This window comes from Capra hircus, chromosome 3, assembly GCF_001704415.2.
Source record: "Capra hircus breed San Clemente chromosome 3, ASM170441v1, whole genome shotgun sequence".
Lineage (NCBI taxonomy): Eukaryota > Metazoa > Chordata > Mammalia > Artiodactyla > Bovidae > Capra > Capra hircus.
The window spans coordinates 115035318-115107406 of NC_030810.1; positions in this window are offsets into that span (position 1 = coordinate 115035318).

Genomic DNA, 72089 nt, shown 5'->3' on the forward strand with positions numbered 1-72089 from the left:
TTCTGTTTTCTGGTTTCTTTAGTGTCTGATTTCCTCCCTGACACAAAGTGGGTGGTGGTGGACACTTTTTTTAGTCTCACTTGTTCAGTCGCACTGTGGGGAGGGAAGGACACTGCAAACAAATAACCCTGGCACGTGCTCCCAGTGCCTCAGCCACACTGGGCCTGCCCCTGCTCACGGTGCGTGTACCCTCCCTGCCCACACTGCTCAGGCTCTAGGTTGCTCTTCCGGGAACTGTCCGAGGCCAGTCCTGGGCTGCATGCACCTCCCAGGTCTAAGCCGCTCAGGTTCAGGCACTTGGGTAGTCTTCCAAGGTGCAGAGTCAGTTGGGCCTGCATTTTGTGCCCTTCCCAGGTCCGAGCAGCTCAGCTGATGAGGTGTTTGGCGAGCACAGTCGCTGTGACTTATCGCCTCCCCTGTCCCTGCAGCTTGGTATTCTGGGTGTACAACCAGTGCACCTTTTCAGGTGGATGTTGACTGTCCAGAACCCCAAGAAGTCTTAGCTAGCGAAGAAGCCTGCTTGCAGTTTGGTAGATAATGTCTCTGGGGCAGCAATTGCCCCCTTCCGGCTCTGGCTGCCTGTCACCGGAAGTGAATGGTCTGCAGACAGCTAGTTCTGTTCAGTCCTTTGTTCTGTGAGCTGGCCTGGCAGTGTCTTATGTTAGGGCTTTTTGCATGGTAGCTATCCCATAGTCTGGTTTACTAGCCCAAGTTAGTTCACTCAGATTGACCTTGGGGCATTCAGGCCAGATCCTTACTCTAAGCAATGCAGCCGGCGCCTCCCTGCCCAGCCCCCACTTGCTAGTGGCAGGTGCAGGCGTCTGTGCTGCTTCTCTGATGGGGGAGTTACCGTTGTGCTCATAATCTCTGGGTTTTAATTTTTTATTTATTTTTCCTCCCAGTTATGTTGCCCTCTGTGGTTCCAAGGCTCACCACAGACTCAGCAGTGAGAGTGTTTTATGGTGTCTGGAAATTTCTCTCTTTTTAAGACTCTCTTCCCAGGATGGAGCTCTGTCCTTACCTCTTTTGTCTCTTTTTTTTGTCGTTTATATTTTTTCCTTCCTCCTTTCGAAGACAATGGGCTTCTTTTCTGGGTTCCTGATGTCCTCTGCCAGCATTCAGAAGTTGTTTTGTGGAATTTACTCAGCATTTAAATGTTCTTTTGATGAATTTGTGGAGGAAAAAGTGGTCTCCCCATCCTATTCCTCTGCCATCTTAGGACAGGTCCCCCTTTTTCGGTTCTTGAATCTTGAGGTTCATAACTTCTCAAATTGTGTTACTCTTGAATTTTTCAGCTAATTGTTGTTATTTAACTCATATTCCTTTGATCTATAATTTCAGTTCTTTATTCCAGGAAAATATTCTTTTATTATGCTTTTGAGTATTTTACTTCTCCATTTGTTCCATTCTCTTCTTGAGGAATACCAATTATGCAAATTGGATCTCTATTTTCTCTCTTGTAATAATATAATCTCATGGCTTTTTGCTCTTTTCTACTTTCTTTTATAAGATTTTCCCAAGCCATATTCCATGCATTCATTCTTTTCAAACAATGTTTATTCTACTTTGAGTATTTCTAATGCATTTTCATTTCCAAAATCAAATATATATATACATACACACACACACACAGAATTGTTTTAACTTCAGGTGTACAACAAAGTGAATCAGTTACACATATACATGTGTCCACCCATTTTTAGACTCTTCCTATATAGGCCATTACAGAGTATTGAGTAGAGTTCTCTGTGCTATACAGTAGACCCTTATTAGTTATCTGTTTTATGTATAGTAGTGTATGTATGTCAGTCACAATCTCTCAGTTTATTCCCTCCTCCTTTTCCCTTTGGTAACCATAAGTTTGCTTTTTATATCTGTGACTACTTCTGTTTTGTAAATAAAATCATTTGTGCCTTTTTTTTTTTTTTTTTTTTTTAGATATCATATGTAAGGAGTGATATCATATTTGGCTTTCTCTGACTTACATCACTCAGTATGATGATCTCTAGGTCCATCCTTATTGGTGCAAATGGCATTATTTCATTCTTTTTATAGTTGAATAATATTCTGTTGTATACATGTACTACATTTTTATCCATTCCTCTGTTGATGAAAATTTGGGTTACTTTCATGTCCTGACTACTGTGAAGAGTGCTACAATAAACACTGGGGTGCAAGTATCTTTTTGAATTTTGAGAATTTCACCTAATCCCACTAATAAAGATCAATTGATAAAGTGAACTGGGGAAATAAGAAACACTTTATTTCAAGTATGGTGCCTTAAAATACTCCATTAAATTTTCTATATCCTTAAATTTCAGTGAAAAAGTCTCCTGAGCATGGCAAGTTCACATTTTGAGATGAATAGTTTACCCTGTTAAGAAGACTGTGTGACACATTAAATATTTTGTTTATCTTTTTTTGTTGTTGTTTTAGTAGATTTTTATATATCTCTATTCAGTTGACTCTTGTCAGCAACTTCAGTGTTACCTACTGTGCAGTTCTCTCTTTCTTAACATTCTGCCCCTTGTGTTTCCTGAGAGGATGTGTGGTGAATGAATTTGGCAAATATGGACAAATCCTTCCGTGAGTAGCTTTCAACTATATTATTTTCCTGGAAATGAACTGTTCTAAAAATGCCTGCTATGACTTATATCCACCTCCCTTAAAACATATACACTCATTTCTCATCATTCCAGAGAAATCATTACTTGAATCTTTCAAGACTCTAACTTACTGCAGGAAAAGATGGCACACTGAATGAGATCTGGAGTAGTGTGTGTTATTTCACAACATGTCTAAATGTAGTTTTTACTCTGTTTGGCAGATTTTCTTATCTTTGTGGGAAGTGGAATTTTCTCTCTCTAAAAAAAAAAAAATGTTTTTACTTCTGTGGAGCCAGTTTCAGGGAATGGTATAGAACAAACACTTTATTCTGCTTTCTTTTACCAGCAGTCTTAAAAATAAGACATTTAAATATAATATGCAGAAATACCATAATTCTTCCATTGCCTACATTGTCAAGCAAATATTGAGGTATATTTTTAACGTATTTTAAGAGAAATTTTTAGAGTTTTCCGTTTGATTTGAGAGAATTAATTTCTCAAAAGTGAATTCTTCATGGACAGCATCTTGCCTTTTGCTGTTAAAAACATAATGCTTGTGAGCTGAAATATATCTTATCTTGTAACATGGCTGTGATGAGAAATCTAAAGTTATTATAGCACATACACGCGGTATGCCTTTGGTTCTCGGAGTTTCAGACTTATCTAAAAGCAAACCCCAATATTTTCAGAGAGTAGTTTTGCCTTGTAATTTGATGAATTTGCCATTGTGGGAGTTAAATATTGCAAATTTGACTTGTGATAGGTCCTCAATTCTTGACTTCTGTGCAGTGTGGCCTCTGCTAAATCTCACTACACTTTTCCTGGGGGAAGCCAGGCCTTAACTTCCTCAGGATCTTCTGCTCTTCTGTCAGCTAGTCCTCTTCACTCAATATTCATCCATGACATTGTTTAGGAAGGGCCAGCAGTCCAAGTCTTTATCTGTTTGACCCAAGCCAGGGAGTTGTCAGATGAGATAACACAGCCACAGCCTCTTGCCACTGCTCTGGTCATAAGCTTATAGTTCAGGCTTCTCTTCGTAAAGGATCATCAACATCAACATGTTGTTTCCAGGGTCATAAATTTGCAATGTGATGAGACTCAACCAGATGTTGCCAAACGTGAACTGACTCATAAAGCAGCCTCTCTCCTGCTCTTTCTTCCCAACTCAGAGAAACTGGTGGTCCATTTAGTTCTTCATCCTCAGCTGAGGGGCTTGTTTGTCCAAATTGAAGTCAATCACTTTCCAGAACAAGTATATCTTTCAATATGTATAATGAAGTAGTTGTTATCACCAACTCCACAGATATTTCCTGTTACTTAATTCTCCTGTGTGGAGTTTATTGTCATTCTTTGGGAACACTCTTGCTGTGTTGTGGTGTGAGAAAATAGCATATCTATCTATGGTCCTTACTCACCCCAAGATGTATGGTCTAATTTTACATATGATTCCTATTCTTTCAAACTTATTAAGACATATTCAACACTTTTAGGAAATAACGAATTGTACTCTATGTTCCAAAGTGTAGTTCTAGAAATAGCAAAGCTCAAAGACTCTATGGGCTTTTGCATATTCTTGTCATTTTAAGTTGAAGCAACTGAGGCCATGGAAGTTAAGCAAATTATCAAGATTATGCAATCTGATATTCAAATCCAAGGCTCCAGCCACCTGTTTGGATGCATTGTTGTGCCTCTTCAGGAAACTAATAATATAATATGTGTGCGTGTGTTCAGTCACTAATATAATATAAATACATAATTATAATCTCAACCCTTTAGATTTAAAGCCAGGCTAAATTTAAAGCAAAAATCAATAGAAATAGAAACAGATTTTAAAAATCAGATATCATAATCCTTCATGATAGATAATTCCTTATCTGAATTTCATTCTCTTTTAAATAACCTGGGTGATGAAACAATGCATCACTCTATCATAATATTGTTGGTAATGAATATTGACTAAGGGTACTCAAGGGTTCTTTTAATTGTACTGTGAAAACTTACCACTATGTAATTTATGTCTAAAGTTTTTTCTTTCCACTGTCTGTTCTTGACTTGGCTTGTTTTATTAACTGATAATTTGGAGAAATTAACTCTTATGACCTGCAGAGCCAGCAACACATGAGAAATACAGCTAACATGAGAATTAAGCATCTTTAATAAGCCACTTCAGTTTTTGATGGGGGGGTGGGGTGGGGGGTGGGAAATGTCACCAAATGTTTATGTATGCTGCTTTTATTTTTTTTATTATATATTGTTTGTGTTATTCTTAATTTAAGTGGTTTTAATTTTCTCAAATATGTATTCTCCAGATAAAGCCTTGATTTTTTTTTGAAGTTACCACTTTTTTCTAGTTTGAAATCGAAAAATTCTCTTTATTCTGTTGTTTTCATTCTTCTTAATTAATACCTGAGAAAATTGAAGTTAAATTTTGCATTCCAGGAATTATTCTTCCTAGTTTAGCATAAAATGAAAACACTGTCTTTCCTGTAGGTTTATTTTAATTACTATGCATTCGTGTACGCTAAGTCACTTTAGTTGTGGCCAACTCTTTGTGACCCTATGGACTGTAGCCAGCCAGGATCCTATGTCCTTGGGATTCTCCAAGCAAGAATACTGGAGAGAGTTGGCATACCCTTCTCCAGGGGATCTTCCTGACCCAGGGATCAAACCCACGTCTCTTATGTCTCCTGCATTGGCAGGCAGGTTCTTTACCACTAGCACCACCTGGGAAGCCTTTAATTACTATAAACAGCCTTAAAGATATTTAGGAGACTGGCTTTCAGTGCTTCAGATTTAATTAATTTTGAAGAATTTAGGGGACTACACCCCTTCTGAGCAATTTGAATTTAATTTATTGAGAATTTGGGCCCAGGCTTTGGTAGTTTTCAAAAGCATACAGGTGAGTTTTATGTGCAGCCAGGGATGAGAATCATTAATGTGGTACAACTCTTCATTGACAAAACAAAATAGTAAAGAAATTCAAGTTCATTGAGGTTCTGTAACTTCCCAAAGCAGTGACTAAGCTAGGTCTAGAACCCAGCTTTCCTGTCATTTATTCTATGTTCTCACCCTCACCAAAAACATTTGCAGAACAAGCCTGTAACATTTTCCAATGACCTCTCAGTGCCATGCACAATGTCAAGTATAGGAAAAGTACTCAGTTAAACACTTGTTAAATGTAGAATGAATAAATAATTGAATAAATGTCAGAAGGTTCCCTGTGTCTTATTTTGTAATTTCACTGAAATAATAATGCTCATTGCTTAGCATTCAGGCAAGTAAAGAGTGTTGGACTTGGTAGAAGCTCAATATATTCCCAGAGATGTTAGGAATGTTGTCACATTTTGAAGTCATGAAAGAATTTCCAACTGGCTTAAGAGATAGAAAGAGATAAACTTACATTGCAGGAAAGTCTGCTCCACATTGAGGGTGATGCCCAAAGGAGAAGAGTCTTTTTTTTTTTTAAATTTTACTTTATTTTACTTTACAATACTGTATTGGTTTTGCCATACATCAACATGAATCCGCCACGGGTGTACATGAGTTCCCAATCCTGAACCCCCTCTCCCATCTCCCTCCCGATACCATCTCTCTGGGTCAACCCAGTGCACCAGCCCCAAACATCCTGTATCCTGCTTCGAACCTAGACTGGTGATTCGTTTCTTCTATGATATTATACATGTTTCAATGCCATTCTCCCAAATCATCCCACCCTCTCCCTCTCCCACAGAATCCAAAGTCTGTTCTATATATCTGTGTCTCTTTTGCTGTCTCACATACAGGGTTATCATTGCCATCTTTCTAAATTCCATATATATGTGTTAGTATAATATATTGGTGTTTTTCTTTCTGGCTTACTTCACTCGGTATAATTGGCTCCAGTTTCATCCACATCATTAGAACTGATTCAAATGTATTTTTTTTAATAGCTAAGTAATACTCCATTGTGTATATGTACCACCGCTTTGTTATCCATTCGTCTGCTGATGGACATCTAGGTTGCTTCCATGTCCTGGCTATTATAAACAGTGCTGCGATGAACATTGGGGTACATGTGTCTCTTTCAATTCTGGTTTCCTCGGTGTGTATGCCCAGTAGTGGGATTGCTGGGTCGAGTGGCAGTTCTATTTTCAGTTTTTTAAGGAATCTCCACTCTGTTCTCCAAGTGGCTGTACTAGTTTTCATTCCCACCAACAGTGTAAGAGGGTTCCCTTTTCTCCACACCCTCTCCAGCATTTATTGCTTGTAGACTTTTGGATCACAGCCATTCTGACTGGTGTGAAATGGTACTTTATTGTGGTCTTGATTTGCATTTCTCTGATAATGAGTGCTGTTGAGCATCTTTTCCTGTGTTTGTTAGCCATCTGTATGTCTTCTTTGGACAAATGTCTATTTAGTTCTTTGGCCCATTTTTTAATTGGGTCACTTATTTTTCTGGAATTGATCTGCAGGAGTTGCTTGCATATTTTTGAGGTTAGTTGTTTGTCACTTGCTTCATTTGCTATTATTTTCTCCCATTCCAAAGGCTGTCTTTTCACCTTGCTTATAGTTTCCTTTGTTGTGCATAAGCTTTTAATTTTAATTAGATCCCATTTGTTTATTTTTGCTTTTATTTCCAGTATTCTGGGAGCTGGGTCAAAATAGAAAGCCCAGAGATAAATCCACACACATATGGACACCTTATCTTCAACAAAGGAGGCAAGAATATACAATGGATTAAAGACAATCTCTTTAACAAGTGGTGCTGGAAAACTGGTCAACCACTTGTAAAAGAATGAAACTAGGAGAAGAGTATTGAGAACACTTTATGCCTCAAAAGAGATGCTATAACATTTTCCACAACCAAATACACAAATGCAGAGAAATTTATCAATCTGAACATTAAGAATTCAAGAAGGAAGGCACTTAAGACTCTTAGGGACCAAGGCCTGACTATTGTGACTGCTAATCCAAGTGAGTTTGGGTTAAAAGGGGTTAACAGCCCTCTGCTGTAACACATGATTGGTCTTTATGAGGTTGAAGCTCTTGTCTGTTTGAGGCCTACAGATGATGCTAAAGAGCCAATAATGACAGCAATTCAAAGCAATCTAATTATGCAAACGGGAGGCTAAACAATTTCATCATCCTTAAATTAGATTGTCCTAATGAGATAAAGACACCAATTAATCCTGAATTAATTTCAATAGCCTATTTCAGGCAAACACTTTAATATGCAAATGTAAATGAGAAACAAAGCCTACTGTAGAATGCCAGAGTTCAGAACCTCTCTCTTCGCAGCTGCAGCGGGTGTAAATAGTGCCTAATGAGTTTGCATGGAAAGATACAACCAGTTGAAAATTTTAGACTTCATAAAGCACAGCCGGTGCCTCAGGTATACTGGATGTGATCTGGAGCCAGATATGAAAGGAGGGGGAGTTTTTCTGGGGAATAATGTAGTATTGAAGGTGTACACAGCTGAGTCATAAACATCTTTCTCTACACAAAAACTGTGCAATGCTTCCAACTCACCACTCAACTGTGTGTGTGTGTGTATGTGTGTATGTGTACCTGCGTGAGCTCACCTATGTGTGTGTGTGCACGTGTGAATGCTTTGAAGGGGAGGTAAGGCATGGAAACAGTGAAGTAAGAGGAGCAATATAAAGACATTTTAATGAGTTGATATTTGGAGCGCCAAGTTGTCATAACACACACCTGGATAGAAGTCTCTTCTGGACATAAAATTGATTTTAATTAGTGACCACTTAATCATCTTAAATTAGTCATTCCCAACCCATTTAATATTTCTAAATAATTAATTTCCTAAATAAGACTTGGGAACAGATTCAAAATCTTAGATGCCTATGTTGAATCCAAAGATCTGTGATTTTAACGATATTTGGCGGAGGGCTCTTCAATGAGCTAATTCCTTTTATAACTACCAAAATAACCCCACAGGTAATAACCTGGGTAATAATTTCTTCTGTCTAGAAAAAAAAGTGCTAGCTGATATTGTGAGTAAATCTAAACAATGTAGGGAGAAAATATACTCTTCAAGCCTGTCCATATTAAATGAAACTGCCTGAATTTAGTTTAAAATGTCCAGAAATGATGACTAGTTTCCTTCTTCTTCATGACATTAGAACCTTTGGGGTAAAACATAATGCTCAGGGTTGCCATGTAAAATCCATTTTGACCATGCAATATCTGGGACATACATAAGCTTAAAAAATTGTTAATTGTTTATCTGAGATTTAAGTATAGCTGGATGTCCTATATGTTATTTGCTAAATTGAGCAACCGGAATAATGCCATGTGCATAATAGGTGTTCAATAAATATTTGTTGGATAGAATCAAATTAACCTGTGAGACTTGGAATTTCATTTGCATTGTAATCAGAGATTTGGAATATCATTTGCAAAGGAGAGTATAATAGACATATATTGGTGTGTGAGTCTCCATTTTCAGGAAATGGATCATTCATCAGAAAAGATCCCCTGTAGCAGATGAGTCCTCAGTTTACAAAGCATGACCGTCCCAATCAGAAATTCCCATCTCACTCAATTTGACCAGGCAGATATTGACCCTCAAGGACTAAGAATTGGGCCTGAGGAATTAGAATTATACTTTTCCAGTACCTTGATCTCTTATGAGATATTTAAAGAGGGAGAGTACCTATTTTGCGAGGTAGAGGAATTTTCCTTAGTGGTTAGAAGTCCCGGAGTCAGAAAGACTTATTTTCAAAACTTTCTTCTAAGACTTAAGAGCTTGGAAAAGTTATTTAACATCTCTGGGTCTTAATCTCTTCATCTGTAAAATAGGATTATCTCATAAGGTTGTAGTTTGCATTATCTATTATGTAAATTACATGCATGCTCAGTCATTCAGTCATGTCCAACCGTTTGTGAGCCCGCAGACCATTGTTCGCCAGGCTCCTCTGTCCAAGGGAATTTTTCAGCAAAAATTCTGGAATGGTTATCATTTTCTCCTCCAAGGAACCTTCCTGACCCAGGGATCGAACCCACATCTCCCACATCTCTTGCATTGGCAGATGGATTCTTTACCACTGAGCCACCAGCTCCCTCCATGTAAGTGAAGCATAGAGTAAATGTTTCATGTGTTAGCTAGTCACAATACTATTTTGTGATGATCAGAGAAAGATAATCTACAATTAGAAAAGAAAGAAACAGACCTGTATATGAAATGGAAATGAGAAACCTCAAAAAATATCCATCAATTTCTGCATGGCTTCCCCATTTCCAGGTACATTCTGGGCTTTGAGTTTCAATAGCTATCTATGGTCCTCTAATTCACACCCAGATCCCATCTCTTCTCTTAGGTTTGATTGCTTCTAACTAAAATAAAGATATTTCAAATTTTATCAGCCTCAGTGGAAGTTTAGGCTTACTGTCAAGCTAGGAGATGCCTCATAGAAGCCAACTTCCAAGTGTTCTAAATCTATATGACTAAAAGGATCATCAAAACTCCCTTACCCCCCAGATTTATCTGAACTGCCAGCCATTTTTCTCCCTATTATTTCTTTCAAGTTTCTTAGATATAAAAATCTGAAAATCATATTATCTTTTAAAATTTCTGAGTCTTCTTTTTTCATATTTTATCATAAAATTAAAACATGTGGCCTGACAGCATCAGTATACATATGGGGGACAACAGGACAATCTATTTGATAGGAGAGCTGTTCTGAAAAGTCTGAGACTTATGGTTCCTTGCTTCTGCATCCTTTGCTACATGATTTGCTTCTGCTTAACTCTAAACTACACTCTGGTTTTCAAGTGAAACAGGTAGCATTCCCCTGCCACATCCCAATATTTTGGGAATCAAACTATAGGGTCTCTGAAGAAATTCTCTTCATAGTCTTTACTCCAGTTTATTTTATTGATCCATTAAAGGGAAAAGAATTATAGATAATCTGATATGTAGATATTTCCTTTGTAGATTTTACATAGGGTTGGTGGAGGCTAAGTGTCTTTCCCACAATGACTTTAGTACCTTGCTTCTACTTCACTGGTCTTTTGGGAAAGTTGAGTTGAGAGGCCCATCTTTACATCCTACTGCATCCAACGAAACAGGTTTAGTCTACTACTGAGAGCTACCTTTCACTGAGTCATGAAGCTAGGTATCTAGGATTCAAAACTAAATTTTTAAAGTTAACAAGAGTTCCAGGAAGTGATGGAAAAAAACCCTATTTATAGTTTCTTGCAGAACAGTGTGATGTGCATAATAAAGCAGGCATATAGAAAAGCAATGTCAACACGATAGAGGAGATAAGACACTATGCCTAGGAGGGATATGGAAGGTTTCTTTAGGGAAAAATTCTAGTTTATAAGGCTAGTCAAATATTTTATGACGAGGTATAAAAAGTAAAGCTTATATGGTTACAAGTTGAATCAGAAGACAAATTTAATCAATGAATAGGCAAAGCTGATTATTATTTGATATTTCTCTTTTTTCTACAATAATTTATATTTTCTTAAAGCTTCCAGTACCTTATTGAGATAAGTGATGAAATTTGAAAATGATTGGTGGATAAGATAGTACCAGGGCATCCATGTTAAACTTATTGATTTCAGAAACTGTACTCAGTTTATAAAAGAGAATGTCCTTGCTCTTAGAAAATATTCACTGAAGTACTTAGAGGTAAAGGGGCCTGATATGTTCGACTATATAAACCCATAGAAAATATACAACTGGAGTAAAAACAGTAGTATAGTGCCATTGGTCTTCTTCTTCCTCTTCCTTTCCTCCCCCACCCCTCACCCTCTTCTTCTTCCTCTCCTTCTTCCTCCTCCTCTTCGTTCTCCTCATTTTCCTCCTCTCTTCCTCCTTTCTCTTCCTCCTCCTCTTCTTCCTCTTCTTTCTTTGCCCCCTTCTCCTAGTTCATCTTCTTCCTCTCCCTCCTCCTTTCTTCTCAGTGGTCCAATAGGGAAACTATCTTAGTGTTGCATTTGATGAATCTAAAACTGTGATGAGGAATAGGAATTGAAATGACATGTACCAATGAAGAGTCTATATATTTAAGAAAGACATTTGCTGCCCTAGAAAATAGAGTATGTGTGTGAACAATACACTACTTCATCTCTTGTGGGTTATAACCCTAAGGATAATATTGCTGCTAAGATTGCACCCTAACTGCCCTCATTTAAGCAAGGTAATTTATTTTTGTGTGCTCAGTCACTCAATTGTGTCTGCCTCTTTTCCACCTTTTGGATTGACTTTACAAACATTTAGACTGCAGCTTACCAGGCTCTTCTGTCCATGGGACTTCTCAGGCAAGAATACTGGAATGGATTGTCATTTCCTTCTCCAGGTGATCTTCCCAGGCCAGGAATCAAACCCGCATCGCCTGTGTCTCCTTCATTGCAAGCGAATTCTTTACCTGTTGAGCCACTGGGGAAGCCCCAAAACCTATGTATAGTTCTATGTGTAAAATACTAGAACAAACTTAAGCTGATGATAAAATTAAAAATAAAATATTATTTTTACAATATAACAATAAGAAAATTGTAGTAGTTTTTTTCCCTAGGAAGAGACAAAGTGTGAGAATTTTTTTTTTTCTGTTACAAAAAGATCAAACTATAATCTATTTCCTTTTGTATGCACAATTCACTGGCCCTGACTCTACTGTACATTGAATAGATTCTCTAGAGCTCTAATGGAATGCCAGTCGTATTTTAAGCATGGATGTAACATGCTATTCACAAACTGCTGTTGTGAGATAAAGTGGGATAGAGTTTTGATAATAGATCCACACATTCTGGCCAGCAGACCAGATAAACCTAATAAAATAGTAGAGCTTATTGATGTTGCAGTTCTATGATGTGAAACAGCCTGAGATTGTCTGTCCTCTGGCATTGAAGTTGAACTCAAAGTAGTGGAGAGGAATGACTAGTGAAGCCAACTGTCTTAGTGGTAAGGGTGGCTCTATGCCCTCAATTTGACAGTGTCACAGATTCATTATATCCTGGTGTTAATTCTGAAGATAAGGAGAGCTTCTTGACAAATGTCCAGTCTTAATGGGAGCAATTTGTGTCTTTGATTCCTCTCTGAACTGTGTTGTATTGGTCTTGGCAGGACATTACAGAACAGGGTATGGGTGAAACAGGGGCTTCCCGGGTAGCTCAGCAGTAAAGAATCAGCAGCAAAAGTATAGGATTTACTGGTTTAATCTCCTTACTGTCCAGGGGACTCTCGAGAGTCTTCTCTTTTTCTCCATCTATTTGCCATGAAGAAAGCTGAGCACTGAAGAATTGATGCTTTCTAACTGTGGTGCTACAGAAGACTCTTGAGAGTCCCTTGGACTGCAAGGAGAACAAATCAGTCCATCTTAAAGGAAATCACTACTGAATATTCATTGGAAGGACTGATGATGAAGCCGAAGCTCCAATACTTTGGCCCCCTGATGAGAAGAACTGACTCATTGGAAAAGAGTCTGATGCTGGGAAAGATTGAGGGCAGGAGGAGAAGGGGATGACAGAGGATGAGATGGCTGGATGGCATCACTGACTCGATGGGCATGACTTTGAGCAAGCTTTTGGAGTTAGTGATGGACAGAAAAGTCTGGAATGTTGCAGTCCATGGGGTCAGAAAGAGTCAGACATGACTGAGTGACTGAACTGAACTGATTTGCCATAAAGGCACAGTACCAGGTCCACACGCTTTCTGCAGAATCTCTAGAGAAGTGCCATGTTACTTTCCCCTGAGAATATCAAGAGGCAAATAATGTCAGTTTGTCCTAATATTGATATTACAAAATTTGACGACCTGATGAAGATGATGCCCACCAGGTTTATTCATTATAATGTTACAGTTTTATCTTTGCATATTAATAAATTTGTTGAGAGATATTTTGAGACTGTGTAATAACCTGCCTCTCATCAAACTTTACCCATTAATTTTAGCTACTGATTCTTTAATTCCTTTCATGTTTATTCTATAGACTTCCATAGGGCAGACAGAATGAAAGCTACAATCACAGAAAATTAACCAAATTGATTGCATGGACCACAGACTTGTCTCACTCAATGAAATTATGAGCCATGTCATATAGGGCCACCCAAGATGGACGGGTCATAGTGGAGAATTCTGACAAAACGTGGTCCACTGGAGAAGGGAATGGCAAACCACTTCAGCATTCTTACCTTGAGAACCCCATGAACAGTATGAAAAGGCAAAAAGATATGACACTGAAATGAACTCCCCATGTCGGTAGATACCCAATATGCTACTGGAGAAGAGTGGGAAAATAACTCCAGAAAGGATGAAGAGACAGAGCCAAAGCAAAAACAATGCTCAGTTGTGGATGTGACTGGTGATGGAAGTAAAGTCTTATGCTGTAAAGAACAATATTGCATAGGAACCTGGAATGTCAGGTCCATGAATCAAGGTAAATTGGAAGTGGTCAAATAGGAAATGGCAAGAATAAACATTGACATTTTAGGAATCAGTGAACTAAAATGGACTGGAATGGGAGAATTTAATTCAGATGACCATTATATCTACTACTGTGGGCAAGACTCCTTAGAAGAAATGGAGTAGCCCTCATAGTCAACAAAAGAGTTCAAAATGCAGTGTTTGGGTGCAATCTCAAAAATGACAGAATGATCTCTGTTCCTTTCTGAGGCAAATCATTCAGTACCGCAGTAATGCAAGTCTATGCCCCCAACTACTAACGCTGAAGAAGCTGAAGTTGAATGGTTCTATGATGACCTATAAGAGCTTCTAGAACTAACACCAAAAAAAAAAAAAAAAAAAAGTCCTTTTCATCATAGGGGAATGGAATGTAAAAGTAGGAAGTCAGGAGATTCCTGGAGTAACAGGCAAGTTTGGTCCTGGAGTACAAAATTAAGCAGGACCAAGGCTAGAAGAGTTTTTCCAAGAGAACGCACTGGTAATAGCAAACACTCTCTTCCAACAACACAAAAGATGACTTTACACATGGGCATCACCAGATGGTCAATACCAAAATGAAATTGATTGTATTCTTTGAAGCTGAAGATGAACAAGCTCTATACAGTCAGCAAAAACAAAACTGGGAGCTAACTTTGGCTCAGATCATGAACTCTTTCTTTCAAAATTCAGAATTAAATTGAAGAAAGTAGGGGAAAGCATTAGAACATTCAGGTATGACCTAAATCAAATCCTTTATGATTATACAGTGAAAGAGACAAACCGATCCAAAGGATTATATCTGATACACAGAGTGCCTGAAGAACAATGAATGGAGGTTCATGACATTGTACAAGAGGAAGAGATCAAGACCATTCCCAAGAAAAAGAAATGCAGAAAGGTAAAATGTTTGTCTGTGGAGGCCTTAAAAATAGCTGAGAAAAGAAAAGAAGCTAAAATCAGAGGAAAAAGGAAAGATACACCCATCTGAATGTGAATTTCCAAAGAATAGTAAGGAGAGATAAGAAAGCCTTCCTCAGTGGTCAATACAAAGAAATAGAGGAAAACAATAGAATGGGAAAGACTAGAGAGCTCTTCAAGAAAATTAGAGATACCAAGGGAACATTTCATGCAAATGTGGGCACAATAAAGGACAGAAATGGTATGGACCTAAAAGAATCAGAAGGTTTTAAGAAGCAGTGTCAAGAATACAGAGAAGAACTACACAAAAAAGTTCTCAATGGCCCAGATAACCATGATGGTATGATCACTCACCTAGAGTCAGACATGCTGGAGTGCAAAGTCAAATGGGCCTTAGGAAGCATCACTATGAACAAAGCTAGTGAAGATGATGGAATTCCAGCTGAGCTATTTCAATCCTAAAAGATGATGCCATTAAAGTGCTGCACTGAATATGCCAGTAAATCTGGAAAATTCAGCATTGTCACAGGACTGGAAAAGGTCAGTTTTCATTCCAATCCCAAAGAAGGGCAATGCCAAAGAATGTTCAAACTACCACATAATCCACTCATTTCACATGCTAGCAAGGTAATGCTCAAAATTCTCCAAGTGAGGGAGGCTTCAACAATATGTGAACAAAAAACTTCCTGATGTTGAAGCTGAGTTTAGAAAAGGCAGAGGAGCTGGAGATCAAATTGCCAACATCCACTGGATCATAGGCTAAGTAAGAGAGTTCCAGAAAAAAATATCTACTTCTGCTTTATTGACTACTCCAAAGTCTTTGAATGTGTGTGGATCACCTCAAACTGTGGAAAATTCTTGAAGAGATGGTAATACCAGGCCACCTTACTTGCCTCTTGATAAATCTGTATGCAGAAACCTGTGTGCAGATTTCCGTATTCAGCCTTGATGTACTCCTTTCCTAATTTGTAACCAGTTTGTTGTTCCAACTGTTGTCAAGAAGCAACAGTTAGCACCAGACATAGGACCATGGACTGGTTCCAAATTAGGAAAGGAGTATGTCAAGGTTGTATATTGTTACCCTGCTTATTTAACTTACATGCAAAGTACATGATAGCTCAGTTGGTAAAGAATCCGCCTGCAATGTGGGAGACTTGGGTTAGATCCCTGGGTTGGGAAGATCCGCTGGAGAAGAGAAAGGCTATCCACTCCAGTATTCTGGCCTATGGCAAAGAGTTGGACATGCCTGAACAACTTTCACTTCACTTCATATCATGCGAAATTCTGGGCTGGATGAAGCACAACCTGGAATCAAGATTGCCTGGGGAAATATTAATAACTTCAGATATGCAGATGGCACCACCTTTATGGGAGAAAGAAGCGAGGAACTGAAGAGCCTCCTGATGAAAGTGAAAGAGGAAAGTGAAAAATCTGGCTTAAAACTCAATATTCAAAAAACAAAAATCATGGCATCCAGTCCCATTACTTCATCACAAATAGATGGGGAAACAATGGAAACAGTGACAGACTTTTCTTTCTTGGGCTCCAAATTCACTGCAGATGGTAACTGCAGCCATGAAATTAGAAGATGCTTGCTCCTTGGAAGAAAAGCTATGACTAAACTAGACAGCATATTAAAAAGCAGAAACATTACTTTGCCAATAAAGGTCCATTTAGCCAATGCTATGGTTTTTCCAGTAGTCATGTATGGGTATGAAGTTTGGACCATAAAGAAAGCTGAGCACCAAAGAATTGATGCTTTTGAACTGTGGTGTTGGAGAAGACTTCAGAGTCCCTTAGACTGCTAGGTGATCAAACCACTCAATCCTAAATGAAAGCTGTCCTGAATTGGAAGGACTGATGCTGATGCTGAAGCTCCAAATCTTTGGCTCCCTGATGAGAAGAACTAACTGATAGGAAAAGACCCTGATGCTGGGAAAGATTGAAAGTGGGAGGAGAAAGGGATGACAGAGAATGAGATAGTTGGATGGCATTGCCGAATTGACGGACATGAGTTTGAGCCAGCTCCTGGGAGTTCCTGAAGAATGGGGAGGTCTGGTGTGCTGCAGTCCATGGGATCTCAAAAAGTTGGACACAACTGAGTGACTGAATTTAACTGAATTTCATGATTCTTCGCTGTCATTCTACTCTAGTAAAAATCCTTTTTTTCTCTCTCTTTCTCTTTCTTCCTCACCTCCTTCTTCACTTCCTTCCTCACTTCCTTCCTTCCTTCATCCTTTACTCCTTCCCTTCCTTCCTTCCTTTTTGTCATGACCTATGCTTCCTCCAAATAACCCATAAAACTAGCAGTATCTGAGGTTCAATTCAGGATTCTGATCATGTGCCACATAGCTACCGTGGATGACTTCATCTACTCTCATTGCTTGAGCTACCATCTGTATTATGACTTACAAATATACATCTATAACCTAGATCTCCCTGTTAAGCTTCAAAACTCTATGAACTGCCAGACACTTTGATTTAAATGTTCCACAGACATCTCAATTTGCACAAGTACAAAACTTAATTTCTTGTCTTTTCCCAAACACTTGTTTCTCCTCTTCTATGTTTTCATTAGTACACATCTAAACATGGAAATAAAAAAACTTGGTATTAATCACAGACTTGTCTCTCCCTCTCAATCATTCAACCCCCAAATGTAATTACTCACCAGCACCTATAATTCTACTAGGTAAATGTTTTTCAAAGCTATCATTATTTCTCCTTTTATAACATCAGGACTTCAGACTGATGAAGATCAGACTCTCAATTTACTTTTCCTGGATTGTTATTTTATTCTAATGGCTTTCTTCATTTCCAATTTTGCTTGCTTAGGACCCATTCTCTACCTTTCTACCAAGATGATCTTTCTAGAATGTTTGTCTATTCATAATACTCCTTGCTCCCATAGTTTTCAGAACACTGTTCATTTCATTAGCACAGCAACCAAGCAGAGTTCCTTCAAAGTTTAGTTCAAGCCTTTATCTATATGATTTACATATATATATGTGTGTGTGTGTGTGTCTGTGTATAATATATAATCCCCTATAAAATTTTGATAAATGACTTCTTTCTAATTATTCAGAACTTTGTGATTATGAGTTTTAAGCATGAAGAGCTTTGCACATGCTAAATACTTCCTCATCTAGGAAGTTTTTCTAATCTTACTGATTCTCTACTTTTTTAGATTACACATCTCTACTTCTCTGGTTTCACATATCACCCCAGGTATACTTTGATGTGTACTTCATTACAGAGAATTATATTTGTTAATTTAATTTTCTCTCTACACCATGATACTGAAACTCCTTAGTGGTAAAGTTATTTTCTTCTGTATGTTTGCATCCCAATGCCTAGCATGACACCTGCCCAAAAGTGGGTGGGGAATAAATTCTGAGCAATGAAAAAATATGCAAATATGAATAAATTCTAACTAGATAAAGCTAAAATATATTGGATCTGCAGATAGACTTGAAGAATAATAGTGTTCACAGTATGTGATAAATGGAAGGATGTTCCATAGGAATAAACATAGTGTTGTGCTTAGGATCCTACCAGTCTAGTTAAAATAAGCATTAGAAAAGGCTGAAAAAGCTAAAACATGGCATCCAATGGAACTAAAGAGCCTAGAAAAGACTGGATTCTAGGCTATCTGGATAAAGTCCTATGTTGGTTATTTAATAATTATATTAATATAAGAACAGGAATAATGACCTAATGACAAACGCAAAACCAGAATATTAGTCTTAGTAGGGAAAGAGAGCTGGGCAGATAGCTCCATCATTAACCAAAGAATTGTATCTAATCTAAAATATGAGAAGCCTCTCCAAAGCAAGAACAGATATACATTATTTTCTTTTACAGTTGTGGTACAACTGACACTGCAGAAGGTGACTGAAGCCATGAAATTAAAAGACACTTGCTCCTTGGAAGAAGAGCTATAACAAACATAGACAGCATATTAAAAAGCAGAGACATCACTTTCCAACAAAGTCCTTATAGTTAAAGCTATGGTTCTTCCAGTAGTCATGTACAGATGTGAGAGTTGCACCATAAAGAAGGCTGAGCACTGAATTGATGATTTTTAACTGTGGTGCTGAAGAAGACAGTCGAGAGTCCCTTGGACAGCAAGATCACAGCAGTCAATTCTAAAGAAAACTGGTCCTAAATATACATTGGAAGGACTAATGCTGAAGCTGAAGCTCCAATACTTTGGTCACCTGATCCGAAGAGCCAAATCATTGGAAAAGACCCTGATGCTATGAAAGATTGAGGGCAGGAGGAGAAGGGGACAACAGAGAATGAGAAGGTTGGATGGCATCACTTACTCAGTGGATGTGAGTTTGAGCAAACTTTAGGAAATGGTGAAAGACAGTGAAGCCTGGCATGCTACAGTTAATGAGGTTGCAAGGAGTGGACATGACTTAGTGACTGAACAAGAACAACTAACACAAAGAGAAATCAAGGACAATAGCAAACCCGGTGATGATTAGTAAAAATCTGCCTTGTGGTAAAGGATAAGTTGACTTTGACATTCTAGCAGGATATCAAGAAAACCTCTGGAAATCAGAATTATCTTTCAGAGAAGCAGCCAGGATTAGTGGTGCAGGTTTGATATTTGTTCCCACAGGAGTAGCAGTAATACCTGTCCAATCACTCCTTCATTGCTAAGACTGTTCTTGCAGATTTGCTTCGCCTTCAGTTTTTTACGTTTTTAAATATATATATATATATATATATATATATATATATACACACACACATATATATTTTGAATAATGAACCAATATTCTTGCTCTAATATTCTAAAATTTTGCTGTTACATTGTTTTATAGATCAATTTGAACTTAATATTTTAACTATCCCTACATTGCAAAAAGTAAGATATAGCTAAACCTAGGAAGAAATCATAACACAAGTGGTACAAACAGCATTTACTCAAGAGCAAAAACAAAATCAAGACACGAGATTTTACAAAAAGAAAGGAGGAACCTTTAGAATAAATCTTAGAAATTTTCAATTTCATTAGGGAAAGGACAAAGAGAAAATAATGAAAGGAAGTCTCAGAATATCAAGAAGAAAACATGGAGAGTACATTTTCATAAAACATGAAAAGACAAGAGGGCCTCTGATAAAAGGGCCATCTTCAGTTTCAGTAGTAAAGGAAATGTAAATATCATAAAAATTGAGGAAAGGTCACAGATTTTTGTACCCAGAAGATTAGCAATGACCTTCAAAAGAGCATCTTGTTCTTCTCAATTTAGTGATTGAGTTTGATTGCTGGCCTCTTCAGGTGGTAATAAAAGATTTCTATGTGACCCAAAGTATCACCAAGATCAATTGGAAAAAAGTGTTGTCATAGAATATTACCACAAAAGGTCAATTTCTCAATGCCCTTATACATTTTATTGTCAAGATGAAATACAGTAACTGTTGCTTAATGGGCATTTGGTTTGAGCCTCCATTTCTAAATGCATTAATCCTGACTTTTATCTTCTTTGTGAAAATAGCTTCTTTTTAATTAAAGCAGATATTGATTTTGATAAACTACTTATGCAAATAATTTTATTGTGATATAACAGTTGTATAGATAGATAACAATGTTCAGAGTGCAACAGATTTGGGCACTTTTTCAATGAACTGAATGTAAGTAAATATTTTGTCCAAATAAACATTGAGCTTTTCTACTTGGCTTTGAGGAGTACTACACACATGTGCACATATACACAATATACACACAATACACATTAGGACTTTTAATTCAGCATATATCATGAACTATTGTTTTATAAAGCTTTAAGGTTTTTCTGAAACCCAGCTATTCTCACTCTTTGTGATAGATGTCAAGATTTGATCACAAGCTTTAGAATCCAAGAACCCAACTGAATTGAATGAATAGATGGTCCCAATTTCATTTTTAAAATGATACATACTCCATTTCATAAGATGGACCATGGGAAACAGGAAATGACCCAGAAATATTGTCTTCCCCATTCTAGTCCAGATATCTCTGAAGTAGAAGGTTTGTAACTCTCTTTCTGAAATTCAGTCATACTCAAAATGCTGAAAAGTATGAATTTCCCTCTTTGAAAATGTCACAGGGCATCCAGGAAATCTCTTTTAGCTTTATATTGGCAAACAAATGTCCACTGATCAATATAAATGAGGAACAGGCAAATCAACATCAATAGAAAATGACTTTTGTGAAGTATGATTTGATTCATGGCACGAAGTGGCCCATACCAAGTTCTGTGCTATTATCAGTTTGAAAGAAGATATCATAAAAGGGGCCTTCAGATGACTGTCATCTTCAAGTGGGGTGTTCTTAAGTCATAGACTTCTGCCACTTCTGAGATAAATGACTGGCTGCCTTTGACTGACCCTGTCTTTAAAGAAGGGAAAGCTGTCTTTACAGACACAAGAACGTATCCAGGAAAACTTTGAAAGACATAGTATTTAGAGACAATTTTATTTCTTTATCAACTGATAGTTCTCTATTTCACTTCTCAGGTTTTTATCACTTGTTGGTATATGTGTCAAAATGAGATCATGAGGTCTCAGCACTCTTTTTCCTAGGCTTCTTAAAGACTCATTCCATTGAAAGTACAATCGTGTATTTAGCGGAGGTAGCAAACATTATGATGTCATACCCCAAGAGTAACGCCTACCTGTGCTTGCTGAGCAGTCTGAAATAATTATTTAACAATAACATCCTGTTTTCTTCATAGTATTTTTCATAGTAGGAGGGTAAAATAACCATTTTGTGGTCTGTAGTTGCTGATGAGATTATATAGAATATTTTACCATGCAGTGACAAATATTTCATGGAAATCTAATCCAGAAAGTTGGAATAGTACCTACTAGTTTGTTGTAATTGTTATGGGACCAAAATCACTTTTTATTTAGTTTTGTTTGACTCTTTGTGACTGCACTGACTGCAGCACTCCAGGGTTCCTTGTCCTTCACCATCTACCAGAGTTTGCTCAAACTCATGTCCATTGAGTCAATGATGCCATCCAACCATCTCATACTCTGTCATCCCCTTCTCCAGCCTTCAATGTTCCCTAGAAGCAGGGCCTTTTCCAATGAGTTAGTTCTTCGCATCAGGTGGCCAAAGTATTGCAGCTTCAGCTTCATCATCAGTCCTTTCAATGTATATTCAGAGTTGATTTCCTTTAGGATTGACTGGTTTGATCTCCTTGGGGCTCTCAAGAGTCTTCTCCAGCACGACAGTTCAAAAGCATCAATTCTTTGGTGCTCAGGTACCTTTATGGTCATACTCTCACATCCGTACATAACTGCCAGAAAAACCATAGTTTTGACAATATGGACTTTTTCAGCAAAGTGATGTCTCTGCCTTTTAATATGCTGTCTCGGTTTTGACAGCTTTTCTTCTGAGAAGCAAAATCTTTTAAATTCATGGCTATAGTCACCATCTGTGGTGATTTTGGAGCCCAAGAATTAAAGTCTGTCACTATTTCCATTATTCCCCCATCTATTTACCATGAAGTGATGGGACCAGATGCCATGATCTTAGTTTCTTGAATGTTGAGTTTTAGGTCAGCTTTTTCACTCTCCTCTTTCACTTTCATTAAGAGGCTCTTTAGTTCCTCTTTGTTTTCTGCCATAAGGGTGGTGTCATCTGCATATCTGAGGTTACTGATATTTCTCCAAGCAGTCTTGATTCCAGCTTGTGATTCATACAGCCTGGCATTTTGGCATTTTACATGTTTAAGTGCAGCACTCACTATGCCAGCAAATAAGTTAAATAAACAGGGTGACAATATGTAATTACATACTCCTTTTCCTATTTGGAACCAGTCTGTTGTTCCATGTCCAGTTCTAACTGTTGCTTCCTGACCTGCATACAGGTTTCTCAAGAAGCAGCTCAGGTGGTCTGGTATTCCCAAGTCTTTCAGAATTTTCCACAGTTTATTGTGATTCACATAGTCAAAGGCTTTGACATAGTCAATAAAGCAGAAACAGATGTTTTTTCTGGAATTCTCCTGCTTTTTTGATGATCCGGCGGATGTTGGCAATTTGATCTCTGGTTCCTCTGCCTTTTCTAAAATCAGCTTGAGCATCTGGAAGTTCGAATCTTGGCTTGGAGAATTTTAGGCATCACTTTACTAGTGTGTGAGATGATTGCAATTGTGAGGTAGTTTGAGCATTCTTTGGCATTGCCTTTCTTTGGAATTGGAATGAAAACTGACCTTTTCCAGTCCTGTGGCCACTGCTGAGTTTTCCAAATTTGCTGGCATATTGAATGCAGCACTTTCACAGCATCATCTTTCAGGATTTGAAATAGCTCTGCTGGAATTCTGTCACCCCCACTAGCTTTGTTTATAGTGTTGCTTCCTAAGACCCACTTGACTTCACATTCCAGAATGTTTGGCTCTAGGTGAGTGATCACACCATCATGATTATCTGGGTCATGAAGATCTTTTTTGTACAGTTCTTCTGTGTATTCTTGCCACCTCTTCTTAATATCTTCTGCTTCTGTTATATCCCTTCAATTTCTGTCCTTTATCGAGCCCATCTTTGCATGAAAATTTCCCTTGATATCTCTAATTTTCTTGAAGAGATCTCTAGTCTTTCTCATTCTATTGTTTACCTCTATTTCTTTGTATTGGTTGCTGAGGAGAGCTTTCTAATCTCTCCTTGCTCTTCTTTGGGACTCTGCATTCAGATCGGTATATCTTTCCTTTTCTCCTTTGCCTTTAGCTTCTTTTCTTTCCTCAGCTATTTGTAAGGCCTCCTTAGGCAATATTTTGGCCTTTTTGCAGGTTTTTTTCCTTGGGGATGATTTTGATCATTGCCTTCTGTACAATGTTATGAACCTCCATCCTTCGTTCTTCAGACACTCTGTTTCTCAGATATAATACCTTGAATCTATTTGTCACTTCCACTGCAGTAAGGACTTCAGATCATGAATTTCTTACTGCAAAATTCAGACCTAAGTTGAAGAAAGTAGGGAAAACCACTAGGCCATTCATGTATGATCTAAATTCAATCCCTTATGATTATACAGTGGGAGTGACAAATGAATAGATGAATATAGACTTTGTATGTCTGATGTGAGAATAGATGAGTTAACGTATGTAAAGCATTTATAATGTGGCCTGAGACAAAGCAGGTATGTTAGCTGTTATTAGTATTACTGATTGACAATTGCATGTCCACTGAGCATCCTCTTCAAAGCCCAGTTCTTCCTATACCACTACCACACTGAGAAATAAAAAGGCAAGCAGGATATGGGAATGTGTGAAGTAGATGGCAGCAGTAGTCACTTGGTCTGGTTCTGAAAGTTTGAAAGAGGCTACATATTGCAGGTAGATGCAGCTGTAGGATATCTCTTTTTTTCTCATAAGGAAGCTTACAAAATCATAAGACTTTGCATGTGAAAGTTTGCTGTAAATTGTACAACACTCTACAGACATTGATGCTTACCATTTAACAAACATTTATTAAGCAGTTGCTTGGTCAAACATTGGGCACCATGCTGGAGATGAAGAGTCTTTATCCTGGAGAAATCCTGGAAGAGTCAGACTTCTAAATAATTAGAGAAATAAGATGGATGAAATTTAAAGATCCAAATGCAACTATATAGAGAATAGAGAAAGGAAAGAAGGCAAAAATAACTGATGCTTAAACTGAGTCTAGAGTAGAGTGGGATATTTCCATCAGATGACAGTGTGACTTTAGCTACATTTCTATTCATTAACCATTGCTATTATAATTACAAACAGTGCTGAAGTGAAACAATTCATGGACTCTTTGGATTTAAGTAGAATTTGATATGGCCAGAAATTAGGTTTGTGAAGGATTATGGATTGGGAGGGCTAGTAAGAAAAGATAAGTAAAGACTGGATCTCAAAGCACATAAATTAAAATTTGTTATGTTATCTCCAGTTTGGCTTGCTACTCTCTGTGGTATTATTTTCCTTAACTTTCATCTTTCTATTTCAGCCTCTATCCTAATTTCTTGTGCTGAAGATGAAAATCGGTATTGTACAACCAGTGAGTGAGTGGATTGGGCTAAAATTTAGTTTGTTTGAAAGGAGTTTGAGGATTTAGGAGGTAAAATAAATGGGTAATAACTGGTGGTATAAAGTAGACATAATTATGGTACGTTGGCTATTCATTTAACTTTTGTGTGAAACTAAGTAGTATTTTTATTGAATTAATTACTTTTAGTTATTTTTAAGTAGTGCTGTTGTTCCTGTTCAGTCACTAAGTTGTGTTTGACTCTTTGCAACTCCATCAGTTCAGTTCAGTCGCTCAGTTGTGTCCCACTCTTTGTGACCCCATGAACCACAGCACGCCAGGCCTCCCTGTCCATCACCAACTCCCAGACTCTACCCAAACCCATGTCCATCGATTCAGTGATGCCATCCAACCATCTCATCCTCTGTCTCCCTTTCTCCTCCTGTCCTCAATCTTTCCCAGAATCAGTCTTTTTCAATGAGTCAGCCCTTCGCATCAGGTGGCCAAAGTATTGGAGTTTCAGCTTCAACATCAGTACTTCCAATGAACACCCAGGACTGATCTCCTTTAGGATGGACTGGTTGGATCTCCTTGCAGTCCAAGAGACTCTCAAGAATCTTCTCCAACACCACAGTTCAAAAGCATCAATTCTTCGGCGCTCAGCCTTCTTCACATTCCAACTCTCACATCCATTCATGACCATAGGAAAAACCATAGCCTTGACTAGACGGACCTTTGTTGGCAAAGTAATGTCTCTGCTTTTCAATATCCTGTCTAGGTTGGTCATAACTTTCATTCCAAGGAGTAAGGATCTTTTAATTTCATGGCTGCAATCACCATCTGCTTTGATCTGGGAGCCCAGAAAAATAAAGTCAGCCACTGTTTCCACTGTTTCCCCATCTATTTGCCATGAAGTGACGGGACCAGATGCAGCATATCAGACCTCCCTGTCCTTCACTCTCTCCCAGAGTTTGACCCAAGTTCATGTTCACTGAATCACTGATGCTAACCAACCATTTCATCCTCTGCCACCCAGGGTCTTCTACATTAAGGCAACTGTTTGTATCAGGTGGCCAAAATATTGGAGCTTCAGCTTCAGCATTTGTCCTCTCAATTAATAGTCAGGGTTGATTTCCTTTAGGATTGACTGGTTTGATTTCCTTGCTGTTGAAGAGACTCTCAAGAGTCTTCTCCAACACCACAATTCAAAAGCATCAATTCTTTGGCACTCAGCCTCCTTTATGGTCCAACTCTCACATTTGTACATGAATACTGGAAAAACCATAACTTTGGCTATGCAGACATTTGTCACCAAAGTGATATCTCTGCTTTTTAATATGCTATCAAGATTTTTCGTAGTTTTTCTTCCAAGAAGTAAGCATCTTTTAATTTTGTGGTGAGAGTCACTGTCCTTATTGATTTTGGAGCCCAAGAAGAAAAAATCTGCCACTGCTTCCAATTTTTCCCGTTGTATTTGCCATGAAGTTATGGGACTGGTTACCATGATCTTAGTTTTTTCATTGCTAGGTTTTTTTTTTTAATTTAAATTTATTTATTTTAATTGGAGGCTAATTACTTTACAATATTTTATTGGTTCTGCCACACGTCAACATGAATCTGCCACAGGCATACACATGTTCCCGATCCTGAACCGCCCCTCACACCTCCCTCCCTGTACCATCCCTCCGGGTTATCCCAGTGCACCAGCCCCAAAGATCCTGTATTGAACCTGGACTGGCGATTCGTTTCTTAAATGATATTATACATGTTTCCATGCCATTTCCCCAAATCATCCCACCCTCTCCCTCTCGCACAGAGTCCAAAAGACTGTTCTATACATCTGTGTCTCTTTCACTGTCTCACATACAGGGTTATAATTATCCATCTTTCTAAATTCCATATATATGCATTAGTATACTGTGTTGATGTTTTTCTTTCTGGTTTACTTCACTTTGTATAATCGGCTCCAGTTTCATCCACCTCGTTAGAAAGGATTCAAATGAATTCTTTTTAATGGCTGAGTACTACTCCATTGTGTATATGTACCACTGCTCTGTTATCCATTCATCTGCTGATGGACATTTAGGTTGTTTCCACATCCTGGGTATTATAAACAGTACTGTGATGAACATTGGGGTACACGTGTCTCTTTCAATTCTGGTTTCCTTGGTGTGTATGCCCAGTAGTGGGATTGCTGGGTCAGAAGGAAGCTCTACTTCCAGTTTTTTAAGGAATCTCCACACTTTTCTCCATAGTGGCTGTACTAGTTTGCATTCCCACCAGCAGTGAAGAGGGTTACCTTTTCTCCACACCCTCTCCAGCATTTATTGCTTGCAGACTATTGGATTGCAGCCATTCTTCCTGGTGTGAAATGGTACCTCATTGTGGTTTTGATTTGAAATTCTCTGATAATGAGTGATGTTGAGCATCTTTTCATGTGTTTGTTAGCCATCCGCATGTCTTCCTTGGAGAAATTTCTATTTAGTTATTTGGCCTATTTTTTTATTGGGTCGTTTATTTTTCTGGAATTGAGCTGCAGGAGTTGCTTGTATATTTTTGAGATTAGTTCTTTGTCAGTTGCTATTATTTTCTCCCATTCTGAAGGCTCTCTTTTCACCTTGCTTATAGTTTTCTTTGATGTGCAGAAGCTTGTAAGTTTAATTAGGTCCCATTTGTTTATTTTTGCTTTTATTTCCAATATTCTGGGAGGTGGGTCATAGAGAATACTGCTGTGATTTATGTCGGAGAGTGTTTTGCCTATGTTCTCCTCTAAGAGTTTTATAGTTTCTGGTCTTAGATCTTTAATCCATTTTAGTTTTTTTTGTGTATGGTGTTAGAAAGTGTTCTAGTTTCATTCTTTTACAAGTGGTTAACCAGTTTTCTCAGCACCACTTGTTAAAGAGATTGTCTTTAATCCATTGTATACTCTTGCCTTTTTTGTCATAGATAAGGTGTCCATAGGTGCATGGATTTATCTCTGGGCTTTCTATTTTGTACCATTGATCTATATTTCTGTCTTTGTGCCAGTACCATACTGTCTTGATGACTGTGGCTTTGTAGTAGAGCCTGAAGTCAGGCAAGTTGATTCCTCCAGTTCCATTCTTCTTTCTCAAGATTGCTTTGGATATTCGAGATTTTTTTTGTTTTCCATACAAATTGTGAAATTATTTGTTCTAGCTCTGTGAAAAATACCGCTGGTAGCTTGATAGGGATTGCATTGAATCTATAGATTGCTTAGGGTAGTATACTCATTTTCACTATATTGATTCTTCCAATCCATGAACATGGTATATTTCTCCATCTATTAGTGTCCTTTTTGATTTCTTTCACCAGTGTTTGATAGTTGTCTATATATAGGTCTTTAGTTTCTTTAGGTATATATATTCCAAAGTATTCTATTCTTTTTGTTGCAGTGGTGAATGGAATTGTTTCCTTAATTTCTCTTTCTATTTTTTCATTATTAGTGTATAGGAATGCAAGGGATTTCTGTGTGTTGATTTTATATCCTGCAACTTTACTATATTCATTGATTAGCTCTAGTAATTTTCTGGTGGAGTCTTCTGGGTTTTCTATGTACAGGATCATGTCATCTACAAACAGTGAGAGTTTTACTTCTTTTCCAATATGGATCCCTTTATTTCTTTTTCTGCTCTGATTGCTGTGGCCAAAACTTCCAAAACTATGTTGAATAGTACTGGTGAAAGTGGGCACCCTTGTCTTGTTCCTGACTTTAGGGGAAATGCTTTCAATTTTTCACCATTGTGGATAATGTTTGCTGTGGGTTTTTCGTATATAGCTTTTATTATGTTGAGGTATATTCCTTCTATTCCTGCTTTCTGGAGAGTTTTTATCATAAATCGATGTTGAATTTTGTCAAAGGCATTTTCTGCATCTATTGAGATAATCATATGGCTTTTATTTTTCAATTTGTTAATGTGATGTATTATATTGATTGATTTGCGGATACTGAAAAATCCTTGCATTCCTGGGATAAAGCCCACCTGGTCACGGTGTATGATCTTTTTAATGTGTTGTTGGAATCTGTTTGCTAGAATTTTGTTAAGGATATTTACATCTATGTTCATCAGTGATATTGGCCTGTATTTTTCTTTTATTGTGGAAACTTTGTCAGGTTTTAGTATTGGGTGATGGTGGCCTCATAGAATGAGTTTGGAAGTTTACCTTCCTCTGCAATTTTCTGAAAGAGTTTGAGGAGGATAGGTGTTAGTAGGATAGGTGAATTTTTGGTAGAATTCAGCTGTCAAACCATCTGGACCTGGGCTTTTGTTTGCTGGAAGATTTCTGATTACAGTTTCAATTTCCGTGCTTGTGATAGGTCTGTTAAGATTTTCTATTTCTTCCTGGTTCAGTTTTGGAAAGTTGTACTTTTCTAAGAATTTGTCTATTTCTTCCAAGTTTTCCATTTTATTCGCATATAATTGCTGATAGTAGTCTCTTATGATCCCTTGTATTTCTGTGTTGTCTCTTGTGATCTCTCCATTTGCATTTCTAATTTTGTTGATTTGATTTTTCTCCCTTTGTTTCTTGATGAGTCTGTCTAATGGTTTGTCAATTTTATTTATCCTTTCAAAGAGCCAGCTTTTGGTTTTGTTGATTTTTGCTATGGTCTCTTTTGTTTCTTTTGCATTTATTTCTGCCCTAATTTTTAAGGTTTCTTTCCTTCTACTATTCCCAGGGTTCTTCATTTCTTCCTTTTCTAGTTCCTTTAGGTTTGGAGTTAGGTTATTTATTTGACTGTTTTCTTGTTTCTTGAGGTATGCCTGTACTGCTATGAACTTTCCCCTTAGCACTGCTTTTACAGTGTCCCACAGTTTGGGGCTGTTGTGTTTTCATTTTCATTCGTTTCTATGCATAGTTTGATTTCTTTTTTGATTTCTTCTGTGATTTGTTGGTTGTTCAACAACGTGTTGTTGCATGTTGTTCGGCCTTCATATGTTGGAATTTTAAATAGTTTTTCTCCTGTAATTGAGATCTAATCTTACTGCATTGTGGTCAGAATAAATGCTTGGAATGATTTCAATTTTTTTGAATTTACCAAGGCTCAATTTATGGCCCAGGATGTGATCTATCCTGGAGAAGGTTTCGTGTGCACTTGAGAAAAAGGTGAAATTCATTTTTGGGGGGTGAAATGTCCTATGGATATCAATTAGGTCTAATTGGTCTATTGTATCATTTAAAATTTGTGTTTCCTTATTAATTTTCTGTTTAGTTGATCTATCCATAGTTGTGAGTGGGGTATTAAAGTCTCCCACTGTTATTGTGTTATTGTTAATTTCCCCTTTCATACTTGCTAGCATTTGTCTACATATTGTGGGGCTCCTATGTTGTGCATACATATTTACAATTGTTATATGTTCTTCTTGGATTGATCCTTTGATAATTTTGTAGTGTCCTTCTTTGTCTCTTTTCACAGCCTTTGTTTTAAAGTCTATTTTATCAGATATGAGTATCGCTACTCCTGCTTTCTTTTGGTCTCTATTTGCATGGAATAACTTTTTCCAGCCCTTCACCTTCAGTCTGTATGTGTCCCTTGTTTTGATTTGGGTCTCTTGTAGACAACATATATAGGGGTCTTGTTTTTGTATCCATTCAGCCAGTCTTTGCCTTTTGGCTGGGGCATTCAACCCATTTCCATTTAAGGTAATTATTGATAAGTATGATCCCATTGCCATTTACTTTCTTGTTTTGGGTTCGAATTTACACATCCTTTTTGCGTTTCCTGTCTAGAGAATATCCTTTAGAATTTGTTGGAGAGTTGGTTTGGTGGTGCTGAATTCTCTCAGCTTTTGCTTGTCTGTGAAGCTTTTGATTTCCCCTTCATATTTGAATGAGATCCTTGCCGGGTACAGTAATCTGGGCTGTAAGTTATTTTCTTTTATCACTTTAAGTATGTCCTGCCATTCCCTCTTGGCCTGAAGAGTTTCTATTGAAAGATCAGCTCTTATCCTTATGGGAATCCCCTTGTGTGTTGTTTGTTGTTTTTTCCCTTGCTGCTTTTAATATTTGTTCTTTGTGTTTGATCTTTGTTAATTTGATTAATATGTGTCTTGGGGTGTTTTGCCTTGGGTTTATCCTGTTTGGGACTCTCTGGGTTTCTTGGACTTCGGTGATTATCTCCTTCCCCATTTTAGGGAAGTTTTCAACTATTATCTCCTCTTTTTCTCATGGTTTTTCTTTTTGTCTTCTTCTGGGACCCCTATGATTCGAATGTTAGGGCATTTAATGCTGTCCCAGAGGTCTCTGAGATTGTCTTCATTTCTTTTAATTCGTTTTTCTTTTTTCCTCTCTGATTCATTTATTTCTACCATTCTGTCTTCTATTTCACTAATCCTATCTTCTGCCTCCATTATTTTACTCTTTTTCTTCTATTTCATTTACTGCATTATTCATTATATATTGACTCTTTTTTATTTCTTCTAGGTCCTTGTTAAACCATTTTTTGTATCTTCTCAATCCTTGTGTCCAGGCTATTTATCTGTGATTCCATTTTGATTTCAAGAATTGGATCATTTTCACTCTCATTATTTGGAATTCTTTATCAGGTAGATTGCTTATCTCTTCCTCTTTTGTATGGTTTGGTGGGCATTTATCCTGTTCCTTTACCTGCTGGCTATTCTACTGTCTCTTCATCTTGTTTATATTGTTGTATTTGGGGTGGCCTTTCTGTATTCTGGCAGTTGGTGGAGTTCTCTTTATTATGGAGTTTCCTCACTGTGGGTGGGGTTGTACGAGTGGCTTGTCAAGGTTTCCTGGTTAGGGAAGCTTGTGTGGATGTTCTGGTGGGTGGAGCTGGATTTCTTCTCTCTGGAGAGCAATGAAGTGGCCAGTAATGAGTTATGAGATGTCATTGGGTTTGGAGTAATTTTGGGCAGCCTGTATATTGAAGCTCTGGGCTGTGTTCCTGTGTTGCTGGAGAATTTGTTTGGTATGCCTTGTTCTGGAACTTGTTGGCCCTTGGGTCGTGCCTGGTTTCAGTATAGGTATGGAAGCATTTGATGAGCCCCTGTTGATTAATGTTCCCTGGAGTTAGGAGTTCTCTGGTGTTCTCAGGATTTGGACTTAAGCCTCTTGCTTCTGGTTTTCAGTCTTATTTTTACCATAGTCTCAAGACTTCTCTTCCTATACAACACCATTGATAAAACATCTAGGTTAAAGATGAAAAGTTTCTTCACAGTGAGGGACACCCAGAGAGGTTCACAGAGTTACATGGAGAAGAAAAGAGGGAGGAGGGATTTAGAGGTGACCTGAGTGAGAGGAGGTGGAATCAAAAGAGGAGAGAGCAAGCTAGCCAGTAATCACTTCCTTATGTGTGCTCCACAGTCTGGACCACACATAGATGTTCTCGGAGTTATACAGAGAAGAGGTGAGGGAGGAAGGAGATAGAGGTGGCCAAGAGGATAAAGGGGGAATCAAAAGGAGAGAGACAGATCCAGCCAGTAATCAGTTCCTTAAGTGTTCTCCATCCTCTGGAACATGCAAAGAGATTCGCAGAGTTGGGTAGAGAAGAGAAGGGGGAGAGAGAAGATAGAGGGGACCTGGTGGAGAAAAAGGAGAGTCCAAAAGGGGAAAGAGCAGTGAAGCCAGTAATCTCGCTCCCAAATAAAAATGGGTACTGAAGATTGGGTTCTTAAAGGTACAAAATTAATAACAAATACCAAAAGGAAAAGATTAAAAATCTAGAGTAGAGGTTGGATTTTCAAAAATACAATATTAAAGAAAAGAAAAAAAAGTCACAAAAATTATATGTATATATGAAAAGTGAAAGTGAAAGAGAAGTCACTCAGTCGTGTCTGACTCTTTGCAATCACATGGACTGTAGCCTACCAGGCTTCTCTGTCCATAGGATTTTCCAGGCAAGAGTACTGGAGTGGGTTGCCATTTCCTTCTCCAGGGGATATATATACGAAGTTTGCTTTAAAAAATAGAGTCTTTTCTCTTTGCAAAGTAATAGTAGGCTATAAAAATGAAAATTAAAGCAGCAATAGAGGACTTAAAATTAAAAATTAAGTTAATAGAGGACTAAAAAATTTTTAAAAAAAGAATGATAGTAAAAACAATAAAACTATATCTAGGACTTTCTCTGGTGTTCTTGTGGGCAGTGTGGGGTCAGTTCATTTTCGGATAGTTCCTTGGTCCGGCTTGTATTTCTCAAGATCTATAGGCTCCTTCCTATGTAGTCGGTACTAATGACAGGGTTTTAATCTAGTGCACCTGTCACTTCCAGAGCGGTTCCCTCTGTTTTAGCTTCTTCTGTTTGCTGGTCTTTTCAGTGTCTGATTTCCGCAATAACACAAAGGGGCGGTGGTGGACACTTTTTTAGGCTCACTTGTTCAGTCGCACTGTGGGGAGGGAGGGATGCTGCAAACAAATAACCCTGGCATGTGTTCGCAGTGCCTAAGCCACACTGGGCCTTTCCCCGCTCACGGCGCGTGTGCCCTCCCTGTCCACACTGCTCAGGCTCTAGGTTGCTCCTCCTGGAACCGTCCGAGGCCGGCCCTGGTCTGCATGCACCTCCCTGATCTAAGCTGTGTACTTGGGTAGTCCTCAGAGGTGCAGACTCAGTTGGGCCTGCATTTTGTGCCCTTCCCCGGTCCGAGCAGCTCAGGTGATGAGGTGTTTGGCTAGCACGGTCACTGTGACTTATTGCCTCCCCCATCCCTGCCGCTCGGTTTTCTGGATTACCATCCAGAACCCCCAAGAAGTCTTCATTAGCAAAGAAGCCTGCTTGCAGTTTAGTAGATAATGTCTCTCTGGGGCTGCAATTGCCCCCTTCTGGCTCTGGCTGCCTGTTACCGGTGGGAGATGGTCTGCAGCGGGCTAGCGCTGTTCAGTCCTTTGTTCTGTGAGCAGGCCTAGTGGTCTCTTAGGTTAGGGCTTTTAGCATGGTAGCTATCCCACAGTCTGGTTTGCTAGCCAAAGTTGGTTCCCTCAGATTGCCCTCGGGGCATTCAGGCCAGATCCTTACTCTAAGCAATGCAACCCGTGCCTCCCTGCTCAGCCCCTGCTTGCTAGTGGCAGGTGCAGGTGTCTGCCCTTCTTCTCTGCTGGAGGAGTTACTGCTGGGCACATAATCTGTGGGGTTTAATTAATTATTTATTTTTCCTCCAAGTTATGTTGCCCTCTGTGGTTCCAAGGCTTGCCACAGACTCGGCAGTGAGTGTTTCCTGGTGTTTGGAATCTTCTCTCTTTTTAAGACTCTCTTCCCAGGATGGAGCTCTGTCTTTACCTCTTTTGTCTCTTTTTTTTTGTCTTTTATATTTTTTCCTTCCTCCTTCTGAAGACACTGGGCTGCATTTCTGGGTGCCTGATGTTCTCTGCCAGCATTCAGAGGTTGTTTTGTGGAATTTACTCAGCGTTCAAATGTTCTTTGGATGAATTTGTGGGGGAGACAGTGGTCTCCCCGTCCTATTCTTCTGCCATCTTAGGACTACCTCTCATTGGTGAGTTTTAAGCCAGCTTTTCAGTCACCTCTTTCACCTTCATCAACAGGTTCTTTAGCTCATCTTTGCTTTCTGCCATCAGAGTGGTTCATCTGCATATATGAGGTTGTTACTTCTCAAAGAAATCTTGATTCCAGCTTGGAGCTCATCCAGCCCATCATTTAGCATGATATACTATATAGGAAAAGGAGTACGTCAAGGCTGTATATTGTCACCCTGCTTATTTAACTTATATGCAGAGTACATCATGAGAAACGCTGGACTGGCAGAAACACAAGCTGGAATCAAGATTACCAGGAGAAATATCAAGAACCTCAGATATGCAGATGACAACACCCTTATGGCAGAAAGTGAAAAGGAACTAAAAAGTTTCTGATGAAAGTGAAAGAAGAGCGTGAAAAAGTTGGCTTAAAGCTCAACACCAAAAAGTACTCCCTGAAATCTGATCTATATGGCTAAAAGATTAATGGACATACAGAGATACACCTAAATTATAAAGGAATCAATGCACATTATATTTTAGTACAGTTATAGTTCCATTTTATAAATCAAGGTCACTGATCTCTTTAGAGCATATTCTTGTGGATAGTATAACACACAGTTCTATATTACCTCTTTCACATGCCTGTTCAGTTGTCCCCAAACACTTATCAAACAGTTCCAACTTTATCCCACTGAATAGAGGCTCCACATATATCATACACAAAAGGCTCTTAGGCATTTGGGTCTATTAGTGAACTCTCTATTTCATTAGTTGTTTGTTGATGTGCTGAGTACTATACTGTTTTAAGTATTAAACCTTTGTAGAATATTTTAGTATCTGATACTGCTCCCTTTCTAGTGTTTTCCCATATATTTTTATGTACCTATTTTTCCCAGAACAACTGTGATATCAGTTTTCTAGAGTCATACAAACAACTTGCAATGTTTTGTATTGGAATCATTTCAAACTTATAAATTAACCTAAGGGAAACTGACATCTTGCTTAGACATCCCATCTAAGGATAAGGGAAGTTTCTCCTTTTAGTGTTCAGAAGTATTTTAAGTTTTCTTAATGCTGGCTTTGAACACTTTTAAAGTATATTTTTAAGCATTTAAACTTTTGTGTTTAAATGTTGCTATTTTAATTTGATTTTTTTTCCTTTATAGTTTCTAACTGGCAATTGATTTCTGTGCATAAATTTATATCCTCATATCTTGCTGAGTTATTTGTTTGTTATAGTCTTGATTCTCAAGGTGAAGTTTTTTTCCATATCAAATGAAATCTACAAACAATTTCCTTTCTTTTACAATTCTTACACCTCTATAGGTTCTTTTCCTATTGGATTGGTTAATTCCTTCAAAACAATGTAATGGAAATTTTGAACATTCTTGCCTTTTTCCTGACCATAGTGGGAATGTTTCCACTGTTTTCTCATTAGTAAATACTGGATTTTGTACTAAAGAAGTTATTCTTGGGAATATTCCTTTTATAAAGAATATGTTGATTTATTCCAAGGCTTTTTCAGCATCTATGGGGATAATTATGATTGTTTTGTTCTGCTTAGATATATTTAAATGATAGAGTTCTAAATGCATGTTTGCATTCCTAGTATAAATTCTACTTAGTCGTGTTATATTATTTGCTTAATTTGATGTTGGAGTCTGTTCACTAACACTTTATTTAAGATTTTTGCATTACTTTCCTAAGTGTTTTTGTTCTATGAGTTCTTTACTTACCCACATTTATCCAGTTGGGTATATCAATGTTTTATCTGCTTCATAAAAAGAATTTGGAAGTTTTTCTTAATTTTCTATGCTTTGAAACAATTTATGTAGCATTGAAACAATCTCTAAATATTGAATAGACAGACTTTCCCTCTGAAAATATCTGTATCTGGTAATCTTGTTTCTTTGTTATGGTTTTAATTTATTTTGTTTTAGTAGATAGTTTCTTGATAATATTTTTGATTTCCTCTGTGGAATTTGGTCTTCTAAGTTTTTTTGTCACTAATGCAGTTACTTTTGATATGCTATAATTCCCCAGTTACCTTAGTGTTTAATTTGCATAAAGCAGATATATATATATACATATATATATATACAATTATCTCCTATTATTTCTCTTGTCAATTCTTATTTTCCATATTTGTGCTTTCTCTCTTATACCTCAGTTACATTAACTAGAAGTTTGTCTATTTTGTTCATTTTTTTTTGCAGATGAGAAAATAGGGAAACAGTGGAGCAACCAAATCAAAATTTTTTATTTTAATTTAAGTTGCTCTACTGTTTTCCTACTTTCTCATAAATTGGTATTATTATTGCTATTCCACAGTTTGTACTTTATCTTGGTTTATTTTGTTCTTTTTTCTAGATTTATAAGTTGACAAGTTAATTTCTAATTTCTATTATTTTCTTTGCACTGATGTTGGTTCTTAAGTCTACAAATTTTTCTGTGATCACACATTTAAATCTCAATTTTGATTTATAGTGTTTCTATTATCACTATTTTTTCAAACATCTGTTTATACTTTTCATTTAACCAAGAGTTTTTAAAAGATTTTTAACTTTCCAGATAAGGGTCCTCTTAAGCTTGATATCTTTAATTTCTACTTTTGTTGCATTGTAATAAGAATGGTCATTTGTACTATGTTTATTTCATGAGAATTGTTGTTGATTTATTTGTGATCAATTTTTGTGATAGTTCTGTATGTAAATGAGAATATGTATTCTCTACTTTCACAGTGTTTTACACACATGCTCACTCACTATCTATATGGTTTATCTGTTGACAATGTGGTTTATATCATCAGTATCCTTAGTTTTTGTCCATTTGGCTTGTGTTATACTGACAGTAATGTTCATTTCTCTTATTCATATATGTCTATTACTTTCTCCTTTAATTTCTGCTGAGCAGTTTCTGCTTTAGGTCACAGCAATGTTGTATGATGTAGAAATATTTATAACTATTATATCTTCTTTGAGAGTCAAGGCTTTTAGCATTTAAAGTGTTCTATTTTATCTCAATTCATGTGGGTTTTTTTGGTATGAAACTTTCTTTCATTTTTTCCCCTCCTTTGACTGATATATCTTCGTTCATCCCTTTAAATTTAGTCTTTTTGAATCTCTTTATTTAGATGTGTCTCTATACAACATAAATTTGGTTTTGCTCTATAGACTAATATGATAAATCTTTGTCCTTCTACTATGCCAGTTTAACTAGTTTAGATTTATTTATAAGGTAAATATATTTGATTCTTCTAATACCTCTAATATATTCTTATCATATTTTTTCATAATTAGGCATATACTATTTTGCTGTAGTCACAAGTGATATACCTTCACTGTTCTCTTTTTTCCCCTTATTCAGAGGGTGGTTTACATTTAAATTCTGGTGGTAACATGTACAGCTGTATGTTCTAAAATACTCTTAATCCACCTCCCATTTTCTCCTTGTGTAACCTTTCACTAACTAGTTTGTCAGGCTAACAAAGTGTCCTTTGACTCCCATAAATACCCCCACTTACTGTAATAAATGATTCTGTTCTACTACCTTTCTTTCCCCTTGCCTCACATTTCTAGTCATAATATTTCTATTTTTTCAGAATATATAATGTTTACATAATATTATTTAACCCTTTACTCTTATTTTTATTTTAAATGTTTGATTATATGCATAAATGCTCACCATCACAACTTTTTACCATTAGTCCCTTGATTGGATAAATCTCATCCTTTAGTAGCAAGATTGGACAAAATGTTCATAAACAAAGTATTGCTTGATTTATTTTACATTTAAAATAGTATCTATCCTCATCTATGAAGGGTAAATTTTCTGTATATAAAATTTTTGGCTCATATTTTCTTTCTTTTTTTTAAATTTGTTGTAAATATTTTGCACAATTGCCCTATTCTCTTAAGAAATCTGATGCCAATCACAGTTTCTTACCCTTTTAAGTATTTTTTTTAGCTTTTATTCCTGAAGACCTTGTAGGCATTTTTGTTTTTCTAATAGTTTATTAAAGTATGTTCTAGAGTTTATCATTCTCATGTAACAATTGGCCCTTGTTAACATGAATGTGGTGATTTTACCTTATTTTAAGAAAGTTTCCCTTGATGATAACTCCAAGTATTTGTTTTCTTTCATTGTATTATTTCCAGGAAAACCAAGTAAAAAATGTAATATCATGCATCAAACCTGGACTGGCGATTCATTTCATATATGATATTATACATGTTTCAATGCCATTCTTCCAAATCATCCCACTCTCTCCCTCTCCCACAGAGTCCAAAAGACTGTTTTATACATCTGTGTCTCTTAATTAAAATAAATAAATTTATATTAAAAAAGTAACATCTACTTTTCCTGTTTTTTTTTTCCTTCAATTTTTATATCCAGTTTGGTTTAATCCTATTTTTGTCATTTTCAGTTTTTGAAGTTCTGGTCCTAGGTATATTAGTTTTTTATTGTTGCATAATAAATCACCTTGATTCTGTTCCATTAATGTCCTTTCACAAAAAATCACAGTATAATTTCTAGGTGTCTAGTGATCTGGGAGATATTAAAATATCCTTTCCAAGGTAAAAGGTAAACTGCTGGTCTGGTGCCTCCTGAAATGGACCTCTTTGCATTTTGATGTATACCTCATGTGGATACACTACACTGAATCATTTATTAAGTGACCTGAAAGTTGCTATTAATAGATTTGGGAGACTTCCAGAACAAGAAAAGATTCTTCAACAGGTCCAGTCTGCCTTACAAGCCACCCTGACACTTAAGCCATGTGATCCAACAGATATAACGGTGCTTGCAATGTCAGCAACACATAGAGATGCTGTTTAGATATTTTGGCAGCCCCATATAAGTAAATTACAACACAGACCCTTAAGATTTTGGAGCAAAGCCATGCCATCTGTGAAAAGCTCTCCTTTTAGAATCAGTTTTTAGCATGTTACTGGCCCTTAGTGAAGACTGACTACTTGACTATGGGTCACAAGTAACTACACAACCTGAATTGGTTGTTATCCAACCCATCAAACTATAGAGCTGGGTGTGCACCTCCAGACTCTAATACTAAATGAAATTCATATATGTGAGATTGGACTGAAGCAAACCTTGAGCACACAAGTAAGATTCATGTGGAAGTGCCCCATATACACATACCTGACTCTTACTTCACTACCTTTTCTTTGTTAGTCCATACCTATGTCCTCATGCAGAGTTTCCCACAACAAGTTAAGTAAGAAAGAAAAAAAAAATTGATCCAGATTTATTGCTGGTTCTGTATGATATCGCAAGTGCCAGCTACAAGTGGATAGCAATAGAACTACAGTCCTTTTCTAAGGTAACACTGAAAGACAGTGAAGAGGAGAACTCCTCCCTTTGGGCAAACCTTCATATAGAGCACTTGATTATTCATTTTTCTTTGAAGAAGAAATGGCCAAAGTCATGAGTTTATACCATTTCATGGACTGTGGCCAGTGGTCTAGATGATCAACCAAGGTTTTAGGAAGAACGTGATTGGAAAGTTAGTGATAAGAGGGTACAGAAAAAAAAAATTATGTGGATAAATCTCTCCAAATGAGCAAATGACATGCAGATATTTGTGTCCCATGTGAATATTCACCAGAGTAATTCATCAGAGATGGATTCTAATAACGAAGTAAAGAGAATGAATGACCTGTTCTATAGGTTTCAAGCAGTCTCTTTGTCTAATTATCCCTCTATATATGCAATGGGCTCATGGACAAAGTAGCCGCAGTGGCAACAATGGAGGTTATGATTGGGCTAAACAGTCATGAACTCTAACTAATGAAGGCTACCTGACTAGAGCTAATGTTGAGTGCCCAGTCTACCAGTATCATCACAAACACGGCTTTTCCAAAATGGCAGCATTCCCTAAGGTGATAAGCTACCTGATAGAAGTTTGATTACACTGGACCACTTCCACCATGGAAGGAGCAGTATTTTTTTCTTTTTTTTTTTTTTTTTTTTACTGGAATAGACACATATTCTAGATATGAATTTGTAGTCCCTGCCTGTATAGTTCAGTTCAGTCTCACGGCTGTGTCTGACACTTTGTGACCTCATGGACTGCAGCACACCAGGCCTTCATGTCGATTACTAATGCCCAGAGTTTACTCAAATTCATGTCTGTTGAGTTGGTGGTGCCATCCAACCATCTCAATCTCTGTCATCCCCTTCTTCAGCTTTCAATCTTTCCCAGCAACAAGGTCTTTTCAAATGAATAAGTTCTTCACATCCGGTGGGCAAAGTATTGGAGTTTCAGCTTTAGCATCAGCCCTTCCAATGTGTATTCAGGACTGATTTCCTTTAGGATGGACTGGTTGGATCTCTTTACTGTACAACAGACTCTTAAGGGTCTTCTCCAACACCACCATTCAAAAGCATCAATTCTTCTGCGTTCAGCTTTCTTCATAGTCCAACTCTCACATTTCATACATGACTACTGGAAAAACCATAGCTTTGACTAGATGGACCTTTGCTGGCAAAGTAATGTCTCTGCTTTTTAATAAGCTGTCTAGGTTGGTTATAACTTTTCTTCCAAGGAGCAAGCGTCTTTTAATTTCATGGCTGCAATCACCATCTGCAGTGATTTTCAGTACAGTTTAGTCGCTCAGTCATGTCCAACTCTTTGCGACCCCATGAATCGCAGCACACCAGGCTTCCCTGTCCATCACCAACTCCTGGAGTTCATGCAGACTCACTTCCAGCCATCTCATCCTCTGTCGTCCCCTTCTCCTCTTGCCCACAATCCCTCCCAGCAACTGAGTCTTTTCCAATGAGTCAACTCTTTGCATGAGGTGGCCAAAGTACTGGTTTCAGTAACACCATTCCTGGTTGGATTTCTTTGCAGTCCAAGGGACTCTCAAGAGTCTTCTCCAACACCACAGTTCAAAAGCATCAATTCTTCGATGCTCAACTTTCTTCACAGTCCAACTCTTGTATCCATACATGACCACTGGAAAAACTATAACCTTGACTAAACAGACCTTTGTTGGCAAACTAATGTCTCTGCTTTTGAATATGCGATCTAGGTTGGTCATAACTTTTCTTCCAAGGAGTAAGCATCTTTTAATTTCATGGCTGCAGTCACCATCTACAGTGATTTTGGAGCCCAAAAAGATAAAGTCTGACACTGTTTCCACTGTTTCCCCATCTATTTGCCATGAAGTGATGGGACCAGATGTCATGATCTTCATTTTCTGAATGTTGAGTTTTAAGCCAGCTTTTTCACTCTCCTCTCCTCTTTCTCTTTCAAGATGCTCTTTAGTTCTTCTTCACTTTCTGCCATAAGGGTGGCATCATTTACATATCTGAGGCTATTGATATTTCTCCTGGAAATCTTGATTGCAGCTTTTGCTTCATCCAGGCCAGTGTTTCTCATGATGTACTCTGCATATAAGTTAAATAAACAGGGTGACAATATACAGCCTTGATGTATTCCTTTCCCTCTTTGGAACCAGTCTGTTGTTCCATGTCCAGTTCTAACTGCTGCTTCCTGACCTGCATACAGATTTTTTCAGGAGGCAGGTAAGGTGGTCTGGTATTCCCATTTCTTTAAGAATTTTCCACAGTTTATTGTGATCCACACAGTCAAAGGCTTTGGTATAGTCAATAAAACAGAAGTAGATATTTTTCTAGAACTCTCATCCTTTTATGCTGCCTGTAATTCTTTCCAAATGACCATCTGTTTACTTACATAATATCTTATCTTGATATTCCACACAGGATTGCTTTTAATCAAGACATGTATTTCATGGTAAATAAGCTATGGCAATGGACTCAGGCTCATGGAATTCACTGTTCTTAGCATCTTTCTCACCAGCTTATGTGATAGAATTGTGGAATGGTCTTTTGAAGACTCACCTATGATGAAGACTAGGTGGCGATACTTTGTAGAGCAGAGGCAGTTTTCTTTCAGATGAGATACATAATCTGAATCAGCATCCAACGTATGGTGCTGTTTCTCTTTTATCCAGGGCTCAGAGGTCTGAGAATTAAAGTATAGAAATAGAGTGACTCTTGTCACTATTGACTCTAGTGATACACTAGCAAAATTTTTGCTTCCTGTTCCTATAGCCCTCAGTTTTGTGGAAGAGCGTTTCTAGTTCCTAACAAGAGAATTCTTCCATCAGAGGACATAAAGGTGAGACTGCCACACAACCCACTTTGGGTTCCGAGTGTCTGAATCAACAAGCAAAGAAGGGGTTATTGTTGGGGGCAATTGGTCCCTACCAGCAAAGGGAAGGGGGTTTGTTATTACACAGTGTAGATATAGAGGAATATGTCTGAATTATAGATGACAAATTAGAATCTATCTTCGTTCTCCTTTGTTCTATAATTAAGGTCAATTTAAAAAGGCACAACCCAGTTCAGGCAGGACTATTAATAGCCAGAACTTTCAGCAGTGAAGATTTGGATCACCATGCCAGAGAAAGACCATGACCAGATGAGGTTGACTGCCTCAGCAAAATAAATAAATAAAATAAAAATAAATACCAGCTGGAATTACTTTGCAAAGTGAGAGCAGTAATAGTTATGAGGATTTTCCTTCACAATATAAACTATTTTTGTATACATATTAACCAAATATCCTTGTTTTCTTCCCTCTTTTATCTACTTATTATTGAACATAGTATGTTTTAATAATAGATAAGTTTTTATCTCAAAATTTAAGTTATAGCACTTCAAAAGAGAAACTGAACATCTCCCAAGAACTTGGTATTGTTTTCTGGGGAAAGGGTTAGCATAATTTGTTTTTTTGTTTGTTTTTTTATTTTATTTTATTTTATTTATATATATATATATTTTTTTAATTTAAAAATCTTTAATTCTTACATGCATTCCCAAACATGAACCCCCCTCCCACCTCCCTCCCTATAACATAATTTTGTATGCAGGATAGTCGAATCATGTTAAGAGGAAGTCTGTCTTTGTTGTTTGCAGATTAAGTATGGATGAAGAGATGGTTCTATGTATGGCTAAGGAAATGTATTCTATGGGTGCCAGTTTGACAAAAGGAGGACACTGATGGCTTCTTGATGTGACATTTTGGCTAAGCTATAAGCGCAGGCAGCTGCGACTGGCGCACTAAGCACGGCCGAGAGGAGTTACCCCACGTCCGAGGTCAGGGGCAGTGGCCAAAGGTGCCAGGCTTTGACGGTGCAGGAATGGCCAAGAGGAGCTACTCCGAATCCGAGGTCAGGGGCGGCGGCTGGGAGGAGCCACCCCATGTCCAAGGAACGGTGGCGCAGGACGGCCTAGCAGAGCTATCCCACGTTGAAGGTCAGGAAGGGTGGCAGTTAGGAGATACCTCTCATCCAAGGTAAGGAGCAGCAGCTGCACTTTGCTGGAGCAGCCATGAAGAGATACCCCATACCCAAGGTATGAAAAACCCAAGTAGATGGTAGATGTTGCAAAAGGGCATCAGAGGGCAGACACACTGAAACCATACTCACAGAAAACTAGTCAATCTAATCACACTAGGACCGCAGCCTTCTCTAATTCAATGAAACTAAGTCATGCCCGCAGGGCAACCCAAATCGGGCGGGTCATGGTGGAGAGATCTGACAGAATGTGGTCCACTGGAGAAGGGAATGGAAAACCACTCCAGTATTCTTGCCTTGAGATCCCCATGAACAGTATGAAAAGGCAAAATGATAAGATACTGAAAGAGGAACTCCTCAGGTCAGTAGGTGCCCAATATGCTAATGGAGATCAGTGGAGAAATAACTCCAGAAAGAATGAAGGGATGGAGCCAAAGCAAAAACAATACTCACGTGTGGATGTGACTGGTGATAGAAGCAAGGTCTGATGCTCTAAAAAGCAATACTGCATAGGAACCTGGAATGTCAGGTCCATGAATCAAGGCAAATTGGAAGTAGTCAAACAAGAGATGGCAAAAGTGAATGTTGACATTCTAGGAATCAGCAAACTAAAATGGACTGGAGTGGATGAATTTAACTCAGATGACCATTATATCTACTACTGCGGGCAAGAATCCCTCAGAAGAAATGGAGTAGCCATATTGTCAAAAAAAGAGTCCGAAATGCAGTACTTGGATGCAATCTCAAAAACTACAGAATGATCTCTGTTCGTCTCTAAGGCAAACCATTCAATATCACAGTAATCCAAGTCTATGCCCCAACCAGTAAGGCTGAAAAGATGAAGTCGAATGGTTCTATGAAGACCTACAAGACCCTGTAGAACTAACACCCAAAAAAGATGTCTTTTTCATTATAGGGGACTGGAATGCAAAAGTAGGAAATCAAGAAACACCTGGATAACAGGCAAATTTGGCCTTGGAATGTGGAATGAAGCAGGGCAAAGACTAATAGAGTTTTGCCAAGAAAATGCACTAGTCATAGCAAACAGCCTCTTCCAACAACACAAGAGAAGACTCTACACATGGACATCACCAGATGGTCAACACTGAAATCAGATTGATTATATTCTTTGCAGCCAAAGATGGAGAGGCTCTATGCAGTCAACAAAAACAAGACCAGGAGCTGACTGTGGCTCAGAGTAATACCAAATTCAGACTTAAATTAAAGAAAGTAGGGAAAACCACTAGACCATTCATGTATGACCTAAATCAAATCCCTTATGACTATAGGAGTGGAAATGAGATTGTATTTAAGGGCCTACATCTGATAGATAGAGTGCCTGATGAGCTATGGAATGAGGTTTGTAACATTGTGCAGGAGACAGGGATCAAGACCACCCCCATGGAAAAGAAATGCAAAAAAGCAAAATGGCTGTCTGGGGAGGCCTTACAAATAGCTGTGAAAAGAAGAGAAGTGAAAAGGAAAGATATAAGCATCTGAATGCAGAGTCCCAGAGAATAGCAAGAAGAGATAAGAAAGCCTTCTTCAGAGATCAATGCAAAGAAATAGAGGAAAACAACAGAATGGGAAAGACTAGAGATCTCTTCAAGAAAATTAGAGATACCAAGAGAACATTTCATGCAAAGATGGGCTCGATAAAGGTTAGGTATGTACCCAACAGAAGCAGAAGATATTAAGAAGAGCTGGCAAGAATACACAGAAAAACTGTACAAAAAAGATCTTCACGACCCAGATAATCATGATGGTGTGATCACTCATCTAGAGCCAGACATCCTGGAATGTGAAGTCAAGTGGGCCTTAGAAAGCATCACTACGAACAAAGCTAGTGGAGGTGATGGAATTCCAGTTGAGCTATTTCAAATCTTGAAAGATGATGCTGTGAAAGTGCTGCACACAATATGCCAGCAAATTTGGAAAACTCAGCAGTGGCCACAGGACTGGAGAATGTCAGTTTTTATTCCAATCCCAAAGAAAGGCAATGCCAAAGATTGCTTAAACTACTGCACAATTGCACTCATCTCACATGCCAGTAAAGTAATGCTCAAAATTCTCCAAGCCAGGCTTCAGCAATACATGAACCGTGAACTTCCTGATGTTCAAACTGGTTTTAGAAAAGGCAGAGGAACCAGAGATCAAATTGCCAACATCTGCTGGATCATGGAAAAAGGAAGAGAGTTCCAGAAAAACATCTACTTCTGCTTTATTGACTATACCAAAGCCTTTGACTGTATGGATCACAATAAAATGGAAAATACTGAGAGAGATAGGAATACCAGACCACCTGACCTGCCTCTTGAGAAATCTGTATGCAGGTCAGAAGGCAACAGTTAGAACTGTACATGGAACAACAGACTGGTTCCAAATAGGATAAGGAGTAAGTCAGGGCTGTATATTGTCACCCTGCTTATTTAACTTGTATGCAGGGTACATCATGAGGAACGCTGGACTGGAAGAAGCACAAGCTGGAATCAAGATTGCCAGGAGAAATATCAAGAACCTCAGATATGCAGATGACACCACTCTTATGGCAGAAAGTGAAGAGGAACTAAAAAGCCTCTTGATGAAAGTGAAAGAGGAGAGTGAAAAAGTTGGCTTAAAGCTCAACATTCAGAAAACGAAGATCATGGCATCTGGTCTCATCACTTCATGGGACATACATGGGGAAACAGTGGAAACAGTGGCACAGTTTATCTTTTTGCGCTCCAAAATCACTGCAGATGGTGACTGCAGTCATGAAATTTAAAAATGCTTACTCCTTGGAAGAAAAGTTATGACCAACCTAGATAGTATTTTAAAGCAGAGGTATTACTTTGCCAACTAAGGTCCATCTAGTCAAGGCTATGGTTTTTCCTGTGATCATGTATGGATATGAAAGTTGGACTGTGAAGAAGGCTGAGGGTCAAAAAATTGATGCTTTTGAACTGTGATGTTGGAGAAGACTCTTGAGAGTCCCTTGGACTGCAAGGAGATCCAACCAGTCCATTCTGAAGAGATCAACCCTGGGATTTCTTTGGAAGGAATGATGCTAAAGCTGAAACTCCAGTACTTTGGCCACCTCATCCAAAGAGTTGACTCATTGGAAAAGACTCTGATGCTGAGAGGGATTGGGGGCAGGAGGAGAAGGGGACAACAGAGGATGAGATGGCTGGATGGCATCACTGACTCGATGGACGTGAGTTTGAGTGAACTCCGGGAGTTGGTGATGGACAGGGAGGCCTGGCGTGCTGCGATTCATGGGGTCACAAATAGTCGAACACAACTGAGTGACTGAACTGAACTGAACTGATAACCCCAGCTGTGAAATCAAACATTAATTCTGGGGTAAGATAAGTCAATTAATCAGTTGACTTTAAGTAGGGAAGATTATCCCAGATGATTCTGAAGAATCAGTTGAAAGATCTTAAAAATCTGGACTATTCAACATTTTGTAATAATCTATTAGGGTCTTTCTGGTGGCTCAGATGGTAAATAATCTGTCACAATGCAGGAGACCTAGGTTCAATCCCTGGGTTGAGAAGATCCCCTGGAGAAGGAAATGATAACCCACTCCAGCATTCTTGCCTCTAGAATTCCATGGTTAGAGGAGGCTAGTGGGCTATAGTTCATAGGATCGCAAAGAGTCAGACACGACTTAGCAACTAACAAACACACATAATAATCTATAATGAAAAAGAATATGTATATACATATTCATATATATATACATATATATATAACTGAATCACTTTGCTGTATACCTGAATCAATGTAAATTAAATACATGTCTATTAAAATTAATTAATTAAAAAGCAAGGTGGAGACTTTCCCAAAAGAGAGAAGGAATTCTCACTAAAGAGAGCAATTTGAGTTTGTGCCCATGGAGTTCTCACCTGCTTGAGCTCTTCCCTTCCTTTCAATCTGCTCTAAAGACTTTGGATTTATTATACTTAGCCAGTGTAATAATGAATTCCATATGTCAATTTGATTGACCATGGGTTTTGCAGATTAAACACCAATTCCTGGTGCTTCTGTAAAAGTGTTTCTGAATGAGATTATCATAGAAATCTGTGGACTCAGTAAAGTAGTAGTGTTCCCCAGCAAGGATGGGCAAACTGCAATTCACTGAGGGATTGGACAGAACAAACGACAGAGGAACAAGGAATTCACTCACCATATTCTTGCTTCACTGTTTGAGCTAGAACATCTCATCTCGCCTCCTCTGCCTGGAGACTGGGATTTATACCATCACCATCCCTAGTTCTCAGGCCTTTATTCAGACTGAGTTATATCCCCAAAGTTTTCCTGGGTCTCTAGCTTACAGAAAGTAGATTGTAGGACTTCTCAGCCTCCTTAATCACATAAACAATATCTTCATAATAAATCAATCTCTCTCCTCTCTCCTCCTTTCCTTATCTCTGCTTCTGTGGTTCTCTCTCCTTTATAAAAGGGTTGTTCTGGTCTCACTAAAATGAGTTCTGGAATATTTTCTTTCATTCCAGCCTCTGAAGAGTCTCTTGATGAATCAGGAATTATCCAGAACTTGAAAGTTTGCTGGAACTTTCTGTAAAATAATTTATTCCCTTAACTGGTATTGCCAGAAATTTATTTTATTACTTATTTTCCTATTATATTTTAGTAATATATATTATAATATCATATATAATATTATATATACTATAATAATATTATATATTATATTATATTTTAGTAATATATATATGATTACTTTTTTCCTGTTTATATTTTTTCTATTTCACTGATTTCTGCATTTTATCCTGTCCTCTGTTCTGTGGTTTTCTTAATACCTTATATCAAAAACTTAGCACATTCATTTTTTTATCTTTGTTCCTTCCTAATAAGCATTGAAATTTATAAATTTAAATTGAAGTGCCACTTTTATTTCATCCTACACTTATATACAACAAAATTTACTAATATTTAGTTTTGTAATTTTATATCTAATATGATTTCATCTGTTACCACGAGTTAACTAGGAATATTTTGTAATATCCCCAAATTAGAGTTTTCACCTGTCTTTTTTGTTACTAATTTCAGACTTAATTTCACTATTTTCAGAGAAGGTGATTTCTTTTATATTTGTCAAATTTTGCTTTATGGCCTAATATCTTGTTACTTATTGTACACATTTTATAAACTTTGAGAATAATGTGGTTTCTTTTGCATTGATACAGAGGCCCATTAAATTAGATTTGTGAATGTCATTATTTAAACTTTCACTACTTTTGGTAGCTTTTGTCTAATTTATATCATTGCTACTAAGACAAGTATATCAAAAGCTTCAACTCTAGTAAATTATTCAACTTCTCCCTATAGATTTTTCTCAATTTTTTGAGAGAATATTGAGCTTATTTTATTAAATTATACGGCTTAGAATGTTACATTTTCTAAGTGAACTGAACCTCTTTCTATCATTATGTAGTGACTATGCTTATCCTTAATAGTGTTCAGTTCAGTCACTCAGTCATGTCTGACTCTTTGCGACCACATGGAATGCAGCACACCAGGCTTCCCTGTCCATAACCAACTTCCAGAGTTTGCTCAAACTCATGTCCATTGAGTCAGTGATGCTATCCAACCATCTCATCCTCTGTCATCCCCTTATCCTCTTGCCTTCAACCTTTCCCAGGATCAGGGTCTTTTCCAGTGAGACAGTTCATCACATCAGGTGACTAAAGTACTGGAGTTTCAGCCTCAGCCTCAGTCCTTCCAGTAAATAGTCAGGACTGATTTCCTTTAGGATGGACGGGTTGGATCTCCTCGCAGTCCAAGGGACTTTCAAGAGTCTTCTCCAACACCACAGTTCAAAAGCATCAATTCTTCAGCACTCAGCTTTCTTTATACTCCAACTCTCACATCCATACATGACCACTGGAAAAACCATAGCCTTGACTAGACAGACTTTTGTTGGCAAAGTAATGTCTCTGCTTTTAAATATGCTGTCTACGTTTGTCATAGTTTTTCTTTCAAGGAGCAAGACAGGCTTCAAGAATATGTGAACCTAGAAATTCCAGATATTCAAGCTGGATTTAGGAAAGGTAGAGGAACCAGAGAACAAATTGACAACATCAGCTGGATCATCAAAAATGCAAGAGAGTTCCAGAAAAACATCTAGTTTTGCTTTATTGACTACACCAAAGCCTTTGAATGTGTGGATCAAAAAAAGCTGTGGAAAATTCTTAAAGAAATGGGACTACCAGACCACCTAACCTGCCTCCTGAGAAATTTATATGCAGGTCAAGTAGCAACAGTTAGAACTGGACTTGGAAGAGCAGACTGGTTCCAAAGAGGGAAAGAAATATGTCAAGGCTGTATATTGTCACCCTGTTTATTTAACTTGTATGCAGAGTACATCATGCTAAATGCTCGGCTGGATGAAACACAAACTGGAATCAAGATTGCTGGGAGAAATATTAATAACCTCAGATATGCAGATGATACCACCCTTATGGCAGAAAATGAAGAGGAACTGAAAAGCCTCTTTATGAAAGTGAAAGAGGAGAGTGAAAAAGTTGGCTTAAAGCTCAAAATTCAGAAAACGAATATCATGGCATCTGGTTTCATCACGTCATGGCAAATAGATTGTGAAACAATGGAAATAGTGACAGATTTCATTTTGGGGGCTCCAAAATCACTGCAGATACTAATTGCAGCCATTATATTAAAAGATGCTTCCTTCTTGGAAGAAAAGCTATTACCAACCTAGACAGCATATTAAAAGCAGTCATTACTTTACCAACAAATGTCCACCTAGTCAAGGCTATGGTTTTTCCAGTAGTCATGTATGGATGTGAGCGTTGGACTATAGAGAAAGCTGCACACCAAACAATTGATGGTTTTGAACTGTGGTGTTGGAGAAGACTCTTGAGAGTCCCTTGGACTGCAAGGAGATCCAACCAGTCCATCCTAAAGACAATCAGTCCTGAGTGTTCATTGGAAGGATTGATGCTGAAGCTGAAACCCCAGTACTTTGGCCACCTGATGTGAAGAACCCACTCATTAGAAAAGACCCTGATGCTGGAAAAGATTGAAAGTGGGAGGAGAAGGGGACAATAGAGGATGAGATGGTTGGGTGGCATCACTGATGCATTGGACGTGAATTTTCAATAAGCTCTGAGGGTTGGTGATGGATAGGGAGGCCTGGAATGCTGCAGTCCATGGGATGGCATATACAACTGAGCAACTGAAGTGAACTGAGCAAGCGTCTTTTAAGCTCATGGCTGCAGTCACTATCTGCAGTTATTTTGGAGCCCCCCAAAACAAAGTCTCTCACTGTTACCATTGTTTCCCCATCTATTTGCCATGAAGTAATGGGATTACATGCCATGATCTTAGTTTCTTTAATGTTACATTTTAAGCCAACTTTTTCACTCTCCTCTCACTTTCGTCAAGAGGCTCTTTAGTTCTTCTTCACTTTCTGCCGTAAGTGTGGTGTCATCTACGTATCTGAGGTTATTGATATTTCTCCCAAGAATCTTGATTCCAGTTTGTGCTTCATCCAGCCCAGCATTTTGCATGAAGTACTCTGCATGTCAATTAAATAGGCAGGGTGACAATATACTGCCTTGATGTATCCCTTTCCCAGTTTGGAACCAGTCTGCTGTTCCATGTCCAGTTCTAACTGTTGCTTCTTGACCTGCATACAGATTTCTCAGAAGGCAGGTCAGGTGGTTTGGCATTCCCATATCTTTAAGTATTTTCCACATTTTATTGTGATCCACACAGTCAAAGGCTTTGGCGTAGTCAATGAAACAGAAGTAGAAGTTTTTCTGGAATTCTCTTGCTTTTTCGATGCTCCAACGGATGTTGGCAACTTGTTCTCTGGTTCCTCTGCCTTTTCTAAATTAAGAGTCTTAATAGTGTTGCTTGTCTTATTTTTGTCTTTTGATGTATACTTTTTGACTTCCCTGGTGGCTCAGACGGTAAAGCGTCTGCCTGCAATGTGGGAGACCCAGGTTTGATCCCAGGGTCAGGAAGATCCCCTGCAGAAGGAAATGTCAACCCCTTCCAGTACTCTTGCCTGGAAAATTTCATGGACAGAGGAGCCTTGTAGGCTACAGTCCATGGGGTTGCAAAGAGTCAGACACGACTGGATGACTTCACTCACTTCAGATTATTTTACAGTTCAACTGGCATATTCAACATTCCATTCTTTGTTTGTTTGTTTTTTTAATAAATTCATCTATTTTAATCAGAGGCTAATTACTTTACAATATTGTAGTGTTTTTTCCATATATTTGACCTCATTATTTTTTCATCCTCAGGCTTTAAATATGTATCTAGTGAAAAGAACATATATAGACTTTTTCTTAAGTGGATTTTTGACCCTATCTTTAACAAAACAATTCTATTATATTAATATTATATTAATATATATTAATGTTAATATTATGGCTATTAAGCTATTTTGTTCTTTTTATAATTATTTTATTGTATTTTTCTATTCACCACACTTGCTTGATTTTTTTCTCTTTTTGCTTGTTTTGAACTGAGCTTTGAAAGGACTATCTAAAAAAATCTAGAGTTCTGAGCAACACAACCTAATGCCCTTTTTTAAATGCATTACTGAATTAGCAATAAAGTAGATAAAAATATTTCTACATAAAGCTAAATAGACAAAAAACAGTCAATCTAAAGAAGAAAGCAGAGAACCAAGCCTGGTTTTATAGTGAAGAAATTTATCAAATTGGGTGACTTTAGATTTCCAGTTTCCAGCCCCATCTGAGTATCTATTCAAGTGAGGAGACTAAAAAGAATTTCAACCTCCACATCATATAAAATTAAGATTCCATTGTTTGCTTCTCTGTATAAAAGTAAACAAGAAACAAACCTACCACAAGAGTTTAGAAAATTATCCAGCTGATACTTTCACATAAAGAAAAGGTAAGAAAATTTTTACATCCTTTGATATTTTTTCTACACTTTTATAGTCTATTTTACTCAACCGATTAGAATCCTTGCTTAGAACATGTACTAATATTAACAATTATATTTTTATTTCTAAAAATGATTATACTTAAATGTGTTTTAAGGTCTCCTGTTTTACGCTTTTCTTAATTTCTTCTTTATTTCTTTAGGCACTTCATACATATATTAAATAATAAGTGCCTGATAATCACAATATCTTAATATTTTAGAGGGTATACATCTATTGTTCATTTTTTTTTTTTACTGTTACTTATGATATCTCATTTTTTCTTTGTTAGAGAAATTTTCTATGTACTCACATGTCCCTGAATACAATCTGGAAGAATTCTAAGGGGGTAAGCTGGATATAGTTTCTTACAGAGAGGAATTGCGTTTCCTTTTCCTGGCAGTACAAAGCTCAATAATCTGGAAACAAGCTTAGTGTCAAGTTCAATTCCTTCATCTTGAGGTGGGTTAAGACTTAGTTTCCCTATTTCAATGATTGCAGGGCAATCCTAGATTTTGTTCTTGTTCACCTTTCATGACTACTTTCTGTAGTTTCAGCTACTGTGCTTCAAAACTGTGGTTATTTGGCCCCTAGGAATTCCCTTTATTTATGCTAGAGTTGATAGGTGTGTCAAAAATTAGTTTTGTTGTTGTATATTTAGAGTATAGCTGTGGATGTAGTTGGAAGGCCCTTCTGTGCATCATAGCAAAATATCTGTATTCTTTTTTTTTGGGCCCCTCATCAGAAATGGTAATCTTTCATTTTTCAAACAGCAAGAGTCTGAAGACTAATGCAATGTGGCTACAATAAGCTCGGTTCTTACCATGGTTTCCCCAGACATCTCTGGACACCCGTGAGGAAAGCTTTCATGTTACACAGGCCTAGCTACTTTTCATGCATAACCTTGTAGGACAGACTGGCAATGACCCTCCCTGTTCAGCTCCCACAATCACTGCTTCCCACTGTGTAATGAGTTGCTGCTGCTCTTCTTATTCCATTTTGCCCTGTGAGAATACATCTCTGCTCCTTAATTCACCAAAGCACTACCAAGGCCAGGCTTTTTAACATTTATCAAAACTTGACCAATAGCCTGGGACAACAAAGAAGAATGAGAGTTCTTGGGGAAAAGAAAATGAAACAAAACAAAACAATCTTGATCTCCAATCTGACTGTCTGTATATACAGTCTCCTTCAAGGAAGTTCATTTCTGATACCCAACAGAAGGGAAAAGTCTCAGTTTCCTTCTTATTCAAGTCTAAGGCCAGGCTCTTCATCAGTATATTTTCAGGGATGCTATCCATAGTGATAAACAACCTCTTGATGAAGGTGAAAGAGGAAGGTGAAAAATCTGGCTTAAAACTCAACATTCAAAAAACTAAGATCATGGCATCTGGTCCCATCACTTCATGGCAAATAGAAGTGGAAAAAGTGAGAACAGTGATAGATTTTCTTGGGCTCTAAAATCACTGCTGATGATGACTCCAACCATGAAATTAAAAGATGCTTGCTTATTGAAAGGAAAGCTATGAGAAAACTAGGCAGCATATTAAAAATCAGAGACATTACTTTTCCAACAAAGGTTCATCTAGTCAAAGCTATGATTTTTCCAGTAGTCATGAATAGATGTGAGAGTTGGACCATAAAAAGGCTGAGCACTGAAGGACTGATGCTTTTGAATTGTGGAGTTAGGAAAGACTTTTTAGAGTCTCTTGGACTGCAAGGAGGTCCAACCAGTCAATCCTAACGGAAATCAGTCCTAAATATTCATTGGAAGAACTGATGTTGAAGCTGAACCTCCAATACTTTGGCCACCTGATATGAAGAACTGATTCATTAAAAAAGGCACTGATGCTAGGGAAGATTGAAGGCAGGAGATGAAGGGGATGTGCTGCAGTCCATGGTGTTGCAATGAGTGGGACACAACTGAGCAACTGAACAACAACAATCCATAGTGAAGATAACTGTTCATGTTTCCATGAGAATGCTCTAGGTTTTCATAGCATAAATCCTTGTCATTCTGGAAGAGGAGCACAGATTCATCTTTGCACATTAAAAATGTTAAGTGATTTTTCTTTAAAATGCAACAGGATAATTTACCTTAAAAAAGAAGTCAAATATCTTCTCTATAGAAATGGAAGAATTGCCACCAGCTTTGGAAAATAATTTCATCTTTTTTAGCCATGATGTTTTAAAAATTATATCGAGTTCCATTCCTAACTAAACCATCCCATTTTCGTGCTACCACATTGGTCCTTCCCAAACAAAACTGTTTGCAAGCTCTTCAAAGGCAAGAATCTTGTCTTATTATTTTTATTTTTATTCCTGGGTCATGTTCAATAACATTACTAAGTAAAGTCGCTCAGTCGTGTCCGACTCTTTGCGACCACATGATGTGTAGCCTACCAGGCTCCTCCCTCCATGGTATTCTCTAGGCAAGAGTACTGGAGTGGGTTACCATTTCCTTCTCCAGGGGATCTTCCTAACCCAGGGATCGAACCAGGGTCTCCCACATTGCAGGCAGATGCTTTAACCTCTGAGCCACCAGGGTGCATCAATCAGTGAATGACCATATAAATGCATTTTCCATTAAATATATGGAGAAGTTCAGTAGGAGAAACTGTATGTCATTTTTACAAAATGTCTTGCAAAAGGAGAAACAAAAAGGAGAGAAAGAGGGAGGAGAGAGAGAATGTGTGTTTATTTTCCTGATCGGAACAACAGGTTTGAATATTGATGAAGTGGAACCAAAAATCGGCTGTGTGCACTGAACTGGAGTGAGACAGAAAAATACAGCAGACTTGTGACCAAATAGGAAATGCCCTAGTCTGTTGACACAGCACATATTCTGAGTCCAACGAGTAAGCAGGAGAAACTGACATGAATGAATGTGGTTAAACGCAAATGAAACAGCCATCAAAGAAGTGTCTCTTCCTGCTTGGTGGCTGCCGGCTTTCAGAGGCGTCCAGCAACAAGGGATAGGAGAATCTGCATAAAATATTCTGAGCAGAGCATAGGTAGCTGGTTCCAGACTAGATAAACAATTTAGCAAACACCCAGGAAGAATGTCTGTAACCTTCATAAAACTGAAAGGACAGGCGAGAAATTAGATGGACGACACTGTCATGGAAATTACAGTCTCAGCGATTTGGAGACATTTCATTCTGCAGAGGAGCTGGCACACTGGAGGAGGGATAAACAGGAAGTTTGAAATCTGTCTGAAATGGCATGGCATATTTTTCTTGGGGTATGGTATTAAATGAGACTAAAAGTCTCTTCAGAAAATAATATCGCTTAAAGTTCAGCTCATCTTTTGAGCAACTTAAACGATTGACTGGAGTTATTTAAGCAATTGCTACACGCCGGTTCCTAAAAATCATGAGACTAAACAGAGTCCTGGGAAAGGAACCGCTCTGAAGAGAAGGAACATCAGTCTATCAATAAACAGAAAAATAAAAAAAAAATCATGAGAAAGTCCATTTGTATGTGCAGATCTCTTGGACTTAGAGCACTATTCTAGACACTCTGAAAGGAAGACAATGGAGCAGGTTACCCATACCTTTGAAGTGTTTAGTTAAGGAGACAGGGTAACACATGGATATACCTGAGTTATTAACGCAGACAGATTCTCACCAGCTGAATACACAGAGTTCAAGAGTGATCAGAATACAGATATTACTTGTGGAAGCCTCTTTTAAAAAGGTGAGTTTTACACTATAATTTAAAGGATATATTTGAAAGATACATTAACTGATATTCAAATCTTGAGTATAAATTATATATATATATATATATGCTTTTTTAAGCTTTCTCCTCAGAGGCAACATTTTTCAACATAGAATCACATATTTTGGCCATAGAAATTAGTTGTAGTATTTCCAGAAGTTAATTAGGTAGTCAATGAAAGAATAAAAAAAAACTAAATTGAGGTTTTAGAAACTATTTTTTATTGCTTTTATTTTATTATTTAGAAACTATTGTTTCCTTCTTGGACTTCTAAAGCACATTGATTTACTAAAGGTTTTAAGAAATCTGCCTGTGAAAAAAACTAATTTATTTAACCCAGCAATTTGGGCTATTTGACAGAATGCTTTTTAGGTATTTTTGGAAAGCCTATCAAAATGTAAGAAAAGCAGTAAACAATTTTGGAATGGATGAAGTAGCTCAGCTTCTCACCTTATGAGATAAAGAAATGGAGCTAAGTCTCTTGCCCCTGGTTAGCAGCCCACTAATGCCTAAAGTTTAGCAAGTTGTTTTCTAGACTGTCAGCTCTGCTCTCTTCTGCTTTTAATTGTAGTGAAATTAAATTGTATTGACTTTAGTCTTTTTTTGTTAAAACTAATAACTTTAAGCCTGATAATGAAATTTGGATAAGATGTAAAAATCTAAAGGAAAAAATTTGGCTCAATGTTATCATACATTTTCAAAATGGACTTGCTAGAAAATAGTGGCTCCTAATTTATCTTTCTATACCCAGAGGTCTTCAAGCAGGATAATGATTTGTTGGAAGGGTTAGAAGAGACCTAGCTAAATCAACTAGGTACGCACAAACTCAAAAGGGCTATTTTTGCTCTAAGTGTTTGTTATTCTAGTAATGCCTTGATATGGCTATGCTAACTACAATAGAACCCAGGCAGTGAAGAATCCAAGGTCCAAAACTATCAACCCAGGACTTCCCTGGTGGTCCAGTGGTTAAGAATCTGCCTTCCAATGCAGGGGATGTCAGTTTCATCTCTGGGCAGGGTACTAAGATTTCACATGCTCTGGGCAACTAAGCCCTGCAACTACTAAGTCCATGTGCTCTGGAGCCCATGTGCTGCAACTAGAGAAGCCTCAATGCTGAAACAAAGAATTGGCATGCCACAGTTGAGACTGGACATAGCTAAATAAATTAACAATTATTTTTTTAAAAAATTACCAACCCACTTGACCAGACAAGTGCCAGGGAGAAAGACTTAGTTGCTCAAGTTTGAAGAAGATACAGCCTCCAAGCAGGGTACCATGTTCACAAAACCTGGCAGAAGACTGTAGGTATTCATTCAGGCATATAGTTACATGAGGAGTGGGCTGATGAAGCCACAGAGTCAAGCAGCAAGCAAATACTTAGCATCTGGAAACATTTGAGCAGGTGAAAGAATTACCAACAAAGGGATGAGAGTCACCGGCTGTGACTCTATTCATAACATTACCAAGTGCAATCCCTATAACAGGCAGCTGGGATATTCAGTAATTGTGTTTATATTTCTGGTTCTAGAATTGAGCTGTCTGGAGAGAAAAGGCTGAGAAAGGTGGAATGGGCTTGGGACAATCAGGTATTCATTTAGGAATAGGCCACGGGATTCTTATCAAATTTAAGAATATAGCAGGAGCTCAGTCACCACAACTGGACTGTGAAATATACATCAGGATAACAAGAAGAGTGACACAGAACTGAGCCCCTGTATTTGTCTACTCCAAGAAGTGTTTCTAAGACCAGAGTGGGACCGAGCCTAATGGTAGAAGTCAAAAAATGTCCTCAGCTGTGGGAAGAGGAAACAAACAGAAGCCAAGCTCAACAGCTACTTCCATCTCCAAAATGTATCTCATCAAATAGAAAACATATAGGAAGCAAACCCTTAATTACTTTAGTGTCTTCCTGCCAACAATTTATGAGCAGACACAGAAAGCCTAGAGAGTACGTCATGTTCAAGCCTATGTGTTATGTTAAACTGAGAGCTGATATTCTTTATTTTGGTAGCGTGAAGGGAAAATATGCAGAAAAGGATGAGAAGTTAGCCAAAAGAAGTTAAGGAATATTTCTGTGACCCATCATTACAGTATTGCTTTATTCTGGGAGAGACAATATTGCTTTACTTTTTAAAACTTCAGGAACCAGAGAAACCTAGGAAATATTACTATAATTAAAAGAGAAGATACTGTGATGGTTAAGAACATGAATTCTGAAGTCAGTCCACCTATTTTACGTACTGGTCTCATTATTTACCAGCTTATGGCTTCAAGCAAATTACTTAACCTTTTTGTAATTTCAACTTCTCATAAAAAAAAAAAAACTTGAAGATAACAAAAGCAAGTATTAATAAAGTTGTATGACATATATGTTTATATGTATGTTTCTATATATCCAACAAACTAAAATTCACAATGTTTGGCAACACTACACAAACTCTTCAAGAAAATTGAAGAGAATATGTCCTCAAGCCACTTTATAAGGTCAGCATTACTCTGATACTGAAACAAGACAAAAGTAGTACAAGATGCAAAACCACTACAATGTTGTGAAGTAATTAGCCTCCAATTAAAATAATTAAATTAAAATTTTAAAAAGATACAAAAATAGCCCAATATCCCAATAGAAATTTTTAACAAAATTTTACCAAATTAAACCCAACAGTATAGAGAAAATACCACATAACCAGGTGGGGTCTATCGTGGGAATGCAAAGGACTACTCAAAAATCAAATAATGTATTTCATCATATTCACACTCTTAAAAGAATAATGTAATTGTCATCTCAATAAACACATAAAAAATATTTGACTAAATCTATCATCTACTGTTGTGTTGGAGAAGACTCTTGAGAGTCCCTTGGACTGCAAGGAGATACAACCAGTCCATCCTAAAGGAGATCAGTCCTGGGTGTTCCTTGGTAGGGCTGATGCTGAAGCTGAAACTCCAATACTTTGGCCACCTCATCCAAAGAGTTGACTCATTGGAAAAGACCCTGATGCTGGGAGGGATTGGGGGCAGGAGGAGAAGGGGACAACAGAGGATGAGCTGGCTGGATGGCATCACTGACTCGATGGACATGAATTTGAGTGAACTCCGGGAGTTGGTGATGGACAGGGAGGCCTGGCATGCTGCGATTCATGGGGTCACAAAGAGTCAGACACTACTGAGTGACTGAACTGACCTGATCATCTACTGATAAAATCTCTCGTCAAACTAGGGAGAAAAGTGAACTCTTTCAACCTGATGATAGACATTTATAAAAATCCTGCAGCTACCATCATACTTAATGGTGAAATCCAAAATTTTCTCAATAAAATCAGGCCAGGGACTTCCCTAGTGGCCCAGTGGTTAAGACTCCATGTTCCCAATGCAGGATGCATGAGTTTGATCCCTCATGAAAAAAACCAGACCAAAGATAAGGATTCCTATCTCACAATGTCTATGCAACATATAGGTTCTATACAGTGTGTGTGTTAGTCGCTTAGTTGTGTCTGACTCTTTGCAACCCCATGGACTGTAGATTGCCAGTCTCCTCTGTCCATGGAATTCTCCAGGCAAGAAGACCAGAGTGTGTAGCCATTCCCTTTTCCAGAGGATCTTTCCAACCCAGATCTCCCACATTTCGGGCAGATTCTTTACTATCTGAGCTACGAGGGAAGCCCCTACTCAGTACAATAAGGAAGGAAAATAAATAAGTGCATCAATATCAGGATGAAAGAAATCTTTATTCTCAGGCATTATGATTATTCACATAGAAAACTAGGGAATCAGCAAAAATCTAATAGAACTAGTAAGTAAGATAGGCAAATTCTAGTCTCAAGTTCAACATACAAAAATAAATGGTAAATAGTAGCAATGAATAATCCGAAAAAACCCTAAAAACTAATAAAAATGAATATATAACTAATAAAACTAATAAATGAATATTTTATTAGTTTTTTTTTTATTATTCATTGCTACTATTTACCATTACCATTTATTTTTGTATGTTGAAAAGTGTTTGAAGACAAGTTTTAATCCAGGAGAAATTATTTGCAAAGACTGCTGCTACTGCTGCTGCTAAGTTGATTCAGTTGTGTCCAACTCTTTGAGACCCCATATACGGCAGCTCACCAGGCTCTGCTATCCCTGGGATTCTCCAAGCAAGAACACTGGAATGGGTTGCCATTTCCTTCTCCAATGCATAAAAGTGAAAATTGAAAATGAAAGACTACACATGATAAAAAGATATAAAGATAACATAAAAAGTACTCTCAAACTCAGCAATAAGAAAAACTTGAAAACTAGTAAAATGGATGAGAAGGTTGAAAGATACTTTCAAAAAAAAAAAAAACACATGAATAGCAGCTAATGCCCATAAATAGGCCCCCATAAACATAGTCACTTCATGGCATCACTTCATGGCAAATAGATGGGGAAACAGTGGAAACAGTGAGAGACTTTATTTTGGGGGCTTCAAAATCACTGCAGATGGTGGCTGCAGCCATGAAATTAAGAGAAGCTTACTCCTTAGAAGAAAAGTCATGACCAACCGAAACAGCATATTAAAAAACAGAGACATTACTTTGCCAACAAAGGTCCATCTAGTTAAAGCTGTGGTTTTTACAGTAGTCATGTATGTATGTAAGAGTTGGACTATAAAAAAAAGCTGAGCGCTGAAGAATTGATGCTTTTGAACTGTGGTGTTGGAGAAGACTCTTGAGAGTCCCTTAGACAGCAAGATCCAACCAGTCCATCCTAAAGGAAATCAGTCCTAAATATTCAGGAAGTACTGATGCTGAAGCTGAAACTCCAATACTTTGGCCACCTGATGTGAAGAACTGACTCATTTGAAAACACCCTGATGCTGGGAAAGATTGAGGGCAGGATGAGAAGGAGATGACAGAGGATGAAATGGTTGGATATCATCACCGACTCAATGAAAATGAGTTCATGAAAACTCTGGGAGTTGGTGATGGACAGGAAGCCGTGGCGTGCTGCAGTCCGTGGGGTTGCAAAGAGTTGGACACAACTGAGTGACTGAACTGAAACATAGTCAACTGATTTTTGGCAAAGGAACAAAGGAAATGCAAAGGAACAGTCTTTTCAAAAAATGGTCCTATAACAATTGGACATCCATCCAAATGCAGGAGGAAAAAAAAAAAAAAAAACCTTTACAAAATTAACTCTAAATGAATTGTTGGCTTAAATGTAAAATACAAGTTTTAAATGTCCTAGAAAGCAAATAAGAAAAAACCTAGATGATGTTGGGTAGGATGATGACTTTTTATATAAAACATGAACAAGATAAATGAAACAAAGGATAAACTCTACTTTATTAAAAAAAAGAAGAAGAAGAAGAAGAACTTTGCCCTGTAAAAGACAATATCAAAAGAATGAAAGCCAAGCCACGGACCAGAAGAAAACATTTGAAAAAGACACATTTGATAAAGGATTGCTCTCCAAAACATGCAAAAATTTCTGAAAGCTCAAAAATAAGAAAATAATCTGATTTAAAAATGGGCCAAAGATCATAACAGACACTTCATGAGAGATAAACAGATAACAAATAAGCATATGAAAATATGCTCCACATCATACGACATAAGGAAAATGCAAATTAAAACAATAATGCTATTACACACCAGTTAGAATGGCCAAAACTCAGAATGCTGACAGCGTCAAATGGCAATATTTTTGAACTACACGATTGTTCATTCATTGTTAGTGGGAATGCAAAATGCTACAGCAACTTTGGAGGGTAGAATGGCAGTTTCTTAGCATACAATCAAGCAATCATATTCCGTGGCATTTACCAAAGGAGGTGAAAACTTATGACCACATAAAAACTTACACATGAGTGTCTATAGCAGTTTTACTCATAACTGCCAAAATCTAGAATTTGGCAACTCACCAAGTTTCATTCAACTTTATAGGTGAATGAAAAACTAAAGTGTGGTACATTGAGACAACAGAATATTATTTAGCAAAAGCAAAACTATCAATAATGAAAAGCTAAGGATGGAAAAACTTTAAATGCATAATACTAAGTGAAAGAAGCCTGTCTGAAAAGACTATATACTACATGATTCCAATTATATGACATTCTGGAAAAGGAAGAACTATGGAAACAGAAAAATCGTCCATAGTTGCAAGGGATTGGGGATGAGGAGGAAAGGATGAGTTAGGTAGAGTGCAGAGGATTTTTACAGCAATAAAAATGCTCTTTATGATACCATCCATGATGGATACATGTCCTTACACATTTGTCTAAACACACAGAATGCACAACACAAGGAATGAACTATGCAAACTATGGATCTAGAGTGATAATGATAGATAATGATGATTATGTAGATTCATCAGTTGTAAAAAGTGGACCACTGTGGTGGGGGATGTGAATAATGAGGTAAGCTATGCATGATTCATGGCAGAGAATATTTGGAAAATATCTATCTTTCCCTTCAATTTTGCTGTAAATGTAAAATTGCTCTAAAAAATAAAATTTGTTAAAATTAAAATTTGAACTAAAAATACTTGTCAATATTAGTGCTGACAAGGAAGTAGAAGGAATGGAACTCCCATGCACTGCTGATGGGAATCTAAAATTACACAGCCACAACTTTGGGACACAGTTGGCTGTTTAAAAAAAAAAAAAAAAAAAAAACCTTATAGATAAGCAAGTATCTACCACATGATTTAACCATTCCACTGTTGGGTATTTGCCAGAGAGAAAATAAAGCACAGGCCCATAAAGATTTCACACTGTGTTTGTAGCAATGCTTAGTTTTAAAAGCCTGAAACTAGAAAAAATATAAATGTATCAACAGGTAAATTAATAATTGTTGCATAGCCAAACAATAGAATGTGACCCAGCAATAAAAAAGAAACAAACTATTGGTACCTGCAGCAGTATATATGAACTCAAAATAGACACAAGGGGTGAAAACAGCCAAAAAAAAAAAAAAACAAAAGAGAGAGAGAATATAGTGTATGATTCCCTCCATATAAAATTCTGTAAAGCATGAGATAATCTATAGTGACAAAGCAGATCAGTGGTTACTTGAGGAAGGGAAGAGTTTAAGAATGGATGGGAGGAAGAGACCTATAAGAGGCAGGAGGAATGTTTTGGGAGTATTGGATATGTTCTTTCATAAAATTGTCATCACAGTATATCACACAGTCATCACACATATAATTGTGACCAAATATTAGAGTTTCAGCTTCAACATCAGCCCTTCTAATGAATATTCAGGACTGATTTCCTTTAGGATTGACTACTTTGACCTCCCTGCTGCCCAGAGGGTCTCAAGAGTCTTCTCAGCACCAGTGTTCAAAAGCATCAATTCTTCAGTTCTCAGTCTTCTTTATGGTCCAACTTTCCATTTCATTCATGGAGTGGATACATGAATGAATGAGTGTTCAGATAATAAATTAATATGCCAAAGGATATACCAGGGTTTAAAAATATAATTTATTCATAAAATTAAAAGAATCTAATTCATTCATTTACCTTCATGTGTAAAGTCACTTAGAATCTACATACTCTCAAAAAGTTTTAATAATGCACTGCTTTATTTCATCATTTTTAAACCCGAACACATATGTGAGAATAATTTTTTAAAAATTACGTGAAAACATCAGCTGGAGAGCTCTTCAATTTCCTGATATTTTTACAAGTTTCTTTGGATCATAGAAAACAAAGTGAAGATCAAACAACCCTGTTTCTGGCCTTGAGAACATATTATAAGTGCCAATCATGTTCTCAGTAGAGAGGATAAATTTCACATAGCTGAATTTCCAAAATGATACTATTGCATTTTAACTATTAGCAACAAGTGTATCAATAAAAGTACAACAAAAATGAATTACTCCAACCCCAAATGCTTTCAGTTCACTTCAGCTGAATCACTCCGTCATGTCTGACTCTTTCTAACCCAATGGACTGCAAAACACCAGGCTTCCCTGTCAATCACCAACTCCTGGAGCTGGCTCAAACACATGTCCATTGAGTCGGTAATGCCATCCAACCATCTCATCCTCTGTCATCCCCTTCTCCTCCTGCCCTCAATCTTTCCTAGCATCAAGGTCTTGTCCAGTGAGTCAGTTCTTCGCAGCAGGTGGCCAAAGTATTGTAGCTTCAACTTCAGCATCAGGCCTTCCAATGAATATTCAAGACTGACTCCTTTTAGGATTGACTGGTTTGATCTCCCTGCAGTCCAAGGGACTCTCAAGAGTCTTTTCCAACACCACAGTTCAAAAGAATCAATTTTTCAGTGCTCAGCTTCTTTTACGGTCCAACTCTCACATTCATACATGACTAGTGGAAAAACCATAGCTTTGACTAGATGGACCTTTGTTGGTAAAGTAATGTCTCTGATTTTTAATATGGTGTCTAGGTTTGATATAGGTTTTCTTCCATGGAGTAAGCAACTTTTAATTTCATGGCTGCAGTCACCATCTGCAGTGATTTTGGAGCCCAAGAAAATAAAGTCTCTCACTGTTTCCATTGTTTCCCCATCTCTTTGCCATGAAGTGGTGGGACCAGATTCCATGATCTTAGCTTTTTTCAGTGTTGAGTTTTAAGCCACCTTTTTCACTCTCCTCTTTCACTTTCATCAAGACGCTCTTTAGTTCCTCTTCCTTTCTGCTATAAGGGTGGTGTCATCTGCAAATCTGAGTTTATTGATATTTCTCCTGGGAATCTTGATTTCAGCTTTTGATTCATCCAGTCTGGCATTTTGCACTATGCATTCTTCATTTAAGGTAAATTAGCAGGGTGACAATATACAGCCTTGTTGTACTCTTTTCCAATTTGGATCAGTCCATTCTTCCACGTCTGGTTCTAACTGCGCTTCTTGATATACATATAGATTTCTCGCAAGGCAGGTAATGTGATCTGGTAATCCCATCTCTTGAAGAATTTTCCAGTTTGTTGTGATCTGCACAGTCAAAGGCTTTAGAATAGTCAATAAAGCAGAAGTAGATGCTTTTCTGGAATTCTTGCTTTTTTGATGATTCAATGGATGTTGACAATTTGATCTGGTTCCTCTACCTTTTCTAAATCCAGCTTCAATATCTGGAAGTTCTCCATTCATGTACCATTGATCCTTAGGTTGGAGAATTTTGAGCATTACTTTACTAACGTGTGTGATGTGTGCAATTGTGCAGTAGTTTGAACATTCTTTAACGTTGTCCTTCTTTGGGATTGAAATAAAAACTGAACTTTTCCAGTCCTGTGCCAATGCTGAATTTTGCTGGCATATTGAGTGCAGCACTTTCACAGTATCATCATTCAGGATTTGAAATGGCTCAACTGGAATTCCATCACCTCCACTAGCTTTGTTCATAGTGATGCTTCCTAAAGCCCACTTGTCTTCACATTCCAAGATGTCTGGCTCTAGGTGAGTGATCACACCATTGTGGCTATCTCAGTCACTAAGATCTTTTTTTAATATTTCTTCCGTGTATTGTCATTTCTTCTTAATATCTTCTGCTTCTCTTAAGTCCATACTATTTCTATCCTTTATTGTGCCCACCTTTGCATGACATATTCCTTTGACATCTCTAATTTTCTTGAAGAGATATCTAGTTTTTCCTATTCTATCATTTTCCTTTATTCCTTTTCATTGATCACTGAGGAAGGCTTTCTTATCTCTCCTTGCTATTCTTTAGAGCTCTGCATTCAGATGGCTATATATTTCCTTTTCTCCTTTGCCTTTTGCAAATGCTCTGGACTAAAATAAAACTAATTTAAAAATCCATATGGATTTAAGCTTTCTCATTTACCAGAATGCTGTTTTTAAAAACCTGCTTTTGAAGAAAGATTTTACATGAACATTTCCTGTAAGCTGCAGCTTTCTTCTTGCCTTGTCTTGTATTTTTGTGCATCCACTCAGCAGTGAAAATGATTAAATCTCCAGGTATCACTCCGTCTGAAGGAAATGAAATCAGTGAAATAGAACATGTTCCGAGAATCATTTGTCTATTTATCCAGCCAAGAGTTTATGTGTTACCTGTCATTGGATTGCCACTTCAGCAGAGTTCTGGGATGGACTTAATAAGGGAAATGCAGGCTTTCATAAATAGAAAGGGACAAAAAATTTCTTCCAGTGAGTTCATTGACATGCATGAGAGCCAGATTACAACTTTCACAGGCCCCTGAAGCCCTCTAGAGATTCTTGGAGATCTCTGGATTCATAAGCCACTTATGTTAACCTTGGGAAATATTGGAGGGAAACATGAATATTGCGTGAACATTCCCTCGTCTGACAGAATCTTGTTTAAAATATTTGACATGGGCATGCTCTACTTACCCACTTTCATCTCAACTATTTTGGGTCCTCTAATGTACACTATTTTATCTTTACTACCTTTCTTTCTATAGAACCTGGTCTGACTAATCATTTTTTCTCTTTAGCTCCACCATAGTATCTAAATTATTGATCCAATGGTCCACAAGCTCCCCATTCTCAACCTTTGTATACAGTCCTTCACATCACACTCCTAGTCCTTCAACTGCGGTAATTGGTTCATCTTATCTATATATGTCAACCTCTGAGTTATCCATTATAAGTGATGACTTTATCACCATTGATAACAGACCTCTACCCAAGACTTCAGCCATCCTAGTTCCTCCTCTCTCCCCTGTCTTAGTCACTACTTAAAGATCTTTACTCTTTAGGAAATAAATTTTAATAGATAATGCTTATTTTTTGTGATAGAATGAATTAGTATGACTTATTGAGTTTTTTTTTTCAGAGAAGCATAGATCAACTCATGATGCAAATAAGCAAATTATCAATACAGAAATGGCAAAGAGTCTATAAAAAGAAAAAAAAATGAAGGAGCATGTGATTATTTTGTAGTATGATATAGGCACATTTTATTAATTAAAACACGTAACCACACATACAATTAAAACCCCCAATAACTTGTAGACGTTTCTACTAATTAGGAGTGTGGGCAGATTGAGTGGGATAAAATCCTAGTCTTCTTCTTACAGATGTTTGGTCTTAGACAGTGTAATATTCCTTTCCAGCCTCAGGTTCCTCCTTGTAAAATGAGAATAATAATACCATTTTCCTAGGGTTGTAATGAAAAATAATTAAGATAATTCAAAAATTACACTTAATATACTGCCTAAGACATAGTTCTCTTTCCCTTGGTAGCTCAGAAGGTAAAGAACCTGTCTGCAATGCAGGAGACCTCAGTTCGATCCCTGGGTCAGGAAGATCCAAACTGGAGAAGGGAATGGCTACCCACACAGAGAGGCCTGGTAGATTACAGTCCATGGAGTCCCAAGGAGTCAGACATGACTGAGTGAGTAAGCTTGCAGGACACAGTTGCCACCTTCTAAACGATTATGATTTAAAACCTCTAAGAAAACTGCTAGTTATCATTCTTTATTAAAATTACTTTAATCCTATTTACCATTGCCTATTACCTATGTTTACCATCATTATTATATTGCAGGCAATTTCTAAGTAATCCTCAATTATTTTTTCCCGAGGCCTAAAACTCAAATTTCTCTGACTTTTCCTCATAGTCTTACATATGTCTTTTTAAGGTTTTCTTTGGAGAGGGACTTCCCTGGTGGTCCAGTGACTAAGACTTCATGCTCCCAAAGCAGGGGGCCTGGGTTCAGTGCCTGGTCAGGGAAGTGGATCCACATGCTGCAACTAAGGGTTCACAAACCACAACTAAAGATCTTGCCTGTGACAACTAAGACCCAGAGCAGCCAAATAAATAAATTAATTAATATTTTTTAAAATGTCACCACTCTAATTTAAAAAAAAATTAATAGAAAATCTTAAAGACCCATCACAAGCATGGAAATTCAAATTGTAATCAAAAATCTTTCAACAAACAAAACCCCAGGACCAGATGGCTTCCCAGGTGAATTCTGCTGAAAATTTAAAGAACTAGCACTTATCCTACTCAAAATCTTCCAGAAAATTGCAGAGGAAGGTAAACTCCCAAACTCATTCTATGAGGCCACAATTACCCTAATACCAAAACCAAAGATGACACATAAAAAGAAAACCAGGCCAATATCATTGATGAACATAATTCAACAAAGTTCTAGCAAACAGAATCCAACAGCATATTAAAAAGATCATACATCATGACCAAATGGGTTTTATCCCAGGGATGCAAGTATTCTTCAGTATTCACAAATCAACCAATGTGATATACCATGTTAACAAATTGAAAGATAAAAAACATATCATCTCAATAGATGTAGAGAAAGCCTTTAACAAAATTCAACACCTATTTATGATAAAAACTCTCTACAGGAAAGCAAGCATAGAAGGAACATACTTCAACATGATAAAAGCCATATACAACAAACACTGCTGTTGCTGCCAAGTCGCTTCAGTCATGTCCGACTCTATAAGACCACATAGATGGCAGCCCAGCAGGCTCCCCCGTCCCAGGGACTCTCCAGGCAAGAATACTGGAGTGGGTTGCCACTTCCTTCTCCAATGCATGAAAGTTAAAAGTGAAAGTAAAGTCGCTCAGTCATATCCTACTTTTAGCGATTCCATGGACTGCAGCCCACCAGGCTCCTCCGTCCATGGAATTTTCCAGGCAAGAGTACTGGAGTGAGGTACCATTGCCTTCTTCACAACAAACACACATTAAGCATTATCCTTAATGGCAAAAAAAGAGAAAGAAAGAAAGCATTTCCTCTAAAATCAGGAACAAGACAAGGGTGCCCACTCTCATCACTACTATTCAACATAGTTTTGGAAATCCTAGCCACAGCAATTAGAGAAGAAAAAGAAATGAAAGGAATCCAGATTGGAAAAGTAAAACTCTCACTGTTTGCAGATGTCATGATCCTCTAAACAGAAAACCATAAAGACACCACCAGAAAATTACTAGAAGTAAAACTTTTACTGTTTGCAGATGACATGATCCTCTACACAGGAAACCCTAAAGACACCACCAAAAAATTAGTAGAGATAATCAATGAATATAGTAAAGTTGCTGGATATAAAATTAATACACAGAAATCCCTTGCATTCCCATACTATAACAATGAGAAAACAGAAGGAGAAATTAAGGAAGCAATCCCATTCTCCATTACAATGAAAAGAATAAAATACTTAGAATAAATTTACTGAAATAAATAAAAGACCTATATATAGAAAACTATAAAACACTGATGAAAGAAATCAAAGATGACACAAATATGGAGAAATACATCATGTTCATGGATTGAAGAATCAATATAATGAAAGTGAGTATGCTATCCAAAGCAATCTATAGGTTCAATGCAATCCCTATCAAGCTACCAATGGCATTTTTCACAGAACTAGAACAAATAATTTCACAGTTTGTATAGAAATACACACACACACACACAAAAAAAAAAAAAACTCAAATAGCCAAAGCAAACTTGAGAAAGAAGAATGGAACTGGAGGAATCAACCTGCCTGACTTCAGACTATACTACAAAGCTACAGTCATTAAGACAGTATGGTACTGGCACAAAGACAGACATATAGATCAGTGGAACAAAATAGAAAGCCCAGAGATAAATCCACACACCTATGGACACTTTATCTTTGAAAAAGGAGGCAAGAATATACAATGGAGAAAAGAAAATCTCTTTAACTAATGGTGCTGGGAAAACTGGTCAACCACTTGTAAAAGAATGAAACTGGAACACTTTCTAACACCATACACAAAAATAAACTCAAAATGGATTAAAGATCTAAATGTAAGACCAGAAACTGTAAAACTCTTAGAGGAAAACATAGGCAGAACACGCAAAGACATAAAGCAAGATTCTCTATGGCCCACCTTCCAGAGTACTAGAAATAAAAATAAACAAATGAGACCTAATTAAACTTAAAAGCTTTTGCACAGCAAAGGAAACTATAAGCAATGTGAAAAGGCAGCCTTCAGAATGGGAGAAAATAATATCAAGTGAACCAACTGACAAATAATTAATCTCAAAAATGTAGAAGCAGCTCATGCAACTCAATACCAGAAAAATAAATGACCTGATCAAAAAGCGGGCCAAAGAACTAAACAGATATTTTTTCCAAAAAAGACATACAGATGGCTACAAACACATGAAAAAATGCTCAACATCACTCATTATCAGAGAAAGGCAAGTCAAAACAACAATGAGATACCATCTCATGCTGGTCAGAATGGCTGCCATTGAAAAGTCTTCTGCTACTGCTGCTGCTAAGTCGCTCCAGTTGTATCTGACTCTGTGTGACCCTATTGATGGCAGCCCACCAGGCTCCTCAGTCCCTGGGATTCTCAAGGCAAGAACACTGGAGTGGGTTGCCATTTCCTTCTCCAATGCAAGAAAGTGAAAAGTGAAAATGAAGTCACTCAGTCGCGTCCGATTCTTAGCGACCCCATGGACTGCAGCCTACCACCAATACAGTATATCAATGCATATATATGGAATTTAGAAACATGGTAACAATGACCCTATATGCAAGACATCACAAGGAACAGAGATATAAAGAACAGACTTTTGAACTCTGTGAGAGAAGGTGAGGGTGGGATGATTTGAGAGAATAGCACTGAAACTTGTATATTTCATATGTAAAATAGATGATCAGTGCAAGTTCAATGCATGAAACAGAGCACTTAAAGCCGGTGCTCTGGGACAACCCAGAGCAATGGGGTAGGGATGGAGGTGGGAGAGGGTTTCAGGATGGGGGGACACATGTATACCCATGGCTGATTCATATCAATATATGGCAAAACCACCACAATATTGAAAATTAATTAGTCTCCAATTAAAATAAAGAAATTAACTTTGAAGAAAAAAATAAAATGTCAGCACTGTAATTTAAAAATTTTTTTCTTGGATAAATAGTAATTACATGATATGACAGAAGTGTTAGCTAACACTGTGGCAGTAATCATGTTGTAATATATAAATCTATCAAATCAACATGGCATATACCTTAAACTTACACAATACTATATGCCAATTATATATCAACAAAGCAGGAAAAAGCAAACATGAAAAATGGAGGTATAATTGACATTTAGATAACTAATAGTGAGAGAGAAGTTCTGAGTATGGTACCCTAAGTTTTTGTGAGGATCACAAAGCATTAAGTATGCATAAATAAAGCTTTTTTGTTACAAATCTGTATATTAATTTATTTAGTCCTCTGGCCTCTGCACTTACAGTCAAAGAGAGACAACAGTGATATGCATCTCAGGGAAATACAAATTGACCTCATATTGAAAAGATATTAAACTGTATGATTTATTTCTTTATCTAGGTGGTGAATAAAGAGATATTAATTATGTAGTTATCTGCACTTTAATGTTTGCCTAAACTATTTTATATACAAAAATGTAAGTATTCTGAAATGGAGAGACAGACTTGAGAACAGGTCAATAAGTTTATAACCCTTGCTTTTACAGACCCTAAAACTATGCTTAATTTATTTTACATTAAAATTTAATTATTTGTGTATTAAAATGTGAGAGGGTTTTATACTTTCTTTAACAGAAGGAGGTGTTTTTCATGTTTATTTATAATGTGGTCTGTTCTGAGGGCTTTCAGATATACCTAATCTTAGAAATATATGTGTAATGTTGCTTGCGTTTTTATCGTTCCAGAAGTATATTCCCTTGTACTAAATATTCTGTAATTCTTATTGTGTTACAGCTTTCCTACATGTACTGAATTTTAATACTCATTCTACTAACTATTATGGTATCATTTGCACTCCTCATGAACATGGTCATTCAAATTATTGATTGAA